Source organism: Pristiophorus japonicus, chromosome 20 (assembly GCF_044704955.1).
Source record: "Pristiophorus japonicus isolate sPriJap1 chromosome 20, sPriJap1.hap1, whole genome shotgun sequence".
Lineage (NCBI taxonomy): Eukaryota > Metazoa > Chordata > Chondrichthyes > Pristiophoridae > Pristiophorus > Pristiophorus japonicus.
In genome coordinates, this window is record NC_091996.1 from 63,356,086 (window position 1) to 63,428,174 (window position 72,089).

At 47.1% G+C, this 72,089-nt stretch overlaps 1 protein-coding gene across 2 annotated transcripts; it reads right to left on the reverse strand.

Annotated features, from left to right (window-relative positions):
- Positions 1-9,287: 9,287 nt before the first annotated feature.
- On the reverse strand, positions 9,288-26,660 carry LOC139232947 (ganglioside GM2 activator-like). Of its 2 annotated transcripts, XM_070863438.1 has the most exons (5): positions 26,555-26,660; positions 26,307-26,441; positions 23,087-23,248; positions 15,480-15,662; positions 9,288-9,744 (listed from the first exon to the last, which is right to left on the reverse strand). In XM_070863438.1, exons 2-5 carry the CDS (start codon positions 26,415-26,417, stop codon positions 9,589-9,591), a joined length of 612 nt encoding a protein of 203 aa, XP_070719539.1. In that variant the 5' UTR covers positions 26,418-26,441; positions 26,555-26,660; the 3' UTR covers positions 9,288-9,588. The 2 variants fall into 2 exon arrangements, with proteins under 2 accessions (XP_070719539.1, XP_070719540.1); XM_070863439.1 differs by having other exon boundaries at positions 26,307-26,656.
- Positions 26,661-72,089: the final 45,429 nt, after the last annotated feature.

Consider the following 72,089-nt stretch of genomic DNA (forward strand, 5'->3'; position numbering starts at 1 on the left):
AGATGTTGGAACCGGTGGAGCTGTAGTTTAGCTTTTTAAATTTTATTCATAGAAGCTAATTCTACTGTCGTCCAAATTATAATCTGCGGCAGATGAAACACGTTGACAAAATATAGAAAAACCGGTTGTGTGCAAGAAAGCTCTCTTGCTTCATCCTTGGGAGCCTGCCTGCACTCAGCTAATACGTATCTGGTGCTTTTCTGAGCTCTCTTTGCCCCATAGCATCAGTCATAATGTGTATTTTTCTGTGGGAATGCAGTTGGCTCTGTATTAACAGGTTCTATTTCCAGTTCTTCTGCTCTGTACAGTACGTTGGCCTGAAAATATAACGCATCAAATTTTCTATGTTGCACCTCATTCATATTCACTGAAGGAACCTCCCAACCTCACGACCTCTACCACCTAGAAGGACAAGGGAAGCAGGCACATGGGAACACCATCACCTCCAAGTTACACACCATCCTGACTTGGAAATATATTGCCGTTCCTTTATCGTCGTTGGGTTAAAATCCTGGAACTCCCTCCCTAACAACACTGTGGGAGCACCTTCACCACATGGACTGCAACAATTCAAGAAGGCGACTCACCACCACCTTCTCAACGCAATTAGGGATGGGCAATTAATGCTGGCCTTGCCAGTGACACCCACATCTCGTGAATGAATATTTAAAAAATGTGGGCACATTTGTGAAGCAGTAAAGAATACGTCAAAGGGCCACAAAATACCATTCATATTGCATTTCTTTGGATTGGAAGATAGTTTCCTACTTTATTTTTGGGCAAAGTATTAATAGCATTGTTGGACCATATATATCTACTTTTGTAGTTCTTTTCCATGAAGCCAAGGCAGAACAGCTAATGCAAGCATTATGGGAAGGTAAAGTTTGCAATGAAACGTCAGTTCAACAGATTTATTCGTTAAAAGTCCATGTGGACTCAATTAGACACAACATTAATAGACAGTTAACAAGAATCTATCAGATCTATTCTAACACAGCAGCAATTAAGTAGTTGATGACAGACTTGAGTGCTTGGATCACTGGGCAGGGTTCTGATGCTGTCTCCCGCTGTCCTGATGTGACAAGTAGCAAGTCTACTTTTCCCACTTTGTAGTCATTTCATTGCCCATATAAGGTTCTATTTTTGACTTTTACAATTCTATCATGCCGCTTAGGTCATCATGTTTTAGCTGGTGACCTTTAGGTCATTGAGTTTAATTTTGTTGGGCATCTTATGACTGAGGTTATCGAACAGAGAGCACAAAATGTAGGCTGACACTCTAGTGCAGTACGGAGAGGGTGCTGCACTTTCAGAGGTACAGTCGTTTGGATGAGACTTTAAACCAAGGCTTTGTCTGCCCTTTCACGTGGACGTTAAAGATCCCATGGCACTATTTTGAAGAAGAGCAAGGGAGTTCTCCTTGGTGTCCTGGCCAATATTTATCCCTCAACCAATATCACTAAAACAGATTATCTGGTCATTATCTCATTGCTGATTGTACGATTCTGCTGTGCGTGAATTGGCTGCCATGTTTCCTACACTACAACAGTGATTACACTTCAAAAAAGTATTTAATTGGCTGTAATCCGCTTTGGGATGTTCTAAGGCCATGAAAGGCTCTATATAAATGCCAGTCTTTTCTTTTTAAACAAAGCACATCAAACAGAGTGGCTAAGATGGATGTAAAAAATGGAGGAAGAGTGGGAATTGTAAAGAGAGTATGGCCTTCCTTGTCATTGTCACGGTTGGTTACTTCAGTATTCCACAAAGCCTCTTACTGGGATATTGAAGCCCTATTGGCAGATTGCAGGAGAAACCCTATCTCTTGTTCAAGGATTCAACATAATCAATTGCATTTATATAGTGTAGTAAAACATCCCAAGGCACTTCACAAGAACAAATATCAAACCGAAATTAACACTAAGCCACAGAAGGCGTTATTAGGGCAAGTGATCAAAAGTTTGGTCAAGAGGTAGGTTTTAACGAGTGTCTTAAAGGAAGACAGAGAACGAGGTTTAGGGAGGGAATTCCGGAGCTTAGGGCTAAGGCAGCTGAAAGCACTGCCGCCAATGATGGAGCGATAAGAATGGGGATGTGCAAGAGGTCAGAATTGGAGGAGAGCAGAGATTGCAGAGCATTGTAGGATTGGAGGAGGTTACAGAGATAGGGAGGGGGCGAGACCATGGAGGGATTTGAAAACAAGTCTGACGTCATTGGACTTGTCGAAGACATTTCATAGACTGCACTCGGTAATATTGAAGAAATGTCGGTGGGCTTTCAGTGTTCCACAAGATTATGGCTGGAGCAGAACGAGAGCTGGATTGATGTTTAGCACAGGAACAGATGAAAGGCGCACGTCGGTGTCCTGAATCAGTTCAAATATCTACACAGACTGCCACACTGAAGGTTGACAAACTGCTGTTCCTGCTGTGGAGCACTACCCCACAGTGTACTTTGCCTGTTTCCGAGTAGACCAAGGGTTTTTTAAACTAGATCCATGAGGAATTCAGATTTCTGCACTTCTATTCTGAGATTTCTGAAGCCTTCCATAGCTGCTGACTTACTGACATGTTGGGGCAATTTAAAATCCTAACCTGCGGAAACCGGGCGGGGGGAGATTTTTTAAATGTACCGTCGTGAATTACCTGACAGCAAGCATTTTAATGCTACTGTTTTGACAGATCACTGATCTAATTGAATGGTGGTCCAGGCTTGAGGGACTGTTCCTTTGAGGATCCTGCCTAATTATCTGCAAATCATCAATAAGACCCCGATGGCCTCTATACCGTCGTCCCAGCGGCTGCCCTAATTCCACTTACCCCCCCCCCCCCAATATAGTGAAAGTTGCTTTGAAAAGGTAAACGTTAAACTTTCCTTTGTGGGACCAGGAGGAGCAAGAGTGCTTCTTGGGGCCCAACAAGGAAACTCTGGAGCTCTGTGGCTCAGGTTCGCTCCCTACATTCCCACCCACAAGACCCCCTCAAAACCCTGTCCCTGCCACTTATCCAGCTGGCGTTTGGGTCTCCGGGCCTTGCAGTTTTAACAGCTGGCCAGTTGCCTCTTTCCGCTCCTTTCGGTCTGAAAATCCAGCAGGAGGCTGAAAGAGAAAGGTCAATTGGTTATCCTTGGTCAATTTATGGATCAAATTCCCTAGGGTGATGGTGGAAGCAGTTTGTATTGGTCATTCAAATACAAATTAGATAGTTCTCGGTCATAAAAGAACATTTAGTGATATGAATAATTTGAGACATGGCGTGTAGCATGGTTAGGAGGAACAGGTGAATTTGGACCTATGGATCCCAAAGCTCTCCTTGTGTCATGTCTGGGTCTGTTGTAGAATAATTCACAGAAATTGATTGCTATGATTGGTCCACAACTCCATTATCATTGTATCGTGTGACTACCAGGGTGATAGAAGACAAGCTAGATGGATCATGGTCTTTTTTCATTTACCAATTCCTAATTTCCTTGCCTTGCAGCTTATCACCCTCAGATCCTTCTCTTCTTTGGGCAACCTGCCAGAAAACCTTGAGGAAAATGAGTCGGGAGGGCATGGAATGCCCCCCCCCCCCACTCCCTTACACGTTGTAGACTCACTCTGCTGACCCCCTTGGGGGAGGCCCTGGAGGTTCTGGTGCAATGTATATGGGACGAGGGTCTTGTATTGGGAATAATGGTGGCCAGGCCTCAAAGCACAGGGAAATTAACTCCACATTTCCCCTACAACCTTCGATTGAAGTAATGTTTCAAAAAAGGAATAAGGCAACATTAATGTAGAGTGAGAGGCATTGTCTTTGGTACTATGTAGCATTCAGCGCATTCCCTGTTATACCCACCTTGCTCTACTCCATGCAGGAGTGCAGTTTAACTGCATTGTCCACTGATTGAGAGGAAAATAGCGTATGTATTTCTAATAGATTGTATGACCATATTTTCTCTGAGCTTTGAAACCTTTGATGCTGCATCTCAAATAGAGCCATTTACTATCTGCCGACTAAACTCAAAAGCAGAGGAGTTTTAAGAATGCCTTTCTGATCGGTGCAATGTAAAACTAAGAATTGTACCCTTGGGGAATACAAGGCTTTGTTACGGCCACGCTTGGAGCATTGTTTCCAGTTTTGGTGCCTCATGGTGGGGGACATCGAAGCTTTGGGAAAAGCAGAGAGGAGGGCGACCAAAATGACTTTCAGTCTTGGGGCTCAAAATTTATTGGCAGAACTAGTTGGGCTTATTTTCATTAGAGAAATAGAGGTTTCGAGGAAATATGACTGAGGTTTCAATAATGTCAAAGGAATCTGTCCAGTGGGATAGGCTATTTAAGTTGGACAGTGATGGGGAGAAGGGGTGTGAGCATAAAATACCGAGGCAAAAAGATAATTTGTTAGCAAGTATTTCACTTTAGAAAGAGTCATGACCTTCTGGAACAGATTACTGAAGTGTGTGGTGAGTATGGATTCCTTGCAGTCCATCAAAAGGGAGATGGACATGTTTCTGAGGCAGGAGGACTTTTCAAGCCGTGTAGTGGCTGGGACCAGTGAGATTCCCGAGTTGATTACTTGATTGCCTTATGGGGGTCGGAGAGGAATTTTCCAGGTTGTTCAAAATTGGGCTCATGTTCCTCTCCCATGAGGTTGTGTGATGGGGGGTAAAAAGACTTAAGATTTTTGTAGCGCCTTTCACGACTACCAGATGTCTCAAAGTACTTTACAACCAATGAAGTACTTTTGGAGTGTAATCACTGTTGTAATGTAGGAAACGCGGTAGCCAGTTTGCACACAGCAAGCTCCCACAAATAGCAATGTATTATGCCCAGATAATCTGTTTTGGTTATGTTGATTGAGGGATAAATATTGGCCAGTACACTGGGGATAATTCCCCTGCTCTTCTTCAAAATAATGCCGTGGGATCTTTTACGTCCGCTTGAAGGGGAGACGTTTAACGTCTCATCCGAAAGATGGCACCTCCAATAGTGCAGCACTCCACTGGAGTGTCAGCCTAGATTTTTTGTGCTCGAGTCCCTAGAGTGGGACTTGAACCCACAACCTTCTGTCTCAGAGAGTGCTACCCACTGAGCAACGGCTGACACTATGAGTCATGGACGTGGGTTCACCCTGTCTGGTTGAGGCAGACGTGAGGGACCAAAGTCTTTTGCTGTCCTTTTCATACGTATCAAGTATTAATCCATTGCCAGGACTGCAGGTTAATGATAAAAACTAAGAATTTAAAACAGTTTTGAACATGTGAGGGGGCAAATGAGGAATTCCCCTTCCCTTAAAGCATTAAAAGATCCTTCGACATATGAGATTTAAATGTTTGGGCACTAGAGAGTTGAACTGCGATGGGGCCAAGTAACTTTTTCCCCATCCTTGACTTCACTTATGTTCCTTATTTGAGGTATGTTGCTTGAACCAAATCAGTCAAAGGATACACATGTGCCAGGGGGTAGAGAGCTGTCGTTGGCCATTTTGGGCTTTGGGGTGAGTAGACTAAGATATATACAATTGGAGTGCCCTTTCTTTTATGCCGTGAACAAGGACAGACATAATACAGGAGAATTTAATCCATGTAAACAATCTTGTTTCTACGATTCCTGCCCACGTATCCTTCACTATGTTGTAATATAAAAGAACTTGCATTTATATAGCACCTTTCATGACTTCAGGACATCCCAAAGCGCTTTACAGACAATTAAGTGCTTTTGAAGTGTAGTCACTGATGTAATGTAGGAAATGCAGCAACCAATTTGCATACAGCAAACTCCGACAAACAGCAATGAGATAATGACCAGATAATCTGTATTTAGTGATGTTGGTTGACGGATACGTATTGGCCAGGATACTGGGGAGAACTCCCCTTCTCTTTGAATAGCGCCATGGTATTTATTAAGAACACCTGAGAGGGCAGGCGGGACCTCAGTTTAACATCTCCGAAAGATGGCACCTCCGACAGTGCAGCACTTCCTCCGTATTGCACTGGGATGTCAGCCTAGAGTTTGTGCTCGGACCCAGATAGGATGATAGGACTTATCACATTAAAAGAAAAAGATCCAGAAAAAGTGTCACAAAGGCAGACAGAACTTTTATTTTATGAATGTAAAGGCATGTTAATTTAATTCATTTGAAACAAATTCAACATGAAATTTTACAACAAAAGCATTATTGAAGGTCCAGATTCTGGCTTAAAGGGTCATGAAAAGAAGTATTTAACAAAATATTTTTTTCCATTTCTTTGCAAACAGAATGCGACAAGGTAAATCTTGACATACATCATTGTGTGCTGGAGTGTCATGTGATTACAGTAAAAATGTCTGTCCTTGTTCACGGCATAAAAGGGCACTCCAATTGTATATATCTTAGTCTACTCACCCCAAAGCCCAAAACGGCCAACGACAGCTCTCCACCCCCCTGGCATATGCGTATCCTTTGACCGATTTGGTTCAAGCAACATACCTCAAAAAAGTATTACCTCCCAAAATAATTTTGCCAGACACTTTTATGACGCCCCTTTGAAAGCAGGATTGCTTAATCTTCTGGAATGCTGCTGGAGTTCTATGGAAGACGGATCATAGAAAAACTGTGGACGAATCAGCTACAATCACAGGATTAACGTGACACATTCAACCGTATTTAATCATTGTGAACATACATCCTATCTTTAATGCACCAACTAATAACCTGTATTGCTGCAGTTTGTCTGATTGTCACTGTTGTACGGCATCAGTTGAAGTAACTAGTGCTGCTACTCAATCAGCTAAGTCATTACATATAATTATAAGGCTTTTGATAGAGCAAATATAAGGAGAAACTGTTTCCGCTGGCAGAAGAGTCGGTAACTAGAGGACACAGATTTAAGTTAATTGACAAAAGAACCCGCGAGGAGATGAATGAAAAAAAACTTTCAAACATGTGTTATGATCTGGAATGTACAGTTCAAAAGGGCGGTGGGAGCAGATTCAACAGTAACTTTCAAAAGGAAATTGGATAAATACTTGAAGGGGAACCAAATTACAGGGCTATGGGGAAAGAGCAGGGCAGTGGGACTAATCATTTAGCTCTTTCAAAGAGCCAGCACAGGCACGATGGGCCAAAAGGCCAGCTTCAGTGCTGTATGATTATGGGTTGCTGTTTATTGATCGGCTAAGGACGACTCTGTGACTATTTACAGGCATTTAAACTGTGGCTCACTGGCTTTGTGCACGCCGTGAGCCCCATCTACCTGACAACAGTGGGTGGCGTTCTTTGAGTTTTCCCCGAAAGAGGTGCAATGTCGGCAGGTTGCCCTCTACCTGTCTGGTGGCCGAGAAGAATTCAGCTTCTGGCCTCATGAACATGCCGGTGGCGAGCTATGGGCGGGAAATGCAGCGGCTCTTGCGCTGAGCTGACCGGCAGGTCAGGTCGGGGAGACTCGAGGAGGGGAGGCTCAAACAGGCTGGCCGTGGGTCATAGCGTTCTTTGGGTAGGGGACCAGGAGGGGCACAACAAAAAAAATATAAAAGTTTCCTGGGCCATTTTCCACCCTTTAAGGTTAGGTCAACCGACGGCATTTCCCTAGCTTCGCTGCAGAACCCTCAGCGAGGTAACGGATGAGAATATGGGAGAACCCCCGTGGAAAATCAAGCTCCCTTTCGGCGGGCTGTAGGGCTTAGTGACATCAGGCCCATGGAGACACACTCCTGGATCATGTAAGAAAGTAGCGTTCTTATTCAGTCAGCAAAGTAAGGGTTAATCACAATGGGTCAGTCTGGAGTTATGGAGCAGAGTTAGAGTAACTCATTGACTCTCACTATTTGTTCAGAACCGGGTGTGACACTTTTGTTAACCATTGTTCTTGGTACGGCAGTCGGCTCATTTCAAGAAACGAGAACAAATCAGATGTAAATGGGTTGTTGCCGTGGAAGATTCTGAATGGTTGTCTTGTATCAGCAAAAACAATTCTGGACAGTGATGGCTACAGCTATATTTTCAGTGTCTAACAAGTCAAGAGTTACACCCAGGCAGGCAGTGGTGGCATACTCTCTCACAACACTGCTTGGCAGTAGAGAGCAGAGCCTCCCAAGAATGGTGTGGACTTTATCGCGCCCAATCTCTCACACTCTGCACCTTCCCCCAGTCTCCTGACTGAGAACTCACACGGGGGGATGGTGGGGGGTGAATCACGGCAGTCATGGATCTGACATATTGAGAATTTCTACTGTTCATTTTGCAATACAAATATAAGCAGTTGTTTGAAATCGCCGTTAATAGTTCCTCTAGGGATTAACACAGGTGAGAAAGGCCAGGATAAAAGGTCACAAGCAGTGAGAACTATACCATCAGAACACACAGATTCTGAGGGGATACAATCACTCAGGAGACCCTCCTTCAAAAGGGGAGTTTTAGTCGGGGGTACAAGAGCTTCTCAATGGCCCAGTACCTGGACGGTGAATGCCACGCACCTACTTCATCATTCGTGGCTTTACCCTGTGATCGGGGCAGACTCTGCTTAGTTCTTAACCATTGCCCTCTGCTGAATGTGCCTGGAGTACTGCGTACAGTATTTAAGGAAGGATATACTTGCATTGGAGGCTGTTCAGAGAAGTTTCGCTAGGTTGATTCCGGAGATGAGGGGGTTGACTTATGATGATAGGTTGAGTAGATTGGGCCTATACACATTGGAGTTCAGAAGAACGAGAGGTGATCTTATTGAAACTTTTAAGATAATGAGGGGGCTCAACAAGGTGGATGCAGAGAGGATATTTCCACTCATATCATCCTTCCGGTCCCCGTGAAGCAGAACTACAGTATTTGCCTTTGCTTGTCTGAATCTGGATCCCGATTAGGGTTGTCCTGACTGACGGTCACCTCTGAAAGGCCTCGTCACATAAGAACATAAGGAACAGGAGCAGGAGTAGGCCATTTTGGCCCCTTGAGCCTGCTCCGCCATTCAATAAGATCATGGCTGATCTGATCATGGACTAGGGGGCATAGTCTCAGAATAAGAGGCCGCCCATTTAAAACTGAGATGAGGAGAAATTTCTTCTTTGAGGGTTGTAAATCTATGGAATTCTCTGCCCCAGAGAGCTGTGGAGGCTGGGTTATTGAATATATTTAAGGCGGAGATAGACAAGATTTTTGAGCGATAAGGGAATAAAGGGTTATGGGGAGCGGGCAGGGAAGTGGAGCCGAGTCCATGATCAGATCAGCCATGATCTTATTGAATGGCAGGGCAGGCTCGAGGGGCCAAATGGCCTACTCCTGCTCCTATTTCTTATGTTCTTATATGACGAGCCTTTCAGAGGTGACCATTAGTCAGGAGATCCCTAATCGGGATCCAGATTCAGACAAGCAAAGGCAAATACTGTAGTTCTGCTTCATGGGGACGGAAGGGTCATATTGCTGGAGACATGCCCAATTCAATTTAGAACTGAAACAATGCTTTCACTGCTGCAGAACAGCTGATAATATTAGAGAGAAGGAAAACAAACATGAGACAGGCAGCACTGAAGTCGGCATAACTTAGGTGGGTGGAGGTTAAAAGCAATGTTGATGATTTCCCGTCCTGCGCCCCCGAGAAGCAGCAGCTTCTGGAAAGGGGATCGGTTGGATCTGATCACTGTGGCTTCAAAGAGAAGGAGACTTTGAGACAAGCCAGCTCCTGCTCGTTGCTGGTCAGGACTCCCGTTGCCTTGTAGTTCCCGGTGGTCATCCAATAGGGGAGGTAGATAGTCGGGATTTGGAAATCAGTGTTTGGCAGAGAGTACTCCCCCTAGATACCAAGAAAGAGAGCAGTGTTACGAGACAGGCATTTAAGCAGAAAATGTTTGTCCATGTAATTGAAGCCACAGGCTTTCATTTGCAGTGATTTAATGACGGCCTTTCTACTCACACTGGCTTCCTCATTAAATTTGCATTTTTTTTTCCCCCCTTCCTCTTCTTTCTGCCAACTGTCTCCCCTCCCCACCTGAAAGCATCGACTCCTTGCTGTGGTGTGGTTCCATGCGCTTGGTTACCCGTTAGTACCTCATCCAAGTGCCCATTTTTCATGTGAAAACCTGGACGATAAGTATCGGCCGGCTATAGAACCATGGGGTGCAGCACAGCAGAGTCCCAATTCTGTCCTTATCCGATGTTCTCACACCCTCACCAGTGAAGATTCAAGGATAACGATCAGTATTCCTGACACTTGCTGATTTTTCCTAATCCAGGGCATTGAGACGAATCGTGCTATCCAAACCTCTGGCCTGGATAAAATAAAACTAACTCGACACAAACTAGCTCATGACCTTCCTGGTCTGTATAAGAACATAAGAAATAGGAGCAGGAGTAGGCCATAAGGCCCCTCGAGTCTGCTCTGTCATTCAATAAGATCAAGGCTGATCTGATAATGGACTCAGCTCCACTTCCCTGCCCACTCCCCATAACCCCTTATCTTTTAAGAAACTGTCTATTTCTGTCTTAAATTTATTTAATGTCCCAGCTGCCACTGCTCTGAGGCAGCGAATTCCACAGATTCACAACCCTCAAAGAAATTTCTCCTCGTCTCCGTTCTAAATGGGTGATCCCTTATTCTAAGATCATGCCCTCTAGTTCTAGTCTTCCCCACCAGTGGAAACATCCTCTCTGCATCCACCTTGTCAAGCCCCCTCATAATCTTATATGTTTCTATAAGATCACTCTCATTCATCTGAATTCCAATGAGTAGAGGCTCAACCTTTCCTCATAAGTCAACCCCCTCATCCCCAGGATCAACCTAGTGAACCTTCTCTGAACTGCGTCCACAGCAAGTATATCCTTTCGTAAATATGGAAACCAAAACTGCACGCAGTATTCCAGGTGTGGCCTCACCAATACCCTGTACAGCTGTAACAAGACTTCCCGGCTTTTATACTCCATCCCCTTTGCAATAAACCCAAGATTCCATTGGCCTTCCTGATCACTTGCTGTACCTGCATACTATCCTTTTGTATTTCATGCACAAGTACCCCCAGGTCCCGCTGTACTGCAGCACTTTGCAATCTTTCTCCATTTAAATAATAACTTGCTCTTTGGTTTTTTCTGCCCAAGTGCATGACTTCACACTTTCCAACATTATACTCCATCTGTCAAATTCTTGCCCACTCACTTAGCCTGTCTATCTCCTCCTGCAGCCTCTTTATGTCCTCACACATTACCCTTCCTCCCATCTTTGTATTGTCAGCAAACTTGGCTACGTTACACTCAGTCCCTTCTTCCAAGTCGTTAATATAGATTGTAAATAGTTGGGGTCCCAGCACTGATCCCTGCGGTATGTCTCAGCTACTCACAGATTTGACTAGCTGAGCCATTAAAGAGCTTAAATTTACATTTTACCCTGTTTCAAAAGTTCCAGACTAAACATTCATGAAACAAGATGGTCTGAACTCAGCTATGACTTTCTCCATCAGCAGGTGTTAGATGCATTTCAGTTACCATCATGCTGTGCAGTATTTGTAACAGCATTTATATGAAATTCTTTTGACTGCTATCTTCACAACGGTGTTAATCAGTTAACAGAATGATGGTTTTGATAGCACTGAATGACAGTGTGTCCCAAGGGATCTATCTAACTCTCTATGTACCTTTTCAGTCTGAAGGTTGCGGACTTTACTTTCTGGTCCCTCGATGGTTGGACTATCCCATGTTATACCTGCCCATCCCATCACAACATCAAGTCATGGTCTTTCTTGATCTGTTTCCATCAACCCCCAACAACATACCCTATGACTTCCCGACAATGTGCCTGTATTCTGTCACCTTTCTCATCGTAATTAGCTCGACCCGGAGTGATATGATGGAGATATGATAATGTAACACAGCTTACATCATCCAGTTGTGTATCTGCAAACAAAGAGTAGCTCCCCATCATTACATTTCAGCCCATTGACTGCATCCTCCCGGAGAGAGAGATGGTCTCCGAGAGAATCTTCTTTTATTATTCCACCCTCCAAGTCACTTTTAGACCTACAGAAAAGTGGGTGTTTCACTCAAAGAGTCAACACCATACTGTGGGTGCAGCTCTGTCTTGTTGCATTTGCGACTCTGTCACATTTTCAGGTTTTATATGAAAATGAAGCTGGAAAGAGCCTGTGGGCATCAGGACGGAGGGCCTAGAAAGGGGGAATGTGAGCTGAGCCTTTCTAGCAATACAAAGGCATCAGACAAAATCCTGGCCACTGTTACACTGTTAATGGAATGGAAAATTGATTTTTAATGAGGATAACATGCAAGATAGAGTAGAATCTTACTCTGTGGATCTAATCCAGGCTGGGGCTCATTCACTGGGGTGGGTACTCAGTATTCAAGAGTCCTAGTGAGACCCAACTGTACCTGCCTCTGGTCTGGCAAAAGTCCCAGGGGGTACGAATTCTGGTGAAGCTGACTCAATCATGGCACACAAGAGAAAATTATCTGAACACACACAGAAAAACATGGGAGAGTATGGAGGATGGGCAGGATATGGGATTACAGGAGATACAGAGCCAGCAAAGGCACAATGGGCAGTGTGCGGTCTGTGATTCTGTAAATGCTCGGGTTGCCAATTGTGGTGACCTTCGAAATGCTTTTGTGAAGATTTCCTCTCTTTGATACACTTAGTGAAACATTAAGGGGCCAAAATTGCCCCTTTCTTTGCCGTGATCACCTCAAAGTGGTGGCCACGGGTAGGTAAGGACTCTCTGCCTATTCCAGCAATATTTAATAAATTGCCCTACCTGATTTTACCGACGGTGATCATCACTGCGCCGCCTGTGTTCCCACCCCGTTGGGCACGCGCCGACCTCCCCACGATCATCGGCGATCCCCTCCCCCCCACCACGGTAAATTGCCCCGTGGGAGCGGAGTGGCCACCGGTTGGTGCTACGGACAGCTTTCCCCAGCAGGAAGCTGTGTGTCTGGGCGGTGTGACTGCCCTTAAAGGGGAGGGTGTGTTGCCGGCGCCTCCATCTTATTTTATTTATTGGCCGACTCTGAGGTCGGCCCTACAATGGTGGCTACAAGTTCGGCCAAGCCGCTAACAGGCAGCCCGGCACCCCCTCTTGGGTGCTGGGCCGCTGGCCAGGCCGAAACCCTCCCTGGCGGCCCAGTGGGCCTAATTAAACTACATGCAGAGCTGGCAATGGCCTTCGTCTTTAACTGAAGGGGAGGAACATTGTGACACGCCAATGCGATGTGGCGTGTCCACGTCATATGCTGATGACTCGGAGCAACAGCCGACCCATTGTGACGGCAGCTTCCGCCCCGACTGGAAAAAAAATACCCCCCCAAAAAAATCGCTCGATTCTCAGGTCCATGGATTGGGACGGAGAAAGATATTAAAGAACGGTAAGTGCGCCGACTATTAGTCGGGGGGGCAATTTCGGCCCCAAAATATGTATTACAAGAGTGAACAGATTTAGGATATTGCTGCACAGAGTGACCAGAGCAATTCTTAACCTGCTCATTATTGAGGGCTTCCACCTTTAGGACTTGTGTTTCTTGAGGAAACGTTCAGAGATAGATTTTCAACTTGTCGCCCGTGCTTAAAACCATCTGTGAGAAACGGCCTGGTATTTCATTTCTGTGGATTTCAACAGAAATAAGAACTGGTCAGGTTCTATGACGAGTGGCTGATCTGTAATGAGAGCTTCACGCCTGGCCGGCAAGTTGAAAATTTAGCCATCTGTAAACGCCGGATTTGTTTGACTAGCCTTGGGACTCGGGGAGTAATTCTGCAGAATTCACCCTCAGGAGATTAAGCACGCGAGACACCGGCCATCCCAAAGTAGATCGTAGATGGTGCATGGAAGCAGATGGGCTGAGTAACCTTATCTTGATGTGTGGGCCAGGCGGATACGGGTGAACTTGGGCAGCGAGCTGGATCTGGTTCCTCGTGTCTCCTTCACTACACACACCGGCTCTACTCCACAGAGGTGGTTCATGGCCACCACCAACCTCAGCATTGAGCTAGCTCCTGATCCCGGCTCCGCCGCTGTGAGGAGCTGCAGGCCTGGTCTCTTCCTCATGGCAAGGGGAGACCGATGGGAGAGAGGAGTCACTACAGGCCGGTCTTGTTCTGCTCTTAGTTGTCACTTTCAGAGCAGTGCTGTGGAGGCCTGGAAGCAGGACAGAGACTGGGGCTGGTACAGAGAGACCCTGTACCGGGAGGGGGTGCAAATACCTTGAAAAAGAGGGAGTTTTACCCACAAAATAAAAACTATCAGCTCCTGCACAGTACATACTGAGTAAATGGGAAAGACGTGCTCCCATCTGGTACTGTGTGTGTGCGTGTGGTAAAGTCAGCTCCTGGCCATGTACAGCACTCGGTAAAAGGCAAACATTCACTCCCATCCAGTTCCGTAGAGCTTGCATATCTCAGTGCCAGCTCCTGTATATGTACACTGCACAGAGTTAAAGGGAGCAATTCACTCCCATCCAATACTGAGTAGCTCATGGGCAGGACCTGATAGGCCTGGGGCAAACTGATCCAAATGGGCCGATAGTTATGTTTGTTCATGTTCATTACATCACGTATATGATTCTGATTCTGAGTATGTAAACATAGGCCAGTATATTCAACAATGAAAGCATATATTCTGCATCAGGTAGGTATATATTTTGGTTCTGGTAACATTGCAATATTAGATTCCTATACATATATGCAAATTTCTCTCAATAACGTGAAATAAAACAGACTAGTACATATTCTGTTCTGTATATAGGTACATTAGTGTATATAGATACTTCTGTATATAGGTATAAACAAGTGAATCTAGCCTGTACCTGTATAAGCAAGTATATATCCTGTAGATACTTTACAAAATAACATTGCAAGATTTCCTATAAGCAAATTTCTCAATGATGTCTCCCATTTCAATAGTAGCCAACAAGTCATGTTCAATATACAGAAGTGAAAGGGCATTCAGTCGGATTTGGCCCATCGTTGACCGAATTTGATTTTTCACTCTTGGAGCACAGAACGGTGGACTTGTACTACAATATATTAACATATTAGAACAACACAGTTAAATAATAACACAGTTAAATAGTAAAGATCTTGTCTCTGCAGAAATATATACACGTTAGTCCAATAAACAATATTTTCCTCGGTCTTGTTTTTCCTCTCTTATTGTCTATTCTATTCGACTTATTTGGGAGGCCTTATATATTTTTTTCTACATTTATTTGGTGGGTCTATGTTCTTTGGTGGGCCTGCTGCAGCCCCATCCGCCCCGTGGTTTATCTACCCGCTTATGGGTGTCTCAGCTCCCGGACATGTACAGTGCACACTTGGTAAAATCCATTCCCACCTGACACTGCACAGCTCGTGTTTGAAAGCACGAATTAGGCGATGGTGAAATCGGGGATTCATTTTCCTAATCTCTCAGAAAATGTAGCAACAGCATCCGTATAAATGATTGCAGTTCCTGTACGTGTACAGCTGATCCTGGGATTTATATTATGCCGTGCGCTGTTACTTTGCATGTTGTAGACTGAAGAACATCTTACCGCTTTGAAAGGACAGTGACACGGGAGTCCATACGTAAACAATGGTTCCGGGCAGTTTTGTCCAGGTGGGATCACATCGTCCAGCAGCTGACAGACATCGTTGTAAGTGCAACTTCCGATTTCATCAACACACGGAATATTCACCCAAAGTCCAGCAACTTCCTTATCCAGTGTCATATTAACCTGTCAAACAACAACTTGCATTTATACGGTGTCTTTAACATAGTAAAATGTCCTAAAGGGCTTCACAGGAGCGTAATCAGACAAAATGTGACACCGAGCCATATAAGGAGATATTAGGACAGGTTGGTCAATAGGTAGGTTTTAAGGAACGTCTTAAAAGGAAGAGAGAGAGGGTGGAGAAATTTAGGGAAGAAATTCCAGGGCTAAGAGCCTGTGCAGCTGAAGGCACGGCTGGCAATGGTGGAGCGAAGGGATGCACAAGAGGCCAGAATTGGAGGAGCGCAGATATCTCGGCGGGTTGTGGGGCTGGAGGAGGTTACAGGGATAGGGATGTGGCTATGGAGGGATTTGAATTTTAAAATCGAGGCGTTGCTTAACTGGGAGCTGAAAGGGCAGATTACAAATCGGAATTACAATTAATAATAATAATTGGGATGTTTTAAAATGGAGTTAACAGGTTTTTAAAATGGATCCCACAGCCTGTTTTTCAGACTGTGGGAAGCATGTGTGGGATGCCTGCCACAGAGGAGCAGATGTTCCAATTCATAGACCAAAGGCCTTGGGAGCCAGCCAGACACAGATAACATAGAATTTGAATTGTATAACAAGATATGAGTTAAATAAAAAGAATTATAACAGCATGTATCCCGGAATGACCAATTAAGGCATATAGAAGCCAGATTGGAGGAAGCATCCTACCAATCAATCAGCACGTATTAATTGTAACTTGCATAATTACATAATGCTATAATCTAAAACTGTATAAAATAAGATGTCTCTGGCAGTTTCTTTGAGCATTCCTTCAAGGATAGCTCCCCTGTCAGCTTGTATCTTTTATTAATAAAAACTGCATTTACTTTAAGGCTAACGGACTCCGTGTGGTGTTTTGAAGTTAACCCTAACAGGAGCCAATGGGGTGATGGGTGAACGGGACTTGGTACGAGTTAGGAAACAGACAGACAGCAAAGGTTTGGATGAGCTCAAGTTCACAGACGGTGGCAGGTGTGAGGCTGGACAAGAGAGTATAGGAATAGTCGAGTCTGGAGGTACCAAAGGCATGGATGAGGGTTTCAGCAGCAGATAACTTGAGGCAGGGGCAGAGTCAGAACAAGGATGCTGAACTGATAATGAAACAGAACTTCATCACTGGGTCTTTACGAGAGAGAATCTCTAACCACTTCCCCTTGACATTCAATGGCATCACCATCAGCAAATCCCTCACCATCAACATCCAGGCAGTCACTACTGACCAGACCACATAAATACCGTGGGTACAAGAACAGGTCAGAGGCTGGGGAGCAGGGTGACAGTGTGGCAGTGTGAGCTGTGAGAAGGATGCTAAGAGGCTGCAGAGTGACTTGGATAGGTTAGGTGAGTGGACAAATGCATGGCAGATGCAGTATAATATAGATAAATGTGAGATTATCCACTTTGGTGGCAAAAACAGGAAGGCAGGATATTATCTGAATGGTGACAGATTAGGAAAAGGGGAGGTGCAACGAGACCTGGGTGTCATGGTACATCAGTCATTGAAAGTTGGCATGCAGGTACAGCAGGCGGTGAAGAAGGCAAATGGCATGTTGGCCTTCATAGCAAGAGGATTTGAGTATAGAAGCAGGGAGGTCTTACTGCAGTTGTACAGGGCCTTGGTGAGGCCACACCTGGAGTATTGTGTACAGTTTTGGTCTCCTAATCTGAGGAAGGACATTCTTGCTATTGAGGGAGTGCAGCAAAAGTTCACCAGACTGATTCCCGGGATGGCAGGACTGACATATGAAGAAAGACTGGATTGAATGGCTTACATTCACTGGAATTTAGAAGAATGAGAGGGGATTTCATAGAAACATATAAAATTCTGACGGGATTGGAAAGGTTAGATGCAGGAAGAATGGTCCCGATGTTGGGGAAGTCCAGAACCCGGGTCACAGTCTAAGGATAAGGGGTAAGCCATTTAGGACTGAAATGAGGAGAAACTTCTTCACTCAGAATTGTGAACCTGTGGAATTCTCTCCCACAGAAAGTTGTTGAGGCCAGTTCGTTAGATATATTCAAAAGTTAGATGTGGCCCTTACGGCTAAAGTGATCAAGGGGTATGGAGAGAAAGCAGGAATGGGGTACTGAAGTTGCATGATCAGCCATGATCATATTGAATGGTGGTGCAGACTCAAATGACCTACTCCTGCACCTATTTCCTATGTATTCTGCGGTGAGTGGCTCATCTCCCGACTCTCCAAAGCCTCTACCACCTACAAAGCGCAAATCTGGAGTGTGATGTAATACTCTCCGCTTGCCTGAGTTGGAGCAGCTCCAATACTCAAGAAGCTCAACACCATCCAGGACAAATCAAACTGCTTGATCGACAGCCCATCCACTCCCTCCACCAGCAGTGTACCATGGCTGCAGTGTGTCCTATCAAAAGGAAGCACTGCAAGCAACTCGTCAAGGCTTCTTTGGCAGCAGCTCCCAAACCCACGAGCTCCATCACATGGAAGGACATGGGCGGCAAGTGCATTGGAACACCATCACTTCCAGGTTCCCCTCCAAGTCACACATCATCCTGAGTTGGACATATATCACCACTGGTTGTTAGGTCGGATTCTACTGGTTGCAGGGTGTAGGGCTGAGTCTACTGGTTGTAGGGTGTAGGACGGAGTCTACTGGTTGTAGGGTGTAGGACTGAGTCTACTGGTTGTAGGGTGTAGGACTGAGTCTACTGGTTGCAGGGTGTAGGACTGAGTCTACTGGTTGTAGGGTGTAGGACTGAGTCTACTGGTTGTAGGGTGTAGGACTGAGTCTACTGGTTGTAGGGTGTAGGACTGAGTCTCCTGGTTGTAGGGTGTAGGACTGAGTCTACTGGTTGTAGGGTGTCGGACTGAGTCTACTGGTTGTAGGGTGTAGGACTGAGTCGACTGGTTGTAGAGTGTAGGACTGAGTCTACTGGTTGTAGGGTGTAGGACTGAGTCTACTGGTTGTAGGGTGTAGGACTGAGTCTACTGGTTGCAGGGTGTAGGACTGAGTCTACTGGTTGTAGGGTGTAGGACTGAGTCTACTGGTTGTAGGGTGTAGGGCTGAGTCTACTGGTTGTAGGGTGTAGGACTGAGTCTACTGGTTGCAGGGTGTAGGACTGAGTCTACTGGTTGTAGGGTGTAGGACTGAGTCTACTGGTTGTAGGGTGTAGGGCTGAGTCTACTGGTTGTAGGGTGTAGGACTGAGTTTACTGGTTGTAGGGTGTAGGACTGAGTCTACTGGTTACAGGGTGTAGGGCTAGGTCTACTGGTTGTAGGGTGTAGAGCTGAGTCGAATGGTTGTAGGGTGTATGGCTGAGTCTACTGGTTGTAAGGTGTAGGGCTAGGTCTACTGGTTGTAGGGTGTCGGACTGAGTCTACTGGTTGTAGGGTGTACGACGGAGTCTACTGGTTGTAGGGTGTACGACGGAGTCTACTTGTTATAGGGTGTAGGACTGAGTCTACTGGTTGCAGGGTGTAGGACTGAGTCTACTGGTTGTAGGGTGTAGGACTGAGTCTACTGAGTCTACTGGTTGTAAGGTGTAGGACTGAGTCTACTGAGTCTACTGGTTGTAGGGTGTAGGACTGAGTCTACTGGTTGTAGGGTGTAGGACTGAGTCTACTGGTTGTTGGGTGTACGACGGAGTCTACTGGTTGCAGGGTGTAGGACTGAGTCTACTGGTTGTAGGGTGTAGGGCTGAGTCTACTGGTTGTAGGGTGTAGGACTGAGTTTACTGGTTGTAGGGTGTAGGACTGAGTCTACTGGTTGTAGGGTGTAGGGCTAGGTCTACTGGTTGTAGGGTGTAGAGCTGAGTCGAATGGTTGTAGGGTGTATGGCTGAGTCTACTGGTTGTAAGGTGTAGGGCTAGGTCTACTGGTTGTAGGGTGTCGGACTGAGTCTACTGGTTACAGGGTGTAGGGCTAGGTCTACTGGTTGTAGGGTGTAGAGCTGAGTCGAATGGTTGTAGGGTGTATGGCTGAGTCTACTGGTTGTAAGGTGTAGGGCTAGGTCTACTGGTTGTAGGGTGTCGGACTGAGTCTACTGGTTGTAGGGTGTACGACGGAGTCTACTGGTTGTAGGGTGTACGACGGAGTCTACTTATTATAGGGTGTAGGACTGAGTCTACTGGTTGCAGGGTGTAGGACTGAGTCTACTGGTTGTAGGGTGTAGGACTGAGTCTACTGAGTCTACTGGTTGTAAGGTGTAGGACTGAGTCTACTGAGTCTACTGGTTGTAGGGTGTAGGACTGAGTCTACTGGTTGTAGGGTGTAGGACTGAGTCTACTGGTTGTTGGGTGTACGACGGAGTCTACTTGTTATAGGGTGTAGGACTGAGTCTACTGGTTGCAGGGTGTAGGACTGAGTCTACTGGTTGTAGGGTGTAGGACTGAGTCTACTGGTTGTAGGGTGTAGGACTGAGTCTACTGGTTGTAGGGTGTAGGACTGAGTCTACTGGTTGTAGGGTGTAGGACTGAGTCTACTGGTTGTAGGGTGTAGGACTGAGTCTACTGGTTGTAGGGTGTAGGACTGAGTCTATTGGTTGCAGGGTGTAGGGCTGAGTCTACTGGTTGTAGGGTGTAGGGCTGAGTCTACTGGTTGTAGGGTGTAGGACGGAGTCTACTAGTTGTAGGGTGTAGGACGGAGTCTACTGGTTGTAGGGTGTAGGACTGAGTCTACTGGTTGTAGGGTGTAGGGCTGAGACTCCTGGTTGTAGGGTGTAGGACGGAGTCTACTGGTTGTCGGGTGTAGGGCTGAGTCTCCTCGTTGTCGGGTGTAGGGCTGAGTCTACTGGTTGTAGGGTGTAGGGATGAGACTCCTGGTTGTAGGGTGTAGGGCTGAGTCTCCTGGTTGTCGGGTGTAGGACGGAGTCTACTGGTTGTAGGGTGTAGGGCTGAGTCTACTGGTTGTAGGGTGTAGGGCTGAGTCTACTGGTTGTAGGGTGTAGGGCTGAGTCTACTGGTTGTAGGGTGTAGGGCTGAGTCTACTGGTTGTAGGGTGTAGGACTGAGTCTACTGGTTGTAGGGTGTAGGACTGAGTCTACTGGTTGTTGGGTGTAGGACTGAGTCTACTGGTTGTTGGGTGTACGACGGAGTCTACTTGTTATAGGGTGTAGGACTGAGTCTACTGGTTGCAGGGTGTAGGACTGAGTCTACTGGTTGTAGGGTGTAGGACTGAGTCTACTGAGTCTACTGGTTGTAAGGTGTAGGACTGAGTCTACTGAGTCTACTGGTTGTATGGTGTAGGACTGAGTCTACTGGTTGTAGGGTGTAGGACTGAGTCTACTGAGTCTACTGGTTGTAAGGTGTAGGACTGAGTCTACTGGTTGTAGGGTGTAGGACTGAGTCTACTGAGTCTACTGGTTGTAGGGTGTAGGACTGAGTCTACTGGTTGTAGGGTGTAGGACTGAGTCTACTGGTTGTTGGGTGTACGACGGAGTCTACTTGTTATAGGGTGTAGGACTGAGTCTACTGGTTGCAGGGTGTAGGACTGAGTCTACTGGTTGTAGGGTGTAGGACTGAGTCTACTGAGTCTACTGGTTGTAAGGTGTAGGACTGAGTCTACTGAGTCTACTGGTTGTAGGGTGTAGGACTGAGTCTACTGGTTGTCGGGGGTGGGACGGAGTCTACTGGTTGTAGGGTGTAGGACGGAGTCTACTGGTTGTAGGGTGTAGGGCTGAGTCTACTGGTTGTAGGGTGTAGGGCTGAGTCTACTGGTTGTAGGGTGTAGGACGGAGTCTACTAGTTGTAGGGTGTAGGACGGAGTCTACTGGTTGTAGGGTGTAGGACTGAGTCTACTGGTTGTAGGGTGTAGGGCTGAGACTCCTGGTTGTAGGGTGTAGGACGGAGTCTACTGGTTGTCGGGTGTAGGGCTGAGTCTCCTCGTTGTCGGGTGTAGGGCTGAGTCTACTGGTTGTAGGGTGTAGGGATGAGACTCCTGGTTGTAGGGTGTAGGGCTGAGTCTCCTGGTTGTCGGGTGTAGGACGGAGTCTACTGGTTGTAGGGTGTAGGGCTGAGTCTACTGGTTGTAGGGTGTAGGGCTGAGTCTACTGGTTGTAGGGTGTAGGGCTGAGTCTACTGGTTGTAGGGTGTAGGGCTGAGTCTACTGGTTGTAGGGTGTAGGACTGAGTCTACTGGTTGTAGGGTGTAGGACTGAGTCTACTGGTTGTAGGGTGTAGGACTGAGTCTACTGGTTGTAGGGTGTAGGACTGAGTCTACTGGTTGTTGGGTGTAGGACGGAGTCTACTGGTGGTAGGGTGTAGGGCTGAGTCTACTGGTTGTAGGGTGTAGGGCTGAGTCTACTGGTTGTAGGGTGTCGGGCTGAGTCTACTGGTTGTAGGGTGTAGGACTGAGTCTACTGGTTGTAGGGTGTAGGACTGAGTGTACTGGTTGTAAGGTGTAGGACTGAGTCTACTGGTTGTTGGGTGTAGGGCTGAGTCTACTGGTTGTTGGGTGTAGGGCTGAGTCTACTGGTTGCAAGGTGTAGGACGGAGTCTACTGGTTGTAGGGTGTAGGACTGAGTCAACTGGTTGTAAGGTGTCGGGCTGAGTCTACTGGTTGTTGGGTGTAGGGCTGAGTCAACTGGTTGTAAGGTGTCGGGCTGAGTGTACTGGTTGTTGGGTGTAGGGCTGAGTCTACTGGTTGTTGGGTGTAGGACGGAGTCTACTGGTTGTTGGGTGTAGGGCTGAGTCTACTGGTTGTAGGGTGTAGGGCTGAGTCTATTGGTTGTAGGGTGTAGGGCTGAGTCTACTGGTTGTTGGGTGTAGGGCTGAGTCTACTGGTTGTTGGGTGTAGGGCTGAGTCTACTGGTTGTAAGGTGTCAGGCTGAGTCTACTGGTTGTAGGGTGTAGGACTGAGTCTACTGGTTGTTGGGTGTAGGGCTGAGTCTACTGGTTGTAGGGTGTAGGACTGAGTCTACTGGTTGTAGGGTGTAGGGCTGAGTCTACTGGTTGTAGGGTGTAGGACTGAGTCTACTGGTTGTTGGGTGTAGGGCTGAGTCTACTGGTTGTTGGGTGTCGGGCTGAGTCTACGGTTGTTGGGTGTCGGGCTGAGTCTACTGGTTGTTGGGTGTCAGGCTGAGTCTACTGGTTGTAAGGTGTAGGGCTGAGTCTACTGGTTGTAAGGTGTCGGGCTGAGTCTACTGGTTGTAAGGTGTCGGGCTGAGTCTACTGGTTGTTGGGTGTAGGACTGAGTCTACTGGTTGTAAGGTGTCGGGCTGAGTCTACTGGTTGTTGGGTGTACGACTGAGTCTACTGGTTGTAGGGTGTAGGACTGAGTCTACTGGTTGTAAGGTGTCGGGCTGAGTCTACTGGTTGTAAGGTGTCGGGCTGAGTCTACTGGTTGTTGGGTGTAGGACTGAGTCTACTGGTTGTAGGGTGTAGGACTGAGTCTACTGGTTGTAAGGTGTCGGGCTGAGTCTTACCGTTAAAGGTGCTGCAAGGGTAACTGTGGTTGAAGCTGCAGCGCTGGCTTGAAGATCCCCAGGAATGTTGATTGGATCGGGTTGGATTGAAAGAGCCTTGAGGACTGCAGGTTCCTTCTCACTCCCACAATTGGACCAGGAGAAGGTGCCACGAGTCGGAATCTGAAAAACAGGAAAGAGTGTACGTGTGTGAGAGGTGAACAGGTCATATGCCGGCCTTGAACTCGCTTACCGCACAGAGAGTCAAAGGGCAGGTTTAATCGTACGTACTCTGAACCGCTATTTCCATTTGATCCGTACCTTGGTGAACCTTGATATTGGAGCCGCAGCTGGCAACAGGAGTCTGTTGCTTTTCTGCTCAAGGAACAGAGTCTCAATTGCTGAATAATGCTTTAGTTTCTGCAAAATCTGTCACTGGCTTGTTGGCATCCATTACAGTGTCTGCTAGTCCTTTGTGCCCCTGGCAACTGCAAAAGCTCAAAGTTATGGGATGTCTGTCCCCGTTACACTTCTCACACCCTTCTGTTAAAGATCATGAGAACATAAGAAATAGGAGCAGGAGTAGGCCATATGGCCCCTCGAGCCTGCTCCACCATTTAATACGATCATGGCTGATCCGATCATGGACTCAGGTCCACTTCACTGCCCACTCCCCATAACCCCATATTAGTTAAGAAACTGTCTATCTCTGTCTTAAATTTATTCAATGACCCAGCTTCCACAGCTCTCTGAGGCAGCGAATTCCACAAATTTACAACCCTCAGAGAAGATCATTAACAGCACTCACCAAGGCCATGCATTTCTCACACGGAGACAAAGAACTTACATTGCTATAGCGCCTTTCACAAACTCAGGATGTCCCAAGGCTCTTTACAGCCAATGAATTACTTTTAGAACTGTTGTAATGTAGGGAAATGTAGATGCCAATAAGTGCACAGCAAGCTCCCACAAACAGCAGTGTGATTAAAAACAGATTATCTAGTAATTGTGATGTTGGTTGAGGGATACATATTGACCAGGACAACTGCTCTTTCCAAATAGTGCCACGGGATCTTTTACATCCACCCGAAAGTGCAGGTGGGGCTTCGGTTTCACGTCTTATCCAAAATACGGCATCTCTGACAGTGTAGCCCTCCCTCAGTACTGCTCTGCCGACAATGGAGCACTCCCACAGTACTGCCCCATGAATAGTGCAGCCCTCTCCCAGAAGATGATGACACCTTCCCCCTAAATAAAGCCTCCCTGCCTGGCAATACCTTCCACCACTTGCCCCACTCAGACTGTCGAGGTGGCGGTGTGGCTCTCATCAGCCAATCACAGCTTGCTCGGTCCTCCTAATGTTCTGGCATCTCCTCCTCCTTTGAGCATCTCACCTTGTTGCATTCCTCTCACCTCATTTAAAATTCTCATTCTCTACCATCCACCCAAGGGCCATAAAATGTTCTCAGAGATATCTTCGCTGCTTTCCTCCTTCAGCCTCTGAACCGAGTGACTTCTAATCCTCGGCGATTTCAACCTTCATCTCAATTCATCATGCTCTCTCTCCTTTGAGTTCACTGCCCTCCTAGCCTTCCCTTAATCTCTCCCACCATGTAAACTTCCCAACCCATATTCATAGCCACATCCTGGACCTTGCCATCTCACATGGCCTTGCTACTTGCATTGTGTCGATCACAGATAAGGCCATCTCTGACTACTTCCTCGTATCGCTCTCTACCCACATCCCCATTGCATGCCCCGGGCCACACCAACCCTACTACCTTCAGTGTTCACCCCCGGAAAAAAAACTCTCCTAACTCACTTACGAAATCCCAACTGTCCCGCCTTTGGCCCTCCATTCACCACGGCATTTCTGCAGTTACCGATCTGCCAACCACACCCTTTGATGCCCTTGTCCCTGTTAAAACCTTTACTCTCTCTCATCCTAGCTATTCCCCCTGGTACGGCCCTCGTCTTCATTCCCTTCAGTCCAAGGGACGCAGACTTGAACGGATGTGGCGGACATATGGTGGTTTAGCCATTCACCGCCAGGTCTGGCTGGACCACATAAAGCATTATTGGGTCCTGCTCTCATCTGCCAAATCTGCCCACTATTCCAGAATCATTCTGGAATGCAAAGATAACCCCAGGCTTCTTTTCTCTACTGCAAACCATCTTCTTAAACCCCTCTGCCCTGTCTCCTCCGCCCTCAACTCTGACAACAAGTGTGAGGAGCTCATGGACTTCTTTGTCTCCAGGATTGAGACCATCTGTTTGGCCGCCTCTGCCCCTTCCCTTCCTTCCCCTAACCCACCGGGCCAAACTTCCTGTGAGGTTTCCCCCCTGCCCTAACCCTGAACTCGCATCTCTCTCCAGTTTCTCTCCGATCTCCCCTCATGCCCGCTCCGCGCTCATCTTATCCATGAGACCCACATCCTGCTCCCTCGACCCTATTCCCACTAAACTGCTCACCACCCAACTTCCTTTTCTGGCTCCCACGTTAGCTGATATTGTTAACGGTTCTCTCTCCTGAGGTACTGTCCCTCTCCCTCAAATCTGCCATCATCACCCCATCCACAAAAAAACAACTCTTATCGATCTAATCGTAGCCACCTGCAACGGCTTCTCTTCCCGCTCCCGCATCATTATCTCTGGTGTCCCCCAAAGATCTATCCTCAGCCCCCTTCTATTTCTCATCTACATGCTGCCCCTCGCAACATTATCCAAAATCACATTTTAATCGCTCAACCATTGGTGGCTGTGCCTTTTGTTGCCTGTGCCCTAAGCACTGGAGTTTCCTCCCTAAACCTCTCCGCCTCACTATCTCTCCTTTAAGATGCTTCTTACAACCTCTGTCTTTGACCAAGCTTTTGGTCATCTGGCCTAATTTCTCCTCATGTGGCTCGGAGTCAAATTTTGTTTTATAACGCTCCTGTCAAGTGCTTTGCGATGTTTTACTACATTTTTTTACACAGCGAGTGGTTAGGATCTGGAATTCACAGCCTGAAAGGGTGATGGAAGCAGATTCAATTGTGGCTCTCAAAAGGGAATTGGATAAGTATCTGAAGGACAAAAAAAATGCAGGGCTACAGGGAAAGGGTGAGGGAGTGGGACTGGCTGACATGCTCTTGCAGAGAGCCGGCACGGGCTCGACAGACCGAATGGCGGCCTCCTGTGCTGTAAACATTCTAGATTCAAACAGTGCTGACTGCCCTGACTACAGAGAAATAAAAGGTCCTACCGAGTGCAGCTTCTTGCCGTTTAGCATCCGAATGTGGAATGTCTTCTCCTTATCCACTTGAGACGTGGAGCCACATCCCAAACAAACGAGAAATGCAAAAATGACCTTCATCGCACTGATCTCTGTATTAAAGATCTGTGGGGGGGGGGGAAATGCAGACAGTGAAGAAGGAAATCTAACACTACAATGAAAAAGGCCTGGCTACATCAATATCCCTGTAAACGTAGCAAATCAGAGGAAATACCCACAGAACTAATTGAGAGTGAGCCGGTCTCTGCATACGCCAACAGTGAAAACAGAGTAATGCACCAGATTATCACCAGGCAAAATCAGGAAGCAGCTGCAAATGACCACAAACAAGGACTGCAGGGAGAGATGCAAGATGTACTGCTTCTGTATAAAGTCCTCGTGGAAATACACTCTTTCGCCCTCTGTGGGCAGGATGGTCATTCCTCCAAACGTGCACAAAACACTGGTTTGGCCTCAGCTGGAGTTTTGTGTCCTGTTCTGGGCACCACACTTTGGGAAGGACCTCGAGGGCTTGGAGAGGGTGCGAAGCAGATTTACTACAGTGGTACCAAGGGTGAGGCACTTCAGTTAAGAGAAGGGACTGGAGAAGCTGGGGTTGTTCTCCTTAGAGCATAGGAAGTAAGGGGAGATTTAATAGAGGTGTTGATAATTGTGAAGGGTTTTGATAGAGTAGATATGGAAAAACTGTTTCCAGCGGCAGAAGGATCGGTAACCTGAAGACACAGATTTAAGGTAATTGACAAAAGGGCGAGATGAGAATTTTTTTAACGCAACGAGTTGTTGGGATCTGGAATGCACTGCCTGAAAGGATGGTGAAAGCAGATTCAATAAGAACTTTCAAATGGATATATACTTGAAAAGGAGAAATTTGCAGGGTTATGGGGAAAGAGCAGGGGAATGGGACTCATTATACAGCTCTTCAGAGATGGGCCGAATGGCCTCCTTCTGTACTTTATGATTTTACAATTCTGTGTGAAATACAGGAGAACGACAATGAAAACCAGCATTCTTTCTCTGCCCTGCCTCTTGACAAGTGTCGCTAACTCTCCCGGAGTTCCCAAGAGATGAAGATTAATCTCCCGTCCACTGCTGTGAGAAACCCGGGAGAAAAATCATTGCAGTATTAAAAAAAATTGTGTTTTTTAAAATTTTCTTCACTTTTGTTTATTAGTTATAAAAATATTGGAGTTGGGGGTGTAGGGGGGGAAAAGGCTGTTTGGCTGATTGGGGCGATTGGAGGCGGGAGGTCACGTGACTAAACCTCCAGGAATACGTCCAACCAGAGTGGCCAATCCTTGCTCCACTATCTCTGTGCATCTTTCTCTGCACCTCTTTTCCATTGCTGTTTCAACAACAACAACTTGTATTTATATAGCGCCTTTAATGTTGTGAAACATCCCAAGGCGCTTCACAGGAGTATTATGAGATTTAAAAAATTGACACCAAGCTGCATAAGTAGAAATTAACGCAGGTGACAAAAAGCTTGGTCAAAGAGGTATGTTTTAAGAAGCGTCTTGAAGGAGGGAAGAGAGGTAAAGAAGCGGAGAGGTTTAGGCAGGGAGTTCCAGAGCTTGGGATCAAAGACACTTATAACACGGAAGGAGTCCATTCAGCCCATCACCCACAGAGCAACCTGAAACGTATCCAATTGTCCTGCTCTTTCCTCAGAACCCTGCGTAAAATATTTATACACTTTTTAAATACATTTTTATATTTAGATACACTTCATTTCCCCTTAAAAATGCAGTGCTCTCTGCTTCAAATATACCCTGCAGCTATGCATCCCCTGCTCTGTGTAAAAGGACAATTCTCCTAACCTCTCTCCTCATCCCCCTAATTACAAAGTCCTATATATTCCAGGCATGTTTATGCCATGCAGAGGTACCCGATGAATGTTATGGATCCTGAGAGAGGCCTGGGACTAACCACTAAGTATAAACAAAGAGCACTTTATACTCACTTTATAAAAAGCTCCGTTGCGCTTGCACATAGCGAAGGATGTCACAGTTGTGCAGAGGACGGCTACCAGAGTGATACTCAGCCTTTAGGTTCTTAGTTACCAGATTTGGGGGATTTGCACGAGACACTCTCTTGAGTCCAATATCAACAACAACTTGCATTTATATAGCATCTTTAACGTAATGAAGCGTTATCAGACAAATATTTGACACCTAGCCACATAAGTAGATATTAGGATATGTGATGGTAGGTTTTAACGAGCGACTTAAAGAAAGAAAGAGAGGTAGACAGGCAGAAAGGTTTAGGGAGGGAATTCCAGTGCTTCGGGTCCAGGCAACAAAAGGTACAGCCGCCAATGGTGGGGCGATGATAATCAGAGGAGGGAGGGACAAAGCCATGGAGGGATTTGAAAATAAGGTTGAGAATTTTAAAATTGAGGTGTTGCTAAACTGGGAGCCAGGGGTGATGGGTGAGCGGGACTTGGTGTGTGTATCCTGTAAGTGCACCTCATGTGCCATACTATCTGGAGTGCACTGTTATCTGCCTAATACCTGCCTAATATTTAGACAATGTCATGTATTTGCTTCATGGGTTCTTTGCTTAGGAATTCATAGCAACACATTGTTATTAAGAACTAGTTGATTTATTAGCAAAAGGTTGAACAATCACACTACATATTACCAGTTCGTCCACCAGGCTCACAACTACCTGCCTCATCGTGGATCCCCTGAACCCAACTGGCTGGGGTTTTATTGAGTCTTGTGATCATCATGTGATTGGCTAAGCCACTCCCAACTCAACAGCTCTACAACTATTTTGTTGTGAACAATTAAATCATTAAAAACAAGTACCCCCTGATTAAAGTGTGTGGGGGGAGACCACTTCAAACACTTTCAAACAACTATTTTTGTGGAAAACAAATAATCAAGTGCCCCCTGATTAAAGGGGGAGGGGGCACACTCCAAAAACGTTTCAAGTGCCCCCCACCCCCTTTTTTTCCTTTTTTTTGAGGGCACTAAAACACAAATTATACAAGTGCCCCCTGGCTGAAAGTGGAGGCGGGGGGGGGGGGGGGGAGGGGGGGCACTAAAACCGACAACTTAAACAAATTAAACTTTAGACATTAAACTCAAATTAAAATTTGGTTGCCAGGGGTGATGATGCACTCCAGTCCCTCCAGCGCCTACCTCTCGCGGAAGGCCGTGGGCGTACCGGTGGACACCGCGTGCTCCATCTCCAGGGACACCCTGACTCGGATGTAAGCGCGGAAGAGAGGCAGGCAGTCGGGCTGAACGATCCCCTCGACCGCCCGCTGCCTGGACCGGGTGATGGCACCCTTGGCCGTGCCCAGGAGCAGTCCTACGAGGAGGCCCTCGGACCTACCCGCTCCCCTCCGCACAGGGTGCCCAAAGATCAGGAGTGTGGGACTGAAGTGCAAACAGAACTTGAGGAACAGGCCCCTTCAAATGTTGGAAGAGGGGCTGCAACCTCGCACACTCAATTAAAAACGTGGAACACGGACTCTTCCAGACCGCAGAAATTGCAGGCGGCCTGGGACCCCGTGAACCGACTTAAAAACTTATTGAACGGGACTACTCCGTGCACCACCCTCCAGGCCAAGTCCTTAATAAATAGAGGGAGGATTCCCGCGTAGAGTGCACTCCATCGGGGACCCCTGCCTCCTCCGGATGGCAAGATGGTACGCCATGGCGTGTCCGGACGGCAGACGAGGATGGCAAGGTGGAGAGTGTGCAAGAGGAGCCCATACAGGAAACCCCTCCGTGCAGAACTGAAGGGCACGGAGGGGATTTCCCCGAGGAGGCTCAAGTTGTGAGGTGCCTGCTCCCGAGGGAGGTTTCGGGGCTTGGCGCCGATGAGGAATTCCGTCCGGACGGGGTCAGTTTGGACGGGATCTCTCCACGTGCTTGAGCCTCCTCGACACACCTAACGGAGTCAGGGCCCAGAGCTGTTTTTAGCGACTCGATGGCATTTGCCGTGCGCTGGACGTCGACCCAGTTTAGGCGCCGTGCCAGCATGTCTGGCGCCATCCAGCCCGCTCCTCCGCCATCGAGCAGGTCCCTGACCCTGGTCACCTCGCCAGCCACAGCCCTCTCGTCTGACTGACACCTAAAACCTCGGTCGTGGAGGTAAGGATTCCTGAGCAGCGGCTCCTGCAGGACAGCTACCACTCCAGATGGTGGAGAGCTGCGCTTGGTGGTGAGTTTGTTCCAGACCCTGACGAGTTCCTGGTAAAAGACAGGCAGCCCCCATATGGCGGTCCTGACGCCCCCCAAGCTCGCAAACAGGAGCTGCATGTTGTAATTGAGGCTGTGCTGCTGGTGGAAGAAATACATCGCCAGCACACGCCACCTAGGAGGGGGCTCGACGTAAAGGTATCTCTGCAGGATCTGAAGACGGAAAGTCGCGAGCTGGGTGCTGACGTACACCAACGGCTGACCACCCTCCCTAAGCAGGAGACTCAAGACCGCGGCAGAGACCCAGTGCTTCCTGTTGTTCCAGAAGAAGTCCACCAGCTTCTTCTGTATCTTGGCGACAAATGCAGGGGGAGGGGTCAAAGTGACCAGCCGGTACCACAGCATTGCGACCACCAGCTGGTTTATGATTAGCGCTCAACCCCTGTAGGACAGCACTCGGAGCAGTCCTGTCCAGCGCCCTAGGCGAGCGGCGACCTTGGCCTCCAACTCCTGCCAGTTCACCAGCCAAGATTCCTCGTCGGGGCTAAGGTAGACTCCCAGATAGAGGAGATGGGTCGTGCTCCAGGCAAAAGGCCTGAGCTCCTCCAGCAGGGAGTCCACCTGCCACTGACCCACCAGGAGTCCGGAACATTTCTCCCAGTTGATTCTAGCGGAGGATGCGGCCGAGTAAATCTCCTGGCACTTACGCATCCTCCGCAGGTCAGCGGGATCCTCTATCGCGAGGAGCACGTCATCGGTGTAAGCCGAGAGGACGACCTCCACGCCCGGCCCTTGCAGAGCCAGTCCCGTCAACCTCTTCCGCAAGAGGCGCAGGAAAGGCTCCACGCAGATGGCGTATAACTGGCCGGACATGGGGCATCCCTGGGGCACCCCTCTCTCAAAACCGTCAAAGATCCGTTAACCTTAATCAGACACTCTGCGGCAGGGTACAAAAGTCGGATGCAGGCAACGAAATGCGTCCCGAACCCGAAAGCGCGCAGAGTTCTGAACAGATACTCGTGATCCACCCTGTCGAATGCCTTCTCCTGGTCTAGGGATAGGAAGGCAACACTTTCAAACAATCTGTGAGCACGCTCACAGGTGCATACATTACAGTCGAAAATCTGATCCAGGAATTGTGGACATAAAACCCTAGTTGCATAGACCAACTACTGTAATCTTGCACGTGCCATTGTATGTGTTTTTCTGTCTTGACAGAAATCAGACTGAAAGTACTCTAATTCAATGAGGTATTATTTCATCCCATGAAAATAACAACAAACACAAACTCTGCTGACAATGTGGACAAAAATGTAGAATTTAATATAAAGATATTATGAATTGAGAACAACTTAAATTTATATAGCACATTTAATGTAGTAAAATATCCCAAGGCACTTAATAAGGCACTTGTAAAGTCCTGTCCCCTCAGTACAGATTCACACGAGGCATGTAGTGAAGTCAAGATCACTCTGGACCTGCACCTTTATTTCACAGCTCTGGAATGCTGCACTTGCCTGAGACCTGCCTTTATATACCTGTCTCTTGCAAGTGCACCCCTGGTGGTAAGGTATGCTGGTGGTTACAGGTCATGTCTTATTTTAGTCATGTATAGCATGTTAGGTTACAGTTATATATATAATAATGTAAGATACATGACATCACCCTCCCCCAAGGTCTTATTGTCTTTATAGGTTCAGTCTCTCAGGTGGTCTACACTCTCGCGTGGAGCGTCTGAGTTGTGGTTCAGTTGTTTGCCTTGGTGTCTGTTTTTCTTTGGGTGTGGTTGCTGGTATCTCGCCTGGGCTGTCTGTTTCGATTGGTGTGATTGTTGTTGACTCGCCTGGGCTGCCTGTTGGGATTGCCCTTTCCTCAGGTTGTTCCCTCTGTCTGTCCACCAGGTGTGGTGCGAGTTCCACATTGTAGTCTGCCTCTGATTCTGCAGTGTTGTTGGTATATCTGCTTTTGACATGGTCTATATGCCTCCGGCAGGCTTGGCCATTGTCCATTTGTACTACCAGTAGCCTGTTTCCTTCCTTGCCCATTACTGTCTCTGCAAGCCATTTGGGATCCCTGCCACAGTTTAGTACAAACACTTTGTCCCCTATCTCATTCCATCTCCACCTCGAATTTCTGTCATGGTACTCAGTCAGCTTACGGCGCTTTGCCTCAACGATTTCGTGCATGTCTGGGAGGATTAATGAGAACCTTGTTTTTAAAGTCCTTTTCATCAACAGTTGCGCGGGGGGAATCCCAGTCAATGAGTGTGGACAAGATCTGTATGCCAGCAGCAGTCGCGACAGGCGACCCTGCAGCGTGGGACCTTGGATTTTAAGCATGCCTTGTTCAATGATTTGCACTGCTCTCTCCGCCTGGCCGTTGGAGGCCGGCTTGAACGGTGTCGTCTTGACGTGATTTATGCCGTGGTCATTTATAAAATCTTGGAATTCTGCGCCGGTGAAGCACGGACCATTGTCACTGACCAATATGTCAGGGATTCCGTGCGTTGCAAACATGGTTGCGAGGCTCTCCACAGTGGTGGAGGTTGTACTCGAGTTTAAAATGGTGTATTCGATCCACTTTGAAAATGCATCTACAACTACGAGGCACATTTTGCCCCTGAATGGTGTCGAAATCTCGACCTCCGAAAAGAATGACTCCGACACTTACAGCTCCGGCAGAAGTTTCTTTAATTCGCTTGCTAGCAAGGGGCAGATCACACTCAGTCAAGGGCTAAGTGAACACCTCCGCAATGGTACAGTTTCACAAGATATTTATACAGTAAAACCCAAGTTATGGCCTCTCCCTGTGTATTGCTCTGTCTCACAGTCAGTGAATACAGATAAAGAGTTAATTACTATATCCTGGTCCCGACATGGTTTACAGATATTTCCTTTTTCAGGGTTATCAGTTGGCCAGCCGGCCATTACTCCATGAGAATGAGGTAATGGGCTATCACCTGTCTTGTATTGCGTCAGGATTGTTCAATTTCCTGGTCAGTTTATCGTTTACATCAAAAGGATGAGGTCTCTACAAGAGATAGTGGCTGGTGGTTTGAGTACATAGAAAAGGGTGGGGTGACATGGAACTCTTGTCATGTAGACAATAGGAGAGCACCTTGGGGGGGTACTTGTCTCAACATGACTTGTCTCCTAGCTGTCTGCTGGCCATCAGCTATCTCCAACCAGGTTTAGCTGTTTACGCAAGCTGACTGATTTTATGCAGAAAGTTCTGGAAGGACCAGGACTCCCTCTTGTAATATATTGCAAGGGGCACACAAATACCGTATGGTATCAGCTTAGATGCAAATACATTTCCACATTCCCCCATTTTGTCCTTCACAAGGACAACTCAATCCATTCTGATCTTGTACAGTCTCTCCATTTCCATTTCCACACAAGAGCCTTCAGCAGTTGTTGCTACCATAACTCTAGCCGTGGTCTCGGTAGGTAACATAGTTTCTCCCACCCTGGCACAGCAACACTTAATGACGACAAATAATAGATACAGGGCGAAGGCTATCAGCAGGAATATGATCAAACCCTGTACCACAGATTTCCCCAGGGCTCCCAACCATCCCGATGCCCAACCCCACAAGGTGATACCGTCCTGGCCAACTGTCTGTTTATACTCTATTACCTTTTTCCTGATGTTTTCAGCTAAACTGCCGATATCTTCTGATTTATCTGGGATATACGTACAGCATTCTCCACCTATTAATGCGCATGTCCCTCCCTCCTTGGCTAGGAGATAATCTAAGGCCATACGATTTTGGAGAGCCACTGTTCGAATAGCTACCATTTCGTCATTTATCCCTTCAAAGGCTTGGGAAGTTGCGTTGGCTACTGATTCGACTAAGTTAGCCAGTTCCCGTAACTGCCATTCGGTCGATGCTATTCCATAGGGTGGCACCATTACCTTGAATATTCCGTTTAGCCACGTCAAATCCCGTTTAAATCTGTGACTTCCATAGGCCTCCCTTTGAGTCTTTACTGATCTGATAAGGGGTATTACATATCCTAAGTAACAGGACCCTGCCCAGTTGGCTGGTAACCATGGGTAGGCTTTATGGCCACAAATAAAGTAGGTGCAATTATAGGACGTCAGCTCATGGTCCTTTTGCACTATCCCTACTCGAGTGGTCTCACCTTCCCACCCTTTACCTGGGGCTTTGTTATGGACCGTTGTCCAGCCAACGGTTGCTATCTTTCTCTCAGTGGGATTAGTTGTGGCTTGCCATTTAATCATTTGGGAACACTTGCTGCGTCCCATTTCTGGTCCTTTAGTCTCATTACTCACTAGGCATATTATACCTTCAGGATTTCCTATTCTGGGAGTAATGCTTAGGAAGGGAGGCTGATGGTTATTATCATAATTGGGCTGGTACCATCCCTGGAAGGCTGTAAGTTTATACCCTGTCGACCTCCATTCTGTTTGCTCCTTCGTTTCTGACACCTTGGTTAGGTTTGTCCTATTTTGCACTGTCAACCATTCTACCATTTCTGATTCGTTAAAGGGGACAGATCTCAGGGGAATACCCCCTTCGGAGTGGACAGGTACATGGGAACATATCCAACAACTCGACAAGTTTCTTTCTTGAGCATACCTATGACTCAGTGCCATAAATACGTTTACTTGCAATTCCCTTCGGTGGCGGGTCTGTACCCCTGGTGTAATCAATAATGTAAAGTAAAACCCTGTCAAGCCCAGCACCATCAGTCCCCATAGTCCATACAGTTCCTTATTCAGTCTTCCTTTTTCTGTTCCTCTGGTTCCTTCTTTCCTTCCTCCTGGTCGGGTGCCCGTTTGCAATGGGATGCGTGGATCCATGTTGGTCTTTCCTTTACCTTGATTGCAGTATTGGTCGCCAACAAGACCTGGTATGGTCCTTCGAATCTTGGCTGTAGACTGCTTTTTCTTTTAAAAATCTTGATGTAAACGAATTCCCCTGGCTCCAGGTTATGACACTTCCCTTCCGCTGGCTTGACTTGGGCTTCCTTTACCTGTGAATGAAAGCTGGAAATACATTTGGTTAGTGCAATACAATAATTCAACATATTTTCCTCCATTTTGTGGATGTCCATCTGTTTTGCAGTAAATGGTGCTGTAAAAGGTAGTCGTTGGGGACGCCCCATAACTATCTCATGTGGTGACAGGCCTGTTGTTCTGTTGGTTGTAGATCGCATTACCATCAAAGCTAAGGGCAGCAGTTCTGTCCATTTCAGTCCAGTGTCATTGCATAGTTTTGCCAGCTTATTTTTAAGCATTCCATTATATCTTTCAACAAGTCCAGCTGATTGTGGATGATAACTGCAATGAAAACGTTGATTAATCTGCAAAGTTTTACACATTTCTCTTATAACAGTTCCCGTGAAATGTGACCCGTTATCACTAGAAAGCTTAGCAGGGATTCCGAAGCACGGTACGATTTCTTTTAACAAACATTTAGCAACAGTAGTGGCATCGGCCTTTTTACATGGAAAGGCTTCAATCCATCTAGAGAACACATCTACAATAACTAATACATACTTGAATCCCATACACATAGGTAATTCAATAAAATCCATTTGTAAATGTACAAAAGGCCCGACTGGATTTGGGTGGGAGGCAGATTCTATTTTTTCCGTCTTACCCGGATTCATTGTCTGACAGGTAACACAATTTTCACAGATTTGTTTTGCAATTGCCGAAATACCTGGTGCATACCAAGTTGCCAAAATATAATCTGCCAATCCCCCTTTGCCTGCATGTGTGAATATATGAACACATCGGGCTATCCATGGAAGTAAGGATCTGGGCGCCACCACACGGCTATCGTGGTGAACCCATATTCCTTCTGGATTTTTATAACATTGATCCTTCGTCCAGGTCACCACCTCTTCCGTACTGGCCTGTGTCTGAAAAGTCAGCACGTCATTAATAGTGGGTGGCGGGTCTGAGCAATTATTGTTCCTTAGTGGGAACAATGACACCTGCATCCCCCCTTTTGACAGAGCTGCTGACTTAGCTGCATTATCAGCTCTGGCGTTCCCAAGTGCCACCTCATTCGATTGGCCTGTATGTGCTTGGCATTTGATAATGGCAAGTTTCAAGGGGCATTGAATGGCTCGCAGAAGATTTTCCACTTGTTCTGCATTTTTGATAGGGGTTCCTGAAGAAGTCAGGTACCCGCGAATCTTCCAAATTTGTCCATAGTCATGTGATACCCCAAAAGCATACCTGGAGTCAGTGTAGATATTAACTGTTTGTCCTTCAGCCAGAATACAGGCTCGAGTTAACGCAAACAATTCGGCTTGTTGGGCTGAAAAGGAGTCTGGAAGAGAGGCTGTTTCGACAACATTAAACTGAGTTACAATTGCATAAGCCGCTCTAGGTTGGCCCCTATCATTTCGTAGGGCTGATCCGTCAACATAGTACACTAGATCAGGGTTACACATTGGTACATCTGTTAGATTGATACGTGGTTTAGTCACTAATTCGGTTACCATTTCACATGAATGGGGTTCGCCGTTTTCATTCGTGGGGAGTAGAGTGGCTGGATTTAAGGTAGTGCATCTTTTGATGATAAGGTTCGGATTTGATAACAGTTCGACTTCATATTTAGTGGTTCTTGCAGAGGTTAGGTGTTGGGTGGCACATTTAGTAAGTAAAATCTCGACAGAGTGTGGGATATACAAAATGGGCTGATGATTTAGAGTTATTGTCTGAGCCTGTTGCATAGCATAATAAGCTGCTGCCAACGAAGGAAGACATCCTGGTAGTCCGCGTGCCACTGGGTCTAGTTGGGTACTGAAATACGCTACCGGTCGCTGCCTGTCCCCATGTAACTGAGTCAAAACAGATTGTGCAAAACCCGATTTTGTGATGCACAAATAAGTTGAATAGCTTAGTGTAATCTGGTAATCCCAAGGCTGGTGCTGAAATGAGGGGCTGCTTAAGACTCTGGAAAGCATTCTGGGATACTTCATTCCAAATCCTTCTTTAAGCATTGTGAGAATATAGTAGATTCATTCACAGCTCGTAGGTCTTGGACAAACCTCCATTTGTCACTATTGGGCTTCTGAACCGGAAGAATCGGTGTGTTACACGGACTTCTCATTTATGCTTATAGTGATTCCCAGATCACAGAATGTAAAGTACTTGTTTTCTAATTTTATTAAAAGGCTTCCAAACCCAAGATTTTTCCAATACACCCAAAATGTTGATCAAGGAGATCACCTGAAATATCTCAAAATCCCAATTCAAATATTGTACTGCCACTCTTTATCAAAAAAAATCCTCTTACTGAGCTAGAAGCTTTTGTACCAAGATTTTACACAAAAGACAATGAGAGTGTACTCCCCCAGCCTGCAGCCTCGAGAGACCCACAAAGGCTTTTTAAAAAAAAAAGGCATTACAACTTCCCAAGGCATTACAACTTTTAACCACTGGGACCATGTCTCAACAAACCTATCCTTTGTGCATTTCCTAGCTCCGTAACTTCTCATCCGAATAAATCCACACCTGCGCTCCTAACTTAAAATGTCTTAAACTTCCCACATACAGGACAACACTATGAAGGGTTAAAAAACTTCACTTTGTTTGAAAAAGTGGGTGGAGCTAAAACAAACAGGCAGGAAAACAAACTTTCCAAACAGGTTTCCAGACACAAGGAAAAAACACAGAAGCACTCTCATTCAAAGACAAGACATTCACAAAAGTCTCTCTCCATTCAATAAAGCTTTTTTTTTGCTAGCTTTATTTTTTTTTGGAATCCATAAGTCACTTTCAGGTTCTCTTTTTTTTACATTTGATTTACTTCCTCTGTTAATTTTACATGGGCTTGAAGAATCGGAACCCAGGCCTTTTCTATTACTTTCCTTTTTTTTCCTCTTCTACCTGGATCTCTGTTTATAAGACACTCCTCTAGACATGTTGTTCTCTCTAAATTAAATGAACCATCGGGTGGAAATGGCCTGTTTTCACCCTTAGTCCACTTTACCGTTTTTGTTTCTTTGGTCAATTGAAGACTGACCACAATTCTGGAGCATGACATTGGCTGGTGTGCCTTTTGTGGTGTTTTAACTTGCTCCGGCACCCATTCTGGATGATTAAGATTTTCCAGTTTCTGATCTCACAATCCTTTCGGCCAACCGAGTTCTCTACGCCCACTTCTCCTGGCCGTTACGTGGCCTGAAAAGGCTCTTAATTCGGGCTCAGTCTGGGTGTTAGAGATGTTGGCACGAACCAACCGTAGTTGATCAATCAGTTACTGTTTCTTTTCTTAATCAATCCTTGTGTTTTTTTTTTCCGAATCACAATTTTCCCTAGTGACTCTTCCCGTTTCTCTAATGGTAATGGGCTATCACCTGTCTTGTATTGCGTCAGGATTGTTCAATTTCCTGGTCAGTTTATCGTTTACATCAAAAGGATGAGGTCTCTACAAGAGATAGTGGCTGGTGGTTTGAGTACATAGAAAAGGGTGGGGTGACATGGAACTCTTGTCATGTAGACAATAGGAGAGCACCTTGGGGGGGTACTTGTCTCAACATGACTTGTCTCCTAGCTGTCTGCTGGCCATCAGCCATCTCCAACCAGGTTTAGCTGTTTACGCAAGCTGACTGATTTTATGCAGAAAGTTCTGGAAGGACCAGGACTCCCTCTTGTAATATATTGCAAGGGGCACACAAATACCGTATGGTATCAGCTTAGATGCAAATACATTTCCACATTCCCCCATTTTGTCCTTCACAAGGACAACTCAATCCATTCTGATCTTGTACAGTCTCTCCATTTCCATTTCCACACAAGAGCCTTCAGCAGTTGTTGCTACCATAACTCTAGCCGTGGTCTCGGTAGGTAACATAGTTTCTCCCACCCTGGCACAGCAACACTTAATGACGACAAATAATAGATACAGGGCGAAGGCTATCAGCAGGAATATGATCAAACCCTGTACCACAGATTTCCCCAGGGCTCCCAACCATCCCGATGCCCAACCCCACAAGGTGATACCGTCCTGGCCAACTGTCTGTTTATACTCTATTACCTTTTTCCTGATGTTTTCAGCTAGACTGCCGATATCTTCTGATTTATCTGGGATATACGTACAGCATTCTCCACCTATTAATGCGCATGTCCCTCCCTCCTTGGCTAGGAGATAATCTAAGGCCATACGATTTTGGAGAGCCACTGTTCGAATAGCTACCATTTCGTCATTTATCCCTTCAAAGGCTTGGGAAGTTGCGTTGGCTACTGATTCGACTAAGTTAGCCAGTTCCCATAACTGCCATTCGGTCGATGCTATTCCACAGGATGGCACCATTACCTTGAATATTCCGTTTAGCCACATCAAATCCCGTTTAAATCTGTGACTTCCATAGGCCTCCCTTTGAGTCTTTACTGATCTGATAAGGGGTATTACATATCCTAAGTAACAGGACCCTGCTCAGTTGGCTGGTAACCATGGGTAGGCTTTATGGCCACAAATAAAGTAGGTGCAATTATAGGACGTCAGCTCCTGGTCCTTTTGCACTATCCCTACTCGAGTGGTCTCACCTTCCCACCCTTTACCTGGGGCTTTGTTATGGACCGTTGTCCAGCCAACGGTTGCTATCTTTCTCTCAGTGGGATTAGTTGTGGCTTGCCATTTAATCATTTGGGAACACTTGCTGCGTCCCATTTCTGGTCCTTTAGTCTCATTACTCACTAGGCATATTATACCTTCAGGATTTCCTATTCTGGGAGTAATGCTTAGGAAGGGAGGCTGATGGTTATTATCATAATTGGGCTGGTACCATCCCTGGAAGGCTGTAAGTTTATACCCTGTCGACCTCCATTCTGTTTGCTCCTTCGTTTCTGACACCTTGGTTAGGTTTGTCCTATTTTGCACTGTCAACCATTCTACCATTTCTGATTCGTTAAAGGGGACAGATCTCAGGGGAATACCCCCTTCGGAGTGGACAGGTACATGGGAACATATCCAACAACTCGACAAGTTTCTTTCTTGAGCATACCTATGACTCAGTGCCATAAATACGTTTACTTGCAATTCCCTTCGGTGGCGGGTCTGTACCCCTGGTGTAATCAATAATGTGAAGTAAAACCCTGTCAAGCCCAGCACCATCAGTCCCCATAGTCCATACAGTTCCTTATTCAGTCTTCCTTTTTCTGTTCCTCTGGTTCCTTCTTTCCTTCCTCCTGGTCGGGTGCCCGTTTGCAATGGGATGCGTGGATCCATGTTGGTCTTTCCTTTACCTTGATTGCAGTATTGGTCGCCAACAAGACCTGGTATGGTCCTTCGAATCTTGGCTGTAGACTGCTTTTTCTTTTAAAAATCTTGATGTAAACGAATTCCCCTGGCTCCAGGTTATGACACTTCCCTTCCGCTGGCTTGACTTGGGCTTCCTTTACCTGTGAATGAAAGCTGGAAATACATTTGGTTAGTGCAATACAATAATTCAACATATTTTCCTCCATTTTGTGGATGTCCATCTGTTTTGCAGTAAATGGTGCTGTAAAAGGTAGTCGTTGGGGACGTCCCATAACTATCTCATGTGGTGACAGGCCTGTTGTTCTGTTGGTTGTAGATCGCATTACCATCAAAGCTAAGGGCAGCAGTTCTGTCCATTTCAGTCCAGTGTCATTGCATAGTTTTGCCAGCTTATTTTTAAGCATTCCATTATATCTTTCAACAAGTCCAGCTGATTGTGGATGATAACTGCAATGAAAACGTTGATTAATCTGCAAAGTTTTACACATTTCTCTTATAACAGTTCCCGTGAAATGCGACCCGTTATCACTAGAAAGCTTAGCAGGGATTCCGAAGCACGGTACGATTTCTTTTAACAAACATTTAGCAACAGTAGTGGCATCGGCCTTTTTACATGGAAACACATCTACAATAACTAATACATACTTGAATCCCATACACATAGGTAATTCAATAAAATCCATTTGTAAATGTACAAAAGGCCCGACTGGATTTGGGTGGGAGGCAGATTCTATTTTTTCCGTCTTACCCGGATTCATTGTCTGACAGGTAACACAATTTTCACAGATTTGTTTTGCAATTGCCGAAATACCTGGTGCATACCAAGTTGCCAAAATATAATCTGCCAATCCCCCTTTGCCTGCATGTGTGAATATATGAACACATCGGGCTATCCATGGAAGTAAGGATCTGGGCGCCACCACACGGCTATCGTGGTGAACCCATATTCCTTCTGGATTTTTATAACATTGATCCTTCGTCCAGGTCACCACCTCTTCCGTACTGGCCTGTGTCTGAAAAGTCAGCACGTCATTAATAGTGGGTGGCGGGTCTGAGCAATTATTGTTCCTTAGTGGGAACAATGACACCTGCATCCCCCCTTTTGACAGAGCTGCTGACTTAGCTGCATTATCAGCTCTGGCATTCCCAAGTGCCACCTCATTCGACTGGCCTGTATGTGCTTGGCATTTGATAATGGCAAGTTTCAAGGGGCATTGAATGGCTCGCAGAAGATTTTCCACTTGTTCTGCATTTTTGATAGGGGTTCCTGAAGAAGTCAGGTACCCGCGAATCTTCCAAATTTGTCCATAGTCATGTGATACCCCAAAAGCATACCTGGAGTCAGTGTAGATATTAACTGTTTGTCCTTCAGCCAGAATACAGGCTCGAGTTAACGCAAACAATTCGGCTTGTTGGGCTGAAAAGGAGTCTGGAAGAGAGGCTGTTTCGACAACATTAAACTGAGTTACAATTGCATAAGCCGCTCTAGGTTGGCCCCTATCATTTCGTAGGGCTGATCCGTCAACATAGTACACTAGATCAGGGTTACACATTGGTACATCTGTTAGATTGATACGTGGTTTAGTCACTAATTCGGTTACCATTTCACATGAATGGGGTTCGCCGTTTTCATTCGTGGGGAGTAGAGTGGCTGGATTTAAGGTAGTGCATCTTTTGATGATAAGGTTCGGATTTGATAACAGTTCGACTTCATATTTAGTGGTTCTTGCAGAGGTTAGGTGTTGGGTGGCACATTTAGTAAGTAAAATCTCGACAGAGTGTGGGATATACAAAATGGGCTGATGATTTAGAGTTATTGTCTGAGCCTGTTGCATAGCATAATAAGCTGCTGCCAACGAAGGAAGACATCCTGGTAGTCCGCGTGCCACTGGGTCTAGTTGGGTACTGAAATACGCTACCGGTCGCTGCCTGTCCCCATGTAACTGAGTCAAAACAGATTGTGCAAAACCCGATTTTGTGATGCACAAATAAGTTGAATAGCTTAGTGTAATCTGGTAATCCCAAGGCTGGTGCTGAAATGAGGGGCTGCTTAAGACTCTGGAAAGCATTCTGGGATACTTCATTCCAAATCCTTCTTTAAGCATTGTGAGAATATAGTAGATTCATTCACAGCTCGTAGGTCTTGGACAAACCTCCATTTGTCACTATTGGGCTTCTGAACCGGAAGAATCGGTGTGTTACAGGGACTTCTCATTTATGCTTATAGTGATTCCCAGATCACAGAATGTAAAGAACTTGTTTTCTAATTTTATTAAAAGGCTTCCAAACCCAAGATTTTTCCAATACACCCAAAATGTTGATCAAGGAGATCACCTGAAATATCTCAAAATCCCAATTCAAATATTGTACTGCCACTCTTTATCAAAAAAAATCCTCTTACTGAGCTAGAAGCTTTTGTACCAAGATTTTACACAAAAGACAATGAGAGTGTACTCCCCCAGCCTGCAGCCTCGAGAGACCCACAAAGGCTTTTTTAAAAAAAAAGGCATTACAACTTCCCAAGGCATTACAACTTTTAACCACCGGGACCATGTCTCAACAAACCTATCCTTTGTGCATTTCCTAGCTCCGTAACTTCTCATCCGAATAAATCCACACCTGCGCTCCTAACTTAAAATGTCTTAAACTTCCCACATACAGGACAACACTATGAAGGGTTAAAAAACTTCACTTTGTTTGAAAAAGTGGGTGGAGCTAAAACAAACAGGCAAGAAAACAAACTTTCCAAACAGGTTTCCAGACACAAGGAAAAAACACAGAAGCACTCTCATTCAAAGACAAGACATTCACAAAAGTCTCTCTCCATTCAATAAAGCTTTTTTTTTGCTAGCTTTATTTTTTTTTGGAATCCATAAGTCACTTTCAGGTTCTCTTTTTTTTACATTTGATTTACTTCCTCTGTTAATTTTACATGGGCTTGAAGAATCGGAACCCAGGCCTTTTCTATTACTTTCCTTTTTTTTCCTCTTCTACCTGGATCTCTGTTTATAAGACACTCCTCTAGACATGTTGTTCTCTCTAAATTAAATGAACCATCGGGTGGAAATGGCCTGTTTTCACCCTTAGTCCACTTTACCGTTTTTGTTTCTTTGGTCAATTGAAGACTGACCACAATTCTGGAGCATGACATTGGCTGGTGTGCCTTTTGTGGTGTTTTAACTTGCTCTGGCACCCATTCTGGATGATTAAGATTTTCCAGTTTCTGATCTCACAATCCTTTCGGCCAACCGAGTTCTCTACGCCCACTTCTCCTGGCCGTTACGTGGCCTGAAAAGGCTCTTAATTCGGGCTCAGTCTGGGTGTGTGAGAGATGTTGGCACGAACCAACCGTAGTTGATCAATCAGTTACTGTTTCTTTTCTTAATCAATCCTTGTGTTTTTTTTTTCCGAATCACAATTTTCCCTAGTGACTCTTCCCGTTTCTCTAATGGCAATCTCTCACAAAGGTATTGCACACAACAGTACACCAAGGACAACAAACAATATTCTCAGTCTGCGTTGTATGCCACTACAGACCGAGTCCTTAACTTATCCTAATAAAAAAACTGATAAAACTTATGGTTCCATACCCAAACTCTTATCACATAAGAACCTTTGATCGATTGCGCTTTCTTTTTTTTTTTCTCTACTCTTATCACATAAGAACCCCTTCCGAATTAAAAACAATAAAAATCTTATCATATAAGAACCTTCGATCGATTAGCGCTTTTCCTTTAAAACAATAAAAATCTTATCATATAAGAACCTTCAGGAACCTTTTTCGATCGACTAGCGCTCCCTTACCTACTGAAACCTTCCCCGGGCTGTTTCGAGATTTTTTCCAGAACCCGTTCCCTTCTGCTTGCAAGCTGAGAAAGAAATGGTTAAAAAAAAATAACTTAGCTTTTAAATGTCGAGTCTTGTAGATTGCAGTACCTCCCCTGTGGACAACAGATTACATATGCGATTCAACAGTGAAGAAACCTTCTTGTGAGCAAAAGGCTCACCTTGTTTGGCCACTGAAGCCTTTCACTGGAGAGGCACTATGCCTGTATCCGTTTTACTCACAGGACAGAGAGTATGCAATCTCGGTGGAACCTCCAAGAAGTAACTGTTGAAATCTCGACCCCCGAAAAGAATGACTCCGACACTTACAGCTCCGGCAGAAGTTTCTTTAATTCGCTTGCTAGCAAGGGGCAGATCACACTCAGTCAAGGGCTAAGTGAACACCTCCGCAATGGTACAGTTTCACAATATATTTATACAGTAAAACCCAAGTTATGGCCTCTCCCTGTGTATTGCTCTGTCTCACAGTCAGTGAATACAGACAAAGTGTTAATTACTATATCCTGGTCCTGACATGGTTTACAGATATTTCCTTTTGTCAGGGTTATCAGTTGGCCAGCCGGCCATTACTCCCTGAGAATGAGGTAATGGGCTATCACCTGTCTTGTATTGCGTCAGGATTGATCAATTTCCTGGTCAGTTTATCGTTTACATCAAAAGGATGAGGTCTCTACAAGAGATAGTGGCTGGTGGTTTGAGTACATAGAAAAGGGTGGGGTGACATGGAACTCTTGTCGTGTAGACAATAGGAGAGCACCATGTGGGGGGGGGGGGGGGTGCTTGTCTCAACATGATTTGTCTCCTAGCTGTCTGCTGGCCATCAGCCATCTCCAAACAGGTTTAGCTGTTTACGCAAGCTGACTGATTTTATGCAGAAAGTTCTGGAAGGACCAGGACTCCCTCTTGTAATATATTGCAAGGGGCACACAAATACCGTATGGTATCAGCTTAGATGCAAATACATTTCCACAATGGGCCCGCATAGTCTACGTGCACCCGCGACCACGGTAGGCCAGGGCCAGGGGCTCAGGGGTGCCTCCCTGGGGGCATTGCTGAGTTGGGCACAAATGGTGCACCTTCGGACGCAGAGCTCCAGGTCCGCGTCAATACCAGGCCACCAGACGTGGGATCTGGCTATGGCCTTCATGAGAACGATCCCCGGGTGCTCGCGGTGGAGCTTCCGGACAAATGCCTCTCTGCCTCGCAGAGGCATGACTACTCGGCTGCCCCATATCAGGCAGTCCGCTTGTAGTGATAGCTCATGATGTGCATGTGAAAAGGTTTGAATTCCTCGGGGCAGGCATCGCGAGCCTCTGCCCAGTCACCAGTTAGGACGCATCTTTTTACTAAGGATAACGTGGGGTCGCTGGCCGTCCAGGCTCTGATTTGGCGAGCCGTCATGGGCGAACCTGTGGACTCAAAGGCATTGATTGCCATGATTATCTCACAGTCCTGTTCATCGGACCCTTCCGTGGTCGCCAGGTAGCCTGCTGAGCGCGTCGGCACAGTTGTCTGTGCTGGTCTGTGCCTTATTGTATCGTCGTAGGACACCAGCATGAGTGCCCACCGTTGAATTCATGCCGAGGTGTTGGCGTTTAGTGCCTTGCTCTCAGATAGGAGGGACGTGAGGGGCTTGTGGTCGGTTTCTAATGCGAACTTGCCCCCGAAAAGGTATTGGTGCATCTTTTTGACACCGTACACGCACGCGAGCACCTCCTTCTCTACCATTCCGTACCCGCGCTCCGCCCGCGAAAGTTACCTGGAGGCATAAGCTGTGGGTTGTAATTTGCCCGCACTGTTGACATGTTGCAAAACGCACCCGACCCCATATGCTGATGCATCACATGTAAGAACTAGCTTTTTACCTGGGTCAAAGAAAGTCAAAACACTGTTGGAACACAGAAGGTTGCGTGCCTTATTGAACGCGAGTTCCTGGGCGTCCCCCCAAAACCAATCGCACCCCTTCCTGAGTAGCACGTGGAGAGGCTCCAGCAGCGTGCTTAAGTTCTGCATAAAGTTCCCAAAGTAATTGATTAGCCTGAGAAAGGCGCGCAGTTCTGAGACATTCCGGGGCCTGAGTGCCAGGCGAATTGCTTCTGTTTTGGACTCTGTTGGGCGGATTCCATCAGCGGCAATCCTTCTGCCCAAAAATTCAACTTCGGGTGCGAGAAACAGGCACTTGGATTTCTTAACTCGTAGGCCTACCCGATCCAACCACTTTAGTACTTCCTCCAAATTACGGAGATGGGAGTCGGTGTCCCTGCCCGTGATAAGTATGTCGTCTTGAAATACAACCGTCCCCGGGATGGACTTGAGCAGACTCTCCATGTTGCGCTGGAATATGGCAGCTGCCGACCTGATGCCGAATGGGCATCGATTGTACATGAAAAGGCCTCGATGTGTGTTGATGGTGGTGAGTAGCTTGGATTCCTCGGTCAATTCTTGCGTCATATACGCAGATGTGAGGTCTAGTTTTGAGAAAAGTTTACCTCCAGCCAATGTGGCAAATAAGTCCTTTGCTCTGGGCAGCGGGTACTGGTCCTGTAGGGAGACTCTGTTTATGGTAGATTTGTAGTCCCCACAGATTCGGACGGATCCATCAGGCTTCATGACTGTGACGATGGGACTTGCCCAGTCGCTAAATTCCACAGGTGATATAATGCCTTCTCGCAGAAGCCTGTCTAGTTTGTGTTCAATCTTTTCCCTCATCACAAAGGGTACAGCTCTGGCCTTGTGATGGACCGGTCTAGCATCCTGCGTGATGTAGATTTTGACTTTGGCCCCTTTGAAAGTGCCCACACCTGGCTGAAAGAGATGTTCAAATCGCTTTATAACTGTTGAGCAGGAGGTCCGTTCCTCTAACGACATGGCATGGACATCATCCCATTTCCAGTTTAGTTTTGCCAGCCAGCTTCTCCCCAGCAGTGCTGGGGGGTCTCCGGGGACAATTCAAGGGGAAATCGGTTCACTGTCCCTTTGTGTGTGACAGAGAGCATGGCGCTGCCGAGGACTGGTATGAATTCTTTGGTATAGGTCCTTAGTTTGGTGTCGACCCTTGTGAGTTTTGCTCTGTCTCTTTTATGCGGCCACAGTTGTTCAAATTGTTGACTGCCCATGAGAGATTGACTCGCTCCCGTATCCAGCTCCATGTTGACAGGTATCCTGTTGAGCAGGACCCTCATCATTATAGGAGATGTCCTGTTGTAGGAGCAGCAGCCATTGATCGTGTTGACCCGCTGTACATCGGTGTCCCGGGTACTGTCCCCGCCGTCTTCTGGTCCGCTTTCCGACCCATCCGATTCGTATACCAGCCGAGCTGCCGTTTTTTTGCACATGCAGACCAAATGCCCTGTACATTCACAGTTCCAGCAAACAGCCTGCTGAAAGCGACATCCCCTTGACGAGTGCCCACCCCCACACCTCCAGCACAGACCGGTTCCATGGTTTCCAAAGAATGAGCTGCGTCTGGCTGATCTCTCTTGAGCTTCTCTCAGTTTGTAGTTGATTGCTCGCATTGTGGGTTGATGAGGTGTGAACGGCCATTCCTGTGGCCCTTGATGGCTTCTGGCGCCACTGCCTGCTGTCGAGAGCCTGTTCTCCCGGTTTTGTCTGTGTGTGGGGGTAGCAGCTTGTTCAGTGCTGTGAACTCCTTGTTCCGATATTTCGTTAGTTGCCGTACCTGCATTGTAAATCAACCTCGTTTCTTCTTCCCCTACCAAGAATGTCTGTGCAACCAGTGCTGCTGCCTCTAAGGTCAGGTTCTTGTTCTCTATGAGCTTTCGGAATATGCCTGCGTGGCCTATTCCTTCAATGAAAAAATCTCTCAGCATTTCTCTCCTCAGTTCATCGGAGAACTCACATAAACTAGCCAACCTCCGAAGTTCCGCCACGAAGTCGGGTATACTCTGGCCCACACAGCGTCTGTAGTTGTAGAACCTGTGTCTGGCCATGTGTAGGCTGCTCGCTGGCTTCAGGTGGTCTCTTACCAGTGTGCTCAATTCTTCAAACGACTTGCTTGCTGGTTTCTCGGGTGCCAGCAGATCCTTCATTAAAGCGTATGTTTTCGAGCCACAGCTGGTCAAGAAATGGGCTCTTCTCTTGTCTGCTTTGTCGTCTCCTAACCAGTCTTTGGTTACAAAGCTTGCTGGAGCCTTTCTATAAAGTCCTCCCAATTGTCTCCAGCATTGTACTTTTCAACTGATCCGTTGTTCGCCATTCTGTGGATTCTGTAATCCCGTAACTCGTCGCCACTGTAAAGTCCTGTCCCCTCAGTACAGATTCACACAAGGCATGTAGTGAAGTCAAGGTCACTCTGGACCTGCACCTTTATTTCACAGCTCTGGAATGCTGCACTTGCCTGAGACCTGTCCTTATATACCTGCCTCTTGCAAGTGCACCCTTGGTGGTAAGGTATGCAAGTCATTACAAGTGGTTACAAGTCATATCTTATTACAGTCATGTATAGCATGTTAGGATACAGTTATATATATAATAATGTAAGATACATGACAAGAGTGATATCAATAAAAAACATTTTTGACACATAGAGAACTGGTTGGCAGACAGGAAGTAAAGAGTAGGAATAAACGGATCCTTTTCAGAATGGCAGGCAGTGACTAGTGGGGTGCCGCAAGGTTCAGTGCTGGGACCCCAGCTATTTACAATATACATTAATGATTTAAGACAAAGGAATTGAATGTAATATCTCCAAGTTTGCAGATGACACTAAGCTGGGTGGCAGTGTGAGTTGTGAGGAGGATGCTAAGAGGCTGCAGGGTGACTTGGACAGGTTAGGTGAGTGGACAAATGCATGGCAGATGCAGTATAATGTAGATAAATGTGAGATTATCCACTTTGGTGGCAAAAACAGGAAGGCAGAAAATGATCTGAATAGTGACAGATTAGGAAAAGGGGAGGTGCAACGAGACCTGGGTGTCATGGTACATCAGTCATTGAAAGTTGGCATGCAGGTACAGCAGGCAAATGTCATTTTGGCCTTCATAGCGAGAGGATTTGAGTATCGGAGCAGGGAGGTTGACCGAGCCACAGAAGGTGATATCAGGACTGATGACCAAAAGCTTGATGAAAGAGGTAGATTTTAAGAAACATCATAAAAGGGAGAGGCAGAAAGGTTCAGGGAGGGAATTCCAGAACTTAGGGCCTCGGCAACTGAAGGCACAGCCGCCAATGGTGGAGCAATTAAAATCAGGGATGCGCAAAAGGCCAGAATTGGCAGAGCGCAGAGATCTTCATGACTTGTAGGGCTGGAAGAGGCTACAGATATAGGGAGAGGCGAGGCCATGGAGAGATTTGAAAACAAGGATGAAGATTTTAAAATTGAGGTGTTGTACTGGGGGCCAGTGAAGGTCAGCAAGCACAGGGGAGATGGGTGAACAAGATTTGGAGCGATACGGCAGTAGAGTTTTGGATGAGCACAAGTTTATATATGATGGAAGATGGGAGAGCATTGGAATATCAAATCTAGAGTTTTCAAAGGCATGGATGAGGGTTGCAGCAGCAGATGTGCTGAGGCTGGTTTGGAGTCAAGTGAGGCTACAAGGTAGAAGTAGGCAGTCTTGGTGATGGAGCGGATATGTGTCAGAAACTCATCTCGGAATTAAACACAGCACCAGAGTTGCGAACGGTCTGACTCAGCTTCAGCTGGCAGTGACCTTGGAGCGGAGTTTGTAGTGGGGACCAAAGACATCGGGCTGGATTTTCGGTTATCTATAGAAAGACTTGGATTTTGGATTTATATAGTGCCTTTCACGAACACCGGACATTACAAAGCACTTTACAGCAAATTAAGTACTTTTGGAGTGTAGTCACTGTTGTAATATAGGAAACGTGGCAGCCAACTTGCGCGCAGCAAACTCCCACAAACAGCAATGTGATAATGACCAGATAATCTGCTTTTGTTGTGTTGGTGAGGGATAAATATTGGCCAGGACACTGGGGATAACTCCCCTGCTCTTCTTCGAAATAGTGCCCTGGGATCTTTTACAACCACTTGAGAGAGCAGACGGGACCTCAGTCATCCAAAAGACAGCACCTCCAACAGTGCAGTTGTGAATGTTTAAAAATGTATAGAGACATTGAAGTTGAGAACGTGGGAATTGTATAGGGACAGTATAAGCTAACAAAGAATTCATGGAGGAATAGCCGTGACATCTCAGACTCGAGACTGCGAAATGTTACAACACTAACACATATTGAAACAAAACCCACAGCTTGCAGAAAAACCTCAAGGTCTTATTAAATCATGTTATTAACCTGAAACATTAACAGAAGGTCTTTGTTTAAAATCAGACCATACTTAGGTCGGCTTATGAGTGGACAAAGGGAAAGAGGGATCTAAGAGGATAGGCTGGACTAGGATGTCACTCTAGCCCTATCTTGTTATCTTTTGCCGAAAATGTATAACCATCGTCCCTTTACAATGTAACGTCACTTTGTCCGTAGGAAGTGGGTGCGTTCGAACAGACTTGCATTCCTTCTGTCTGATAAAGTCCCCGATCGGGATTTGCTTTTTAAATAAAAGCTTGCTTTGTTTAAAGCACAAACGGTATTCGTTTCAGTAATTTTGCTGAACCAGATTGAGGTAAAAGAATCCAGAAATCAACATTTGGTGTCAGAAGTGGGATCTCAACGGACGACTGCCGAAAACTTGCGAATTAAGAGCCAGACTAGCCTTGGACGAGATGAGGGGAAAGTGGCCACTGGAGTGAGTATGATTTCAATACTGCTCCAGTTTCCCCCGGTTTCAAAAGTCTGAGGAAAGTTTAGCCACTCGCTGGTTCTCAGGTAGTGTCTGAACGAGATCCAGGACAATCTGGTGAATACCTTTCAAACTTAGAATAGGGATAGAGATAGGGAAATTGCGCGGTGACGCAAACCAAGCGGCGACTTGGAAAGATAGGTTATAGTTAGAGCTAGATAGGGATAGATGATCAATCATGGATCCAAAAATTAATAGGAAAGAAAAGAGACTCTTGTGAACGTCCGTTTAAATGAGAAATGCTTCTGTGATTTTTACTGTAAAAAAAAGCCGGGGAGTTGTGGTTTGTTTTATCTCCACCTACTTTTTCAAACAGAATGAAAGTTTTTTTAACCCTTCGTAGTGTTGTCCTGTATGTGGGAAGTTTAAGAGTGTGAACCTTATTGAATTACGTATATTCGGATGATAAGTTACGGAGCCAGGAAATGCACAAAGGATAGGTTTGTTGAGTAAAAAAAAAAGAAAAAATTACATGGTCCCGGTGGTTAAAAAAAAAGGATTTAACATGCTCACTTACTTGTCGAAAGAAAACGTTCAGAGAAGGCACAGCAAAACAACTGAGATGGATTCAAAAAGATTCAAAAAAAAATATTATATTAAATAACATGACCTTGAGGCTGGAACAATTGAGATAACGAAAAGCAGTCCACAGCCTACGTGCCAGACTTCTCTCTAGTTATGGAAAAGACAAAAAAAAAGTAACGTACTAAATAGGTGCTGAAAAAAAAAATGTTCTGAGATTTTAAATTATGAGAAAAATTCCACTGCAGTCTAAAAAAAAAATCACTCCTGTCCAGTTGGCAGAAAAGCTCCATTAAATTAGGGCTTTCATTGACTGATTGGATTGAAACTGCGCAGTGACGCGAAAGGATAGGGAAATTTGGAGACTAAAAGAAATTAAATAAGGCTCATAAGAAATCAAATTTAGAAAATTAGGCTCACAGGGAATTAAGTAAGGCTTTTGGGGAATTAAATAGAGGATAGGTGTTCAAGTCAGGTGTGACGTTGACCTCGTATATCACTTGGCCCGTCTAGGCACTGATTGAATTTAAATCACGCAGCAACTCGAAAGGTAGGGCTAGATAAGCGCGCGGCGGCGCGAACGCGCAGTGGCGTGGGACGTGCGGCGGCGCGAGCGCGCGGCAGAGTGAACGTGGGCCGACGCAGACGCGCAGTAGCGTGAAACGCGTGGCGGCGTGGGACGTGTGGCGGCGCGAGTGCACGGCAGAGTGAACGTGGGCCGACGCGAACGCGCAGCAACGCGAACTGCGGGGTGATGCCAAAGTCAGTGCTGGTTTCAGTAAGTCTGTGTTTATTTTAAGTTTATCAAATCGCGCGACGACACAAACCGCGGGGCGACGCGGGAGTCCGTGTTTATTTTAAGTGTTTCAAATTGCGCGGCGACGCAAACTGCGGGGCGACGTGGAAATCAGTGTTAGCTTTAGTAGAGTCTGTTTATTTTAAGTGTTTCAAATCGCGCGGCGACGCGAACCACGGGGCGATGCGGAAATCAGTGTTAGCTTTAGTAGAGTCTGTTTATTTTAAGTGTTTCAAATCGCGCGTCGACGTGAACCGCGGGGCGACGCGGAAATCAGTGTTAGCTTTAGTAGAGTCTGTTTATTTTAAGTGTTTCAAAGTCAGTGTTAGTTTCAGTAAAGTCTGTGTTTATTTTAAGTTTGTTCAAATCGCACGACGACGCGAACGCGTAACGACACGGTAATACGAGGGGCAGCGTGAAAATGGGTAATCAGTTGGATAAAACAACGGATGCAGATAGTCCGCTACAAAAGTTATGTGAGGAATTCCCTGAAAGAGCTGAAGACTTTAGAAAATTATCAGGAGCCCTGAACAAATTATTAGGAGATGACCAGTGGCCTCTAGGTGGCACTAGAAGCGTAGAGGTAGCAAAAAAGGCACAGGGATTGTCAAAAATTAAAAGATGCATCACTTCTGTCAAGTTGGCAAATAAATGCTATTAAATTGGGACTCTCATTGACAGAGGGAACATATGTTAAAACTGTAGACGTCTTAAAAAAAAAGAATGTGCGCACGAGAAACTTACTAAGAGATCCTCTGGGACCTCTGAGAAAGGTATTGACCGACTACGTAGTAAAATGGCTGGCTTTGTGTTAACCGAGGCTGATGATGAAATTGATGAGTGGTCACTGACTCAGCGCCCAACGGCGCCTCCCGCACCCCCTGGCCCCTTGCTCCAGTCCTCTTCCCAACACCCTCCACCTTACACTCCGGCAAGAGGAGTTAAAAATAACCCCATACCACCAAAGCAACAAACCCAAACTGACTCCTCATCCTCTGATAGCGATTCGGATCCCCAGTTCACAAGCAATATAGCCGAAAGGACCAGATCTCACACTCGAAAGGGCAGAACTATATCTCGATCTCACAGACAGTCCCGTAAATCTTCCAGTCAATCTACCAGTCCAAGTTGTGAAAGACATAGCAAACACCCCCGCCGATCGAGACGCAGAACTGTCAAGCAGTCAGACAGCTCCGAAACATCCTCCGACCTAGAAATGATTTCCAAGATCCCAAAGTCCCGACACCAATTCCCTGTCAGACCAATGCCAAACCCTGATGCACAACAAGCTGCAGACCACCCCACTATAGATGTCTATGTGATCTTCGAACAACTATTTCAGTTTATAATGCAGAATCAAGGGACCTGTGGGCCTTGGTAAAGCAAACCTTGAGCCCAACTGAACACACCCGATTTCTAACTCACCTAGGACGTGCTACTCATGATGCATTGTTGGTTGCTCACCCTAACGATATCAGGATCGCCTAAACGCTATCTTCAATTCTCTCACCATGACCCTTCAGAAGCCCATCAGTATGGCCACAGTATTAGAAACTAAACCCAAGCGTGAAGAAACTGCCGATTGAAATATACGGGAGTCAATCAGGAGATAATGCCTTCAGGGCAGGAGAGGATTCTCCTCAATTCTGCGCTATCCTATTTCAGTGCCTGCCCTATTCGATTGCTCACGCTATCCGGAGCAATAATATGAATTGGGCAGATAATAGTAAAGCCCAGATGGAAAGGGCGGTTAGATATTATTGTCAGGAAAAGAAAGGGGAGGGGGAGGTGCGCCCCCAACCCGGGTCAAGACTGAATACGTGACTAGAAAGGAAGAGCCATCTCGGGAGGAAGGACCAAAAGAACCGCAGTGTTGCATACAGGATTGGATGGATAAGCAAGGATACGGTTATACTAAACAACCAAATGGCCCGAGCCCTGCTAATAAACCTTCCTATTGTCCCCGGCATGTTATGGGAAGAGGTCGGGGCTGGGAAAGACGAGATGGATGTTTTAATTGTGGGCAGGAAGGACATTGGAATAAAAATTACCCCTACCGTCAGCGTGGAAAAGGAAGAGGAGGAAGAGGAGGGGGGCAAGGGGGGAGAGGAGGATCTTACACTAACTTCTCCCAGAACAACCCCTTTGGTCAATTGTCCCCCGATTGACTACGCAGCTTGATTGTGCAGGGATCCTCCCCGGACGACGAACCAATGATATTGTTAAAAATTCTGAATGAGTGGCAACCCTTTTTGATAGATACGGGAGCCTTCATGTCTTCTGTACAATCAAAGCTTAAACTCTCTGCCTCTACTGAAACACAGGAACTTTCAGGATTCCTGGGACAAGTCTCTACATTCCCGGTGTCAGAACCGGTTAAAATGGGTTACCAGGAAGAATCGGTGGAACATCGATTTGTTATCACAACCAATCTGGACTGTAACTTGATGGCTAGAGACATCCTCTGCAAATTCCAGTTGCATTTGGAGTGTGGAGATGATGGGATTATTGTAAAACAGGGAACCCTTAAGTGGCAGTATACCACTAGAACCCCTCAGTGGTGGTCTCTGGACCTGCCGCAGGCACCCTATCACGTGACCCTAGCATACGATCCCAGTGGAAATGGGAAGACCTCTTCACTCCAGCAATCGATGTCCCCCATGCTCAGAGGCAGAGCAAAACCTCACCTTTGCTTGGGCCAGGCACCAGAGAACAGACCAGTGCAGCACCTGAGGCACAGACCATCCATCACGACTGCGTGGCAATGATCCGACTGGAACGATCTAAAAATACCTTCCCAGCTCCAGTGGCAGGACTCCTGGGGAAGAAGATCAATTTCATAGGTACCCCTCCAGCGGTTGTGGCAGAATCGCGGGAGAGAAGGATCAAGGCAGTCGACCTCGAGGACAGAGGCAAGATGGCGTTCCTGCTGCAGCGAGGGGCAGCGTGGTTGAAAAAAGTGCCCCACCACGCTAAAGATTTGGAAGTTATGGTGCGCCAGGCTATAGACGAGGCTGACCCTACCAGCCGGGATGTGCAAATACCTGACTATGTGGATCCTCATGTGTGGGCAGAGGACCCCTCCCAAGTGGGTTATACTCCCATTGATCCGATTGAGATCCCAGTGCAGGGCAATATGGACTGGCCCTCTATCCGACAGAACCCACTGAAATCACAGGCAATCCTAAACTGACCTTTTGGCACTGTACTGCAATTAATCCGGCCTGTTTTCTTACTGAGCCACCCCAAGATGAGGAAGAACCCAGTCATGATTGTATATCTTTAGTTTAAGAGGCCACATCAGTCAGGGAAGATTTAGTTGATGTACCAATGGAAGATCCAGACTGTATTATGTATGTTGACGGAAGTTCTTCTATTAATCCAGAAGGTACACGAATCTCAGGATACGCCATAGTAAAACAGGAGATTCAGGTCTTGGAATCTGCCGCTTTTGAAACCGCCTATTCTGCCCAACAAGCTGAACTATTCGCCCTCACCCGAGCCTGTATCTTGGCCAAAGATCTCAAAGTCAATATCTATACCGACTCTAGGTATGCCTTTGGGGTGGCCCATGATTTCGGACAATTATGGAAAAATAGGGGATTCTTAACCTCACAGGGGAATGAGATATCCCATAAGCAACTAGTATCTGATTTGTTGCAAGCCCTCATGCTCCCCAAGCACATTGCCATTGTTAAATGTACCGCCCACACCACCGGAAAATCCCCGGTTGATATAGGGAACCACTGTGCTGACAAAGAGGCTAAACAGGCCTCTCGTGACCAACAGATGGTAGTGCCCAAAATGATGAGTCAGACTAAAAATCCTGCGAAGGATAAGTTAGCCTCGGAAAAACCAATGCCAACCATCCAAGATGTTATCAAAGCACAGGAGGACGCTCCTGAAAAAGATAAACTGTTGTGGAAATATTATGGATGTACTTATGACAATGTTTCTAAACTCTGGACCACTCCCGCGGAACAGACTTGCATGTCTGACGAGTTGGCTCTATGGAGTATTGAATGTATGTATTTTGCTACTCATTGTGGAGCAAGGACCATGAGTGACACACTTTTGGCTACTTGGTGGCACCCTAGACTCCAGGCGCTCGCCCAGAACATCAGTAGTTGTTGCCTGGTTTGCCAGCAACATAATCCAGGGAAGGGAGTCCCCTGTGATTGGGGTAAAACGCCCCTACCCGAAGGTCCCTTTGAGACATTTCAGTTGGACTACATTGAGTTGCAAAAAGTTCAGTGTTACAAATATGTGTTAGTAATAGTAGATGTGTTTAGCAGATGGATTGAAGCCTACCCTACCCTGGACAATAAGGCTCAAACTGTTGTTAAGGTGTTAATGAGGGAAATTGTTCCTAGATATGGTATCTCAGCTCGACTGATGACCACCTATGTTCTTTCTCTGACTCAGGCTCTGCGACTAGCTCACAACCAGGTTCAAGATGCTCACCTCGACCTCCCAGTTTTACCCGAATTGTCCCTCGTGGCACCAGGGAAGTATGGATTCGGAAGGGATTAGAGCCACAATGGGAGGGGCCTTTTCAGGTGTTATTCACTACCCCCACTGCAGCCAAGGTTGAGGGGAAAAGTGCCTGGGTTCACCTGCACCACTGCAAGCTCACCACCCCCTAACGAACCTATTTTACTGGTTATTCTAACTCCTGTTTCTGTTCCAGACTTCCTCTTCTCCATAGCTGAACAAGGCCGTTGGCATCCTAATTGGAACGTGGACCAGTTTGAACTTTTACCCGGAGTGATAGACAGCCAGCTACACCGACAGTGACCTGAGAAGAGAGATGGGAAAACTGAACTCTTTTAATCAGCAAAATAATTGGACTATTTATCTGAATCCTGAGCCATAAGATGAAACTGTCTGTATGCCACAGTCTCTATAATAGTGTTGATATATGACAGTTTCGGTGCATGGGAGGGGAGACAGAGACGAGAGCTCCATGTAAACACCTTTTTGTACATGTCTTATGTTTATGCGCAAAATGGGAACTTTTCTAGATGTTGGGTGTGATCACATTCCCTATACATTCCCTATACATTCCAAAGGGGGAATTCCTTCGCACCCCATTCCACTGACCCTAACTGAGACTGTCAGATGGATTCAGAGCCAAACTATCACGAGAGGAGGGGGGCCAATACAATACTGCTGAAGCTCTGGAGGGGCATCACAGCTGAAATGGTAGCAATAAGGACCGTAGCATTACAAAACCGAATGGCCCTCAATTACCTGTTAGCTGAGAAAGGGAGAACGTGTGCCCTGATAGGATCTGAATGTTGCACTTACATTCCTGATAGTTCAGAAAACATAACCAATCTCGCTGATCACATAAGAAGGAAGGTGAAGAAGTTATCCACACCAGCAGAAGGATCTAGCTGGTTTGATTGGCTATCAGATGGATCTTGGAGATCCTATCTAATTGTTAGTTGCCTTAACCTTTGTTGTAAAGTAATGATGGCAAGGTTAGCAAACCCTCTTGTGGTCAAGGGCTCCCGAGTTATGATCCAACGAACTAAAGAACTACTCGACACTAACAACAATATGATTCAGGAAATAGAGTGTGAACGGATGAATGCAATACTCCTAGAATGATCCTAAGTGTTATTATGGAATGATAAAAGGGGGGAATGTGAATGTTTAAAAATATATAGAGACATTGAAGTTGAGAACGTGGGAATTGTATAGGGACAGTATAAGCTAACAAAGAATTCATGGAGGAATAGCCGTGACATCTCATCAGACTCGAGACTGCGAAATGTTACAACACTAACACATATTGAAACAAAACCCACATCTTGCAGAAAAACCTCAAGGTCTTATTAAATCATGTTATTAACCTGAAACATTAACAGAAGGTCTTTGTTTAAAATCAGACCATACTTAGGTCGGCTTATGAGTGGACAAAGGGAAAGAGGGATCTAAGAGGATAGGCTGGACTAGGATGTCACTCTAGCCCTATCTTGTTATCTTTTGCCGAAAATGTATAACCATCGTCCCTTTACAATGTAACGTCACTTTGTCCGTAGGAAGTGAGTGCGTTCGAACAGACTTGCATTCCTTCTGTCTGATAAAGTCCCCGATCGGGATTTGCTTTTTAAATAAAAGCTTGCTTTGTTTAAAGCACAAACGGTATTCGTTTCAGTAATTTTGTTGAACCAGATTGAGGTAAAAGAATCCAGAAATCAACACAGTGTTCCCTCAGCACTGCACTGGAGTGTCAGCCTAGATTTTTTGTGCTCAAGTCCCTGGAGTGGGACTTGAACCCACAACCTTCTGATTCAGAGGTGAATGTGCTACCCACTGAGCCACAGCTGATAGAAACATAGAAAATAGGTGCAGGAGTAGGCCATTCGGCCCTTCGAGCCTGCACCACCATTCAATATGATAATGGCTGATCATGCAACTTCAGTACCCCATTCCTGCTTTCTCTCCATACCCCTTGATCCCTTTAGCTGAAAGGGCCACATCTAACTCCCTTTTGAATATATCTAACGAACTGGCCTCAACAACTTTCTGTGGTAGAGAATTCCACAGGTTCACAATTCTCTGAGTGAAGAAGTTTCTCCTCATCTCGGTCCTAAATGGCTTGCCCCTTATCCTTAGACTGTGACCTGTGATTCTGGACTTCCCCAACATCGGGAACATTCTTCCTGCATCTAACCTGTCCAATCCCGTCAGAATGTTATATGTTTCTATGAGATCCCCTCTCATTCTTCTAAATTCCAGTGAATATAAGCCTAGTCGATCCAGTCTTTCTTCATATATTAGTCCTGCCATCCTGGGAATCAGTCTGATGAACCTTCGCTACACTCCCTCAATAGCAAGAATGTCCTTCCTCAGATTAGGAGACCAAAACTGTACACAATATTCAAGGTGTGGGCTCACCATGGCCCTGTACAACTGCAGTTAAGACCTCCCTGCTCCTATACTCAAATCCTCTCACTATGAAGGCCAAAATGCCATTTGCCTTTTTCACCGCCTGCTGTACCTGCATGCCATCTTTCAATGACTGATGTACCATCATGACACCCAGATCTCGTTGCACTTCTCCTTTTCCTAATCTGTCACTATTCAGATAATTTTCTGCCTTCCTGTTTTTGCCACCAAAATGGATAATCTCACATTTATCTACATTATACTGCATCTGCCATGCATTTGTCCACTCACCTAACCTGTCCAAGTCACCCTGCAGCCTCTTAGCATCCTCCTCACTGCCACGCAGCTTAGTATCATCTGTAAACTTGGAGATATTACATTCAATTCCTTTGTCTTAAATCATTAATGTATATTGTAAATAGCTGGGGTCCCAGCACCGAACTTGCGGCACCCCACTAGTCACTGCCTGCCATTCTGAAAAGGATCCGTTTATTCCTACTCTTTGCTTCCTGTCTGCCAACCAGTTCTCTATCCATGTCAGTATATTACCCCCAGTACCATGTGCTTTGATTTTGCACACTAATCTCTTGTGTGGGACCTTGTCAAAAGCCTTTTGAAAGTCCAAATACACCACATCCACTGGTTCTCCCTTGTCCACTCTACTAGTTACATCCTCAAAAAATTCTAGAAGATTTGTCAAGCATGATTTCCCTTTCATAAATCCATGCTGACTTGGACTGATCTTGTCACTGCTTTCTAAATTTCACCTTTAATAATTGATTCCAACATTTTCCCCACTACTGATGTCAGGCTAATTCCCTGTTTTCTCTCACCCTCCCTTTTTAAAAAGTGGGGTTACATTAGCTACCCACCAATCCATAGGAACTGATAGAATGTTGGAAAATGACCAGCAATGCATCCACTATTTCCAGAGCTGCTTCTATAAGTACTCTGGGATGCAGACTATCAGGCCATGGGGATTTATCAGCCTTCAATACTGAACAAACCAGAAGAGGCACTAACGCGAATGTCAGAGCTTACCGACCGGGTGGTCAGATTTTAGCGCCCTGACAGAAAATTCATTAGAGATTTACCGGGCGCGCAAACTGCTAGCGCTTGATGACTGATGATCACTCCGATCCTGACGTCATCCTGGTACAACGCACCTGCTTGTGCCCCGGTCGCTAAATTCAGTGCGTGCACTTCATTTAGCGGCTGCCAAGAACAACGTCTGGATAAACAGTCGGTACACACTTGCAGAGACATTAACTGGTGGCCAGTTAAAGGGATGAGGAAGTGCTTCCCTTGGAGGTCATATTCAGTGCAACGTTTACACCCAGCACGGTGGTGAGCCTCCGAGTTTGCAGCAGCAGACAGACATAACAGTTCAACTTGAGAAAAAGTAATTTCAAAGACTTTAAGACTTCAGAGACGGGCTGTTAGCCACATTGGCGGCCGAAAGAGGAGAGGCCCTAGACGGAGGTCCTTACCCCCCACGGCTTTACCGGCGGCAACGCTCATACCTGGACCTGTCCGAGGAGCAGTGTGTCAGAAGGCTGCGCTTCTGAAAGGAAATAGTTACAGAGATATGCCATCTCCTGCCGGCAGACCTGCAGCCTCACATCAGCACCAGGACTGCGCTGCCCGTCGTAGTGAAGGTCACGGTGGCACTCACCTTCTATGCCTCTGGCTCCTTCCAGGCTGCATCAGGGGACATATGCAGCGTCTCACAATTCACAGCACATCGCTGCATCCGCGACGTCACACAGGCTCTCTAAACCCATTGAATGGACTTCATCATCTTCCCGATGACCAGGGAGAAACAGGATGAGCCCACCTGTGGGTTTGCCAGGATAGCGGACTTCCCGAGGGTCCGAGGAGCAATTGATTACACACACGTGGCTTTGCGAGCACCATTCGAGAATGCAGAGGTTTTCAGAAACAGAAAGGGATACCACTCCCTAAATGTGCAGCTGGCGTGCGACCACACACAGCGCATCCTTGCAGTCAATGCTCGCTATCCTGGAAGAGCACATGCTGCCTTTATCCTGCGGGAGAGCACTGTGCCTCGACTGTTTCAGCCACCACAGCAAGGCCGAGCAGACTGCTCAGGGACAAAGGATACGGCCTGGCCATCTGGCTAATGACCCCTCAGCAACCCCACCACAAAGCCGGAGGAACGGTACATTGACAGCCATGCCGCACCCGCAACGTGATAGAGTAGACAATAGGGATGCTGATGCAACGATTCCGATGCCTGGACCGCTCTGGAGGCAGCCTTCAATACTCCTGTTATGTAATGATGTGTGTATCGTCCCAGTACCTTAAATGTAATGTAAGTACTATGCCACACCACAGAGGGCGCTGCGGTGGGAAACCCTGGTAGTACCTGTAGCAAGGACTATATAAGGGTGACCACCACACCTGGGAGGCACTGTGGAGCTGAACAATAAAGGACGAAGGTCACAGCAGTTAGACTTACACCAGACCGTGTGGAGTCAGTGATTTGTGTGCTACATACACCACATTGGCAACGAGGAAGCGGACGAACTCCACGCAACCATGGCTACTCTGGGCTCGCTAAAGGATTTTACCATGGGCAATGATTGGGAGGGCTTTACGGAAAGGCTCGAGTACTACTTCACAGCAAACGACCTGACGGAGGACACGGACGCAATGAGAGAGAAGCGTAAGGTGATATTGCTCTCCAGTTGTGGAGATGAGGTTTACTGTCTCGTCAGGGATTTACTGGCACCTGGGAGCGCCAGGGACAAGTCATACGAGGAGCTGACTGAACTCATTCATGACCAGTTGAAACCAAAGGAGAGCATCCTCACGGCCAGATACAAATTTTACCATCACTGCAGATCTGAGGGCCAGGATGTCACCAAATATGCTGCAGACCTCAGGAGACTCGCGGTGCCGTGTGATTTTGGGGCACACCTTGACGAGGCTTTGCGGGACGTTTTCGTTATGGGGATTGGCCACGAGGGCCTCCTTCACAAGCTGCTGGCCACGGAACCCACAGTCACTCTGACAAAGGCCATCGCCATCAGCCGGGCATATATGACTTCGACTTGCAGCACCAAGCAAATGATCCACACAGTCTCGAACCCGGCAGGCACTGTCCACAGGGTAGCGCCCACCATGGACAAAACTGCAGAACGTGGCTCTGCCCGGGGCAGAGAGCACGGACCTCAGGATCCTGGAGCTCAGAGTCCGCCGAGGGGGGCCAATCAAGCAGCACCTTGCTGGCGCTGTGGAGGAAGCCATGGGGCTCACCGGTGCAGGTTTGCGGAGTATACGTGCAATACCTGCCACGTTAAAGGCCACCTTCAGCGTATGTGTAAAAGAAATCGGACTCACCATGTGGCTGAGGAGATGGGGGATGATCCACTGTTCAGCGAGGAGCAGGTAGAAGAAGATGAGGTGCTTGGACTGTATACGTGTACCGACGATTCGCCCCCAGTGATAAGTGAAGTAAAAATCAACGGAGTCCCTGTGAGTATGGAAGTGGACACGGGCTTGGGTCCGTCGTTGATGAGTCGGAGAACTTTTGATAAACTGTGGATTAACCCAGCTGCACGACCCAAGCTGGTCCCGGTCACGGCGAAGCTGCGTACCTACACCAGGGAACTGATACCTGTTCTCGGCAGAGCGATGGTGCAGGTATCCCACAGAGACGAGACGCACGCTTTACCTTTGTGGGTCGTTGCAGGCGATGGGCCGACACTCCTCGGCCGGAGGTGGATGGGGAAGGTCCGTGGGAGCTGGTAAGACTTCATCACTCCACAGGCTGCTGCTCCCCGGGGTGCTGCCATGCCCCGGGTCCCAAGAGAGCAGCGCCGACTGAGCTGGAGCAGCAGCCTCAATCCCCCCACAGGCAAGTCCCAGGCCCGGGCCTCACACAGAGACCCTGCAGCCTCAATCCCCACAGGCAAGTCCCAGGCCCGGATCTCACACAGAGATCCTGCAGCCCCAGCCCCCACAGGCAAGCCCCAGGCCTGGACCTCACACAGAGACCCTGCAGCCTTAATCCCCACAGGCAAGTCCCAGGCCCGGATCTCACACAGAGACCCTGCAGCCTCAGCCCCCACGGGCAAGCAGCCCTGCACAGAGGGGCCCAAGGGGGGGTTGAGCCGGCGGAGCGCTGCGGGAGGGGTGCTGAGGGATCCAGGGGCCGGCGGTTCGGAAGGGCCCCGGAGAGGAAGAGGCCGCTGGGCGGGCCCCCCCGAGGATCTGTTGGCGTCGGGCGGCCATGGCAGCCGCGGGGGAGGCGGCAATTGCGGCCGCTGGAGAGGCCACGGCGGCCGCAGGAGAGGCGGCAAGTCAGGTGGCAGCGGAGGGGAGCAGAGGCTGCGACGGCGGAGGGCATTCAGAGCGGCGGAGAAGAAGTTGGCGGCGGCATCGTGTCGGAGCTGCAGAGCATCAAAGATGGCAGCGCCCAAGGAGAAGCCTCGTGGAATCCTCCTGCATCAAAGATGGCGCCTTAAAGAGGAAATGCACCCGGGAGTCTTAAAAGGGCCTTACAAAGAGGTGGTCCCCACAAAGGACTTCTGTTAGGCAGAGCGAGTCTAAAATGAGCAATGTTAATGTGAGATAGTGAATTTATAATAAGAATTACCTTTTTTATGCTGAATGGCCACTGTATTTGTGTAAAATAATGGATGAAGTACAATTAATGATAGCGGCTAACAAGGAAATCAAGGTTCCGCTACCAGTCAATAACCAGTTAATGTACCAGATAATATGTACCATACTAACGCACTGTCTATGCCCACCTGCCTTCCGTTGGACAAGTGTGATGTTATGTAATGATGTGTATAGTTGTCCTGCGTCCAAGTGGGGGGGGGGGGGGGGGGGGAAGGTGATGTTATGTAATGATGTGTGTATCGTCCCAATACCTTAAATGTAATGTAAGTACTATGCCACACCACAGAGGGCGCTGCGGTGGGAAACCCTGGTAGTGCCTGTAACAAGGACTATATAAGGGTGACCACCACACCTGGGAGGCACTGTGGAGCTGAACAATAAAGGACGAAGGTCACAGCAATTAGACTTACACCAGACCGTGTGGAGTCAGTGATTTGTGTGCTACTTACACCACAACTCCCCTCAACTGGTCTCACTATTCATTGTGGTGTGCTGTATGCTGCACAACTTGGCCATCATGAGGGCCCAGGCCTTGCCAGTGGGGATCACAGGGCCAACTCAGGAAGATGAGGAGGAGGGAGGAGGAGGAGGAACAGGAGCCTGCTGATGCCCCGAATGTCCAGCAAGACGAAGAGGACCAGCAGCAGCCATGGAGGAGGCCGTGTCACAATGTTGACGACAGCTGAGCTATTCGGCAGCGGCTCATAATGGAGCGATTCACTTAAATGGAGTGAGCTGAGGGATGCAGCTAATAATGAGCGCATACTGTGATACGATAATGCCACATCTCCATAACAAGTCAACAGTCATACACCAGAGGCTGAAGGAGACGGTCAAAGTAAGAGTTTATTGAACACACATCGTTGGAACAACCCCAAAAAGCCTACAGCCTCAAATAAATCAACATGGAGCACCCGCCCTGATATGTATGCAATAAAGGTACAAACTGAGTACTGTTTAACTGAACAAGGTACAACCCTGGCTCTGCTTTAGTACGGCCCAAAGTGCCTGACTCACAAAATGACTGGCCTTTTATACCAGAGCAGCACCATGTGCATGCTGCTCAGTGGCCTCCAACAATGACACCATCTGGTGGTTACAAACAGCATGTACATACATGACAATACCCTTGTCTGAGATCTTATCACAGTCTTTCACAGGTTGAGACGGTCCGCTGCTTTACGTTCCGGGTTGACCGTCTCAGTTCAATTCCAGCCTTGGGTGAATGTGCGGAGTCTGTTGTGGCTGTTGGCTGGATGGCTGACTTGTTGGGGGTGGCAGTGGCCATGTCAGGAATTGCAAGTCCATTTTTATGGAACAAGTCCGTGATGAAAATTACGGGTTCACTGATGACCCTTGAGTCCACTGAAGGCTGCTGGTAGTTGGTTGGTCGTCGATGGTTTCTTCGTTCGACTGCTCTGGCTTGCCTCTGTGCCTCAGCTTTGTTTGATCCATGTGTATCAGTGATCCATTTGGGACGCTGACGATAATTCAACACATATACAGGATCATTCACAGAAATCTCGTGTGACACAGTTCCGTGATTGTGGTACCCTTGTTGACTCTGTCTTCTGTATTCAACATGATTACTTAAATCCGGGTGTACAAGAGAAAACTTGGTCTTAAGACCTCTTTTCATCATGAGTTCAGCAGGCAAGACCCCTGTGAGTGTGTGGGGTCTTGTCCTGTAACTTAGCAGTATGCAAGACAAGCGGGTCTGCAGTGATCCTTGGGTTACTCTCCTCATGTTTTGCTTCATAATTTGTACTGCATGTTCTGCTTGCCCGTGGGACACTGGCTTGAATGGTGCTGACCTTACCTGTTTTATGCCCTTGAGTTTTACAAACTCCTGAAACTCCTGACTGGTGAAGCACGACCCATTGTCGCTCACCACTTTGTCAGGCAGATCATGTGTTGCGAACATGACACTGAGATTCTCTATGGTTGCCGTGGACATACTGGATGACATGATTGTGCATTCTATCCACTTCGAATAAGCATCCACCACCACTAAAAACATCTTGCCCAGGAAGGGACCTGCAAAATCTACATGGATCCTGGACCAAGGTTTGGATGGCCATCACCACAGACTTTGCTTTGCTGAGCTGCATGCAGGTGTTGCACTGATGCACACATGCGTCCAGCTCAGGATCAATTCCTGGCCACCATACGTGGGATCTGGCGATGGCCTTCATCATCACTATACCAGGATGTGTGCTGTGTAACTCACGCACAAACTTCTCTCTCCCTTTCTTAGGCATTACAACTCGATTGCCCCACAATATGCAATCTGCTTAAATAGACAGTTCGTCCTTGCGGCGAATGTACGGTTTGGCCTCGCACATTTGCTTAGGTATGGCAGACCAATCCCCTTTGAGGATGTAACCCTTTACCACCGATAATATCGGGTCCTGGCTGGTCCAGGTCTTAACTTGTTGAGCCGTGACAGGGGTACCTTCACTCTCAAAAGCATCCGTGATTAACATTAAATCTGCCGGTTGTGGCGTTTCCACCTCCGGTGTGGGCAGCGGCAACCGGCTCAAAGCACCGGCACAATTTTCTGTGCCAGGTCTGTGGCGAATGACATAATCATAGGCAGATAATGTCAGCGCCCACCTTTGGATGCGGGATGAAGTGTTGGTATTGATACCTTTGCTCTCGGAAAACAACGAAATGAGCGGCTTGTGATCGGTCTCTAATTCAAATCTCAGACCGAACAGGTATTGATGCATCTTTTTAACACCGTACACCCACGCTAAAGCTTCTTTTTCTACCATACTGTAGGCTCTTTCTGCTTTAGACAAACTTTTGGGTGCATACGCGACAGGTTGAAGTTTCCCTGACTTATTGGCTTGTTGTAACACGCAACCAATTCCATATGATGATGCGTCACAGGCCAAAACTAAACATTTACATAGGTCATAATGTACCAGCAGCTTGTTTGAACAAAGCAGATTGGTGGCTTTCTCGAAAGCTCTGTCTTACAATGCACCCCACACCCAGTTGTTGCCTTTTCTCAATAGCATGTGCAGTGGTTCAAGTAAGGTGCTCAATTTAGGTAGGAAGTTAGCAAAGTAGTTGAGTAGACCCAGGAATGAATGCAGATCCGTCACGTTCTGCGGCTTGGGTGCATTCGTGATGGCTTTGGTTTTCACGTCAGTAGGTCTGATGCCATCAGCGGCGATTTTCCTCCCGAGGAATTTGACCTCTGGTGCCATGAAGATGCACTTCGAGCATTTAAGTCTGAGTCCCACTCTATCCAAACGCAGTAGAACCTCTTCCAGGTTGTTCAGATGTTTCTTGGAATCACGACTGGTGATCAGGATATCATCTTGGAACACGACGGTTCTGGGAACGGACTTCAGTAGACTTTCCATATTCCTCTGGAATATTGCTGCAGCCGAGCGAATTCCAAATGGACACCTGTGGTAAATAAACAGACCTTTGTGCGTGTTAATGCACGTAAGTCTCTTCGACGACTCGACCAACTCCTGCGTCATATAGGCCAACGTCAATTCCAGTTTTGTGAACAACTTCCCTCTGGCTAGCATCGCAAACAAGTCATCAGCCTTCGGTAACAGGCACTGATCTTGTTTCGAAACCCTGTTGATCGTAGCCTTGTAGTCTCCACAGATTCTGACTGTGCCATCACTTTTAGGCTCGAAGGGCCGAATGGCCTACTCCTGCACCTATTTTCTATGTTTTTCTACGTTTCAGCACAGGAGCAATGGGGCTGACCCATTCATTAAATTCGATCGATGATATGATCCCTTCAAGCTGGGGTCTGTCCAGTTCAATTTCGACCTTCTCCCTCAATATATACGGCACTGCCCGAGCTTTATGATGGATGGGTCTTGCATCTGAGTCCACGTGGATCTGTACCTTGGCTCCCGTGAAGTTGCTGATACCTGTTTGAACAGCGAGGGGAACTTGCTCAATACTTGGACACATGTATTTTCCTCCGACGACAACACCTTTATGTCGTTCCAGTCGCATCTGATCTTCTCCAACCAGCTCCTGCCGAGCAGCGTTGGGCCATTGCCTGGAACAATCCACAGGGGTAACTTGTGAACCACACCGTTATACGATACATTAATTTGTGCACTGCCAATCACCTTTATCAGTTCTTTGGTGTACGTGCGCAGTTTGGCGTTAACAGGGCTCAGCCTGGGCCTTGCAGTCTTAGTATCCCACAGCTTATTAAATGCCCTCTCGTTCATGATCGATTAACTCGCCCCTATGTCCAGTTCCATCGATACCGGTATCCCGTTAACCTTCACATTAATCAAAATTGGTTTACTCTTGGTTATGAAAGAGTACAGTCCATACACTTCCTCCTCTGGCATCTCGGATTGTGTATTCGGATCTGCGCTAGTCTGACTCTCATCCTCCACGTGGTGTGTCGCAGCTCGCTTGCTCATCTGTGGACACTTGCGCTGGAGATGCCCCACTCTCAGACAGCCTTTGCAACTATATTGCTTAAATCGGCACTGCCGGTGCCAGTGATTTCCCCCACAACGCCAACACGGAGAAGTCAGATACATTCCCGCTGGCGGACTTTGGGCAGCCACAGGTTTCACGAATGCAGCCGGATAGGCCCTGCCATGTGCCGCTCTGCCGAACGCCAAATCAATCGCATTTGCAGTACTTGCCGAGGTTCGGTTCTTCACCGATATTTGCTTTAGACTCCTGTCTGTCGTCATACATGATTGAGTGATCTGGATGGTCCTTTTTAAATCCAACTCCTCCACCGCCAGAAGTTTGCGCAGGATCACCTCGTGGTTGATACCGATAACAAAGAAGTCCCGCAGCATGTCTGCCAACACCGTCCCGAACTTGCACAGTCCCGCTAGACGTCTCAGGTTGGCAACGAATTCCGCTGCACTCTGGCCCTCGGATCGAACGTGTGTATAAAACCTGTATCTCGAGATGATGATGTTGTCGTCTGGCTTGAGGTGCTCCCGTACCAATGTACACAACTCCTCGTACATTTTCTCTGTTGGATCACTAGGCATGAGTAGATTGTTTATCAGACTGTAGATCTTTGAACCGCACACAGTGAGGAACATGGCCCGGCGCGATCTGCATCATTGATCCCCTTCATTTAGTTGGCCACGAAGTACTGGTTCAAACGGCTCACAAAGTCTGCCCAATCTTCTCCCTCCACGAATCACTCTAAAAATCCAATCGTGCTCATTTTGCAAACAATGGTTCTGCACGTCAACCATGGCACACGCGACATCACCTCTGGGACCTCACTGTTGTTCCCTGAGGCTGTTTGCAGGTCTAGACAGGCAAGGATGGTCTCAGTGGACTGCTGAGAGGTGCGGCCCATGCTGGAGGTGGCCTCCGCCACACTCATACCAAGTGCAGCCATGCTCTGCGGCACAGTCCCCAATGCACCCATCTTCTCACGGTGCATCTGCGATGACTCCCTGTTCAGAGCCTCCCAATCCAGGTCCTCATCTGCCTGACTGTGAGCAGGACTCCTGCGCCGACTTACCCTCCGGAGCTTCCCCTTGCGCTGCGCGTTGCTGCAAGCCACTGGGTCCAGGGGCGTCAGGATCCGAGAAGCCCCGGAAGTTGCTGGTGCCCTCCCCTGAGCTGCTGTCCCCACTCGCGGGCATTGAGGTCGGGTCCTGGTCGGTGGCCACACACATCCCGACGTCCTCCTCATTCCCCTCGTGTGAGGACGCTGGCTGACGGGCAGGCTGTGGCACATTTGGTTCATCATCTGTCAGCACAAAGCAACACAAGTGTGGGTAGCAGGTGGGGAGGGGGCAGGAAGGCAAGAAGGAGGGGGCATCGTTATTTTGCAGGTACATGTTGTAAGGCATGTGGGAGGAAGAGTGAGGGGTGTCACAGAAAACGGACATCTCATTGACAAACCGTCAGTGTCCGGCGGGGGCTCTTGGCCTGTCCGGCTGCCACCGCTCCAACTGGGCCCATGAGGGCCGACACTCGCTCCTCGATGGCGGTGAGGTCCTGGAGGTCTGGCTCCTCTCCTCCTGTCCGCTCCTGCTCTCGCCTGTTGTGGGTGAGCTTGGCCTGCAATGAACAAAACAAGAAGTTGTCAGTGGGTCTGTAGCTACTCGTGTGCCACATCTGTCTGCAGTAAGTGAGTCGCGACTGATGTCGCAAGTTGTGAATGTCTGCATCTCAGTTTGCGTGACAGCTCACAGTGGATGTGTAAAAGGTGGGTTCTGGGCACAAAGAGCTATGAGTAAGTATGATGTTGAAGACCTGTGATCGCATATGGAGAGTTAAAAGGTGTTGGTAGGTGTCCTCAGGCTGAGTCGGGAGCAAGAAGGTGAGAGACACTTGGATGGGCGGGGCATGTCTGGGGAGGCTGTCTACAGCAACGAGGAGCATGGCCTGGCACACATAGAGAAGGTGTGGGCAGTGTCAAGCAGTGAGGCTCACCTGAAGGCATTGCAAGGATAATGTAACAGGGACTCACCCTGACGATCCTAGTCAGGTCGTTGAATTTCTTGCGACATTGGGTCGTGGTCCTGTGCACTGTGGGCAGAAACATGCTGTGCCACCTCCCGCCACAGCCTCCCAAAAACTCTGGGGGATGGCCTTTGTCCCTCTCCAGGCAGCAGGGCATTTTGGGGCCGTTCCACGGCCATCAGGAGCGCCTCAAGGGCTGCGGCCGAGAAGTAGTGTGCTCTTTGTCTGGCTGCCTGTGCATCCATCTTCCTGGACTCAGGTCAGTGAGAAGCTTGAACTGCGCATGCGCACACTTGCTTAGGCGTGCCTTTAAGAGTCGTTTTTTCCTAGGATCTGAATCTGAATTCAGCGCATGCGCAATGGGTCCGCAAAATTTAGCGACCAAACTTTCATTAGCGCCCCCTCCCCCCCAGGTCTGGTGTGCAACGGCTGATTTAGCGCCCTGACCGATTGACCGATTCTGACGAATTTCTGCACGGGAAACGTAAACTTTTTCAAGGCGCTCAAAGTACCGCTCCGCCTGGGTTAATGCCGCAACAGAGACGCAACCGAATTTCTCCCCCAATGTCTTCCCAATATTTACTAGGAAGGAATTTCTGCTCATCCAATATTAGATGTCAGACAAGCAGTGTGACAAATCAGAGACAGAGGAAGGTCCCAAAGAGGTGGTGGTGAGATAAAGCTGACCGTCATCGCCATACATGTGGAACCTGAAGTGTTTTCCGATGATATTGCCGAGGGGTAACATGCAGATGAGAAATAGGAGGGGGCCAAGGATAGATCCTTGCGGGACTCCAGAGGTAACGGTGCGGGAGGGGGAAGAGAAGCCGTTGCAGGTGATTCTCTGGTTACAATTACATAGATAAGAATGAAACCAGCTGACTGTGGTTCCACCCAGCTGAACGACAGTGGAGAAGCGTTGGAGGAGGATGGAGTGGTCAACCCATGTGAAAGGCTGCAGACAGGTCGAGAAGAATGAGGAAGGATAGTTTATCATGGTCACAGTCACAAAGGATGTCATTTGTGACTTTGCCAAGGGCCGATTCAGTACTGTGGCCGGCCCGGAAAATTGATTGGAGGGATTCAAACATGAAATTGCGGGAAAGATGGGCATGGAATTGGGAAGCGATTAAATGTTCAAGGAGTTTGGAGAGGAAATGGAGGTTGGACATGGGGCGATAGTTTGCAAGGACAGAGGAGTCAAGGGTGCTTTTTTTGAGGAGAGGGGTGATAACAGCAGATTTGAGAGGGAGGTGCGGGAACAGGGAGCGTGGAGGGACCCTTTAACATCAGCTGACATGAGGCCCAGGAAGGGAAGTTGAGTGTTCAACTGGAATAGGGTCGAGGGAGCAGGAGGTGGGTCTCATGGATAAGATGAGGATGGAGAGAGCATTGCAGG

Bases quoted from the DNA above. Each gene is read 5' to 3' on its own strand.
- LOC139232947 (XM_070863438.1), bottom strand. From the start codon at position 26,417: ATGAAGGTCATTTTTGCATTTCTCGTTTGTTTGGGATGTGGCTCCACG. The intron at 23,249-26,306 runs GTAGGACCTTTT...CCTGTTTTTCAG, and splicing joins ACGGCAAGAAGCTGCACTCG to ATTCCGACTCGTGGCACCTT. The intron at 15,663-23,086 runs GTAAGACTCAGC...GTTGTTTGACAG, and splicing joins CCCTTGCAGCACCTTTAACG to GTTAATATGACACTGGATAA.